The 72,089-nt window shown below is 47.9% G+C and overlaps 2 protein-coding genes and 2 pseudogenes across 2 annotated transcripts; all 4 read right to left on the bottom strand.

Annotated features, from left to right (window-relative positions):
* Positions 1 to 25,617: 25,617 nt before the first annotated feature.
* LOC123039001 (glutamate receptor 2.8-like) lies at positions 25,618 to 28,538 on the bottom strand (annotated as a pseudogene).
* Positions 28,539 to 49,532: 20,994 nt separating this feature from the next.
* On the bottom strand, positions 49,533 to 50,117 carry LOC123039000 (AP2-like ethylene-responsive transcription factor CRL5). Its single transcript, XM_044462342.1, has one exon. It carries the CDS (start codon positions 50,109 to 50,111, stop codon positions 49,533 to 49,535), a length of 579 nt encoding a protein of 192 aa, XP_044318277.1. The 5' UTR covers positions 50,112 to 50,117.
* A 10,633-nt stretch (positions 50,118 to 60,750) lies between these two features.
* Positions 60,751 to 61,763, bottom strand: LOC123040569 (uncharacterized). The gene is made up of 2 exons (XM_044463373.1): positions 61,543 to 61,763; positions 60,751 to 61,171 (listed from the first exon to the last, which is right to left on the bottom strand). Exons 1-2 carry the CDS (start codon positions 61,652 to 61,654, stop codon positions 60,774 to 60,776), a joined length of 510 nt encoding a protein of 169 aa, XP_044319308.1. The 5' UTR covers positions 61,655 to 61,763; the 3' UTR covers positions 60,751 to 60,773.
* Positions 61,764 to 67,133: 5,370 nt separating this feature from the next.
* LOC123038999 (glutamate receptor 2.8-like) lies at positions 67,134 to 70,047 on the bottom strand (annotated as a pseudogene).
* Between the last annotated feature and the right edge of the window lie 2,042 nt (positions 70,048 to 72,089).

Genomic DNA, 72,089 nt, shown 5'->3' with positions numbered 1-72,089 from the left:
TCAATTAGCATACTCATGTGAATGTACTTCCTCTTCATGCACAACCAGGGGGGAAGGTTGTACATCCACACAAACACAGGCCAGGTGCTATGTGTGCTTCTCTGGCTGCCAAACGGATTGACTCCATCGGTGCTCGCGCCCAGCACGATGTTCCTTGGATCGTTCCCAAATTCTGGGTATTCGAAGTTCAACGCTTGCCACTGGCTCGCATCCTTAGGGTGACTCAGCATCTTGTCTTTTTTATCTATCTCCGGATCATTTGCGTCATCTTCTCGCTTCTTCTCCTCCCTATCCGCGTGCCAACGCAGGAGCTTTGCTACCTTAGGGTCCGCGAAATACCGCTGCAGACGAGGAGTGATCGGAAAGTACCACACCACTTTTCAGGAGCTTTCTTCCTCTTCTTGTATCGAGTGACGCCGCACACCGGACATATGGTAGACTCCGCGTGCTCGTCCCGATAAATGATGCAATTGTTCATGCACACATGGTATTTCACGTGCGGTAAATCCAAAGGACACACAATTTTCTTCGCCTCCTCCAAATTGGTCGGGCACTTGTTCCCCTTGGGAAGACGTTCGTGCCAGAATGACATGTTCTCGTCGAAGCATGCGTCGGTCATTTTGTGTTTTACCTTCATCTCCAGAGCCATGAGTGTTACTTTCAGGCGGGTATCCTCGGGCCTGCATCCTTCATACAATGGAGTAACCGCGTCTAACTCAAGTTGATCCATCTTGGCTTTCTCTCGGGCGGCAGCTCTTGCGTTATTCGTCTGCTTGAGAAGCAGCTCTTGAATATGAGGGTCCTGCACCCAACCCATGGACGGTCCAGCGTCGTCTGCTCCGCCGGCATCATCATCATGTCCTGCATCTTCTACATGATGACTGTGTACAGCATCACCGTCGTGATCATCTCCTGGGGATTCTTCGTTTTCTCGCCCGCCCGAGCCGCGGTGGTTGTCTTGCTGCCCTTCCTCATTTCTTGCCCGGCCCCCATGGACGACTTCGTAGTCATCTTCATCACCTTGCCACCGATAGCCATCCATGAAACCACGCAAGAGCAGGTGGTCCCGCACCTGCCTGGAATCCGGGTCCGCAATAAGGCTCTTCAGCTTGCATCTTCGACACGGACATCTTATCTCCGTCTCGTTCTTTTGAAGCATCTCGGCCTTCGCGGACCTCAAAAACCTATTCACGATGCCTTCGGTCATCGTGCGGACCATGGTCGCCTGCGGGGTAGAGCAAAACGATATTTTAGAACCAAGAAAAAATTTGGCATGACGTTCCCTAAAAATAGGACCAAAAAGAATGCTTAATGCCAAAATTCTCGCCAAAACGGAAATGAATCAACATTCCGGCAAAATATTGGCAACTATCGCATTTCAAATACCGGTACACCTCCAAACACAAACACATATGCAACACCACAAACATATGCAACACCACGAACATACATAGATCTAGCTAGGCCATAAAAAGTGCATGTGCACATTGTTGTAGGGAGAACAACATAAATATAGCTTCCCCCCTTACTTACCTATCAAAACAAGATAATTTAATCACTTAATTTGAATGAATCTATGGTGGAAATGAGGTGAAAAAGAGGAGGCACCCGAGACAAGGAGGAGGCGGTGGAGAGAATGAAGTGGGGAGAAAGTGAGTGTGGGAGGAGAGGCTGTCCAAAATATCTTGTTGCTGCCCACTTACTAATGGCGCACCAACCATAAATGCGCCATTAGTAATCCAGGTTACTAATGGCGCACTCTCTGGTGGTGCGCCATTAGTAGTTTTGCAAAAAAAAAACATACTAATGGCGCACTGTCCCACGGTGCGCCATTACTAGTTTGGCGCACCGTGGGACAGTGCGCCATTGGTAGTTTTGCAAAAAAAGGAATAAAAAAATAATAAAAAAAACAACATTAGTGGCGCACTTTCTGACAGGTGCGCCATTACTAGTTACAACTAGTAATGGCGCACTTCCTCTGGATGCGCCATTAGTATGTTTGGACAGGCGCGCTAGTTCAAATTTTTTTTTGATACTAATGGCGCACCTTGGGTCAGGTGCGCCATTAGTAGTTTCAACACTAATGGTGTATCAGAAGGTGGTGCGCCATTAGTATATACTAATGGCGCACCACTTGTCTGGTGCGCCATTAGTGTCAATCCCATCTATAGCCCTTTTTCTAGTAGTGAGCAATCTAATGTACGAACACCTGCTCCGGTGCTACCTTGGCCAAAGCCCCCGCCAGGCCAAACAGCACCGTCGGTTGATGGTGCTTACGCTAAGGCGGATGGATCAGCAGCAGCGGGGATGGTGCTGCGACGTAGTGACAGGAGTGTCATCTTTGCGGCGTATCGGTGTATCTTCAACTGCAATGACGCCCTAGAAGCTGAACTACATGCTCTAATGCAAGGGATGGCACTTGCTATCGAGCACGAGGAGGGGCCTATTATTGTCCAAACCGATTCGTCAGAAGCTTTCTTGGCAATGAGAGGGGACAGTCTTCGGTACTCTGCTTATGGACATTTGGTTGCTGAGATTCAGCGACACATGGGTGTTAGAGAGTTTATTCCGTCGAAAATTAAGCGCGAACAAAACAGGGTAGCAGATCGATTGGCTTCGTATAGTCGTACGGAGAGTACTACTGCCGTATGGCTAGGTAGAGGTCCACCTTGCGTGGAGGAACTATTGCCTCTTGAGTGTAACCCTGTTATTCTGGAATAAAATCTCTTTACCCTCGCAAAAAAAAAGGATCGGTTATGCAGGCCAAAGGTATTCTCGTATCAGTTTAACCCTTTCAGGCCCTAAATCATCGGGTGTCAGATGGTTCTTGACAAAGGTAAATCTTTCCTATCTGAATCTGTTAATGGCAGAGTGAGCATTTGTTACAGCCGGGAGGAAATTGTAGTGTGAAGTTTCTCTCCAGTGTAATTTACACCAGGCTTGCACTTAAGTTGGGTGGAGATTGACACCCACGAATCAAGCTTATACCTTGATACATCAGCAATTAGTTGTTTGTTGCGAAAAATGAAAATGACGCTAAATTACCATACTGATGCTATTTTGCACTAAATGTGAAGCATTATTATTGCCAACAATATGTAACAACGTTCCGTTGCTCTCCAAGGGAACAAAGAGGGTCGTGACTGGTACTTACCAGAATCTCGTTACTGTTGCCGATTCTTTTGGGTCATCGGCAATAGCAAAAAGTCAAGTTTGCTGATAACATGTACTCCTACAACATTTCCATCCACAAGTGGAGTGACCTATATATAGTACATACATTTTTTGAAAACGTACATACAACGTGACATATGTGGTAAGCAATTCAAACTAACAAAAAAAGTACATACATACATGAAGCAAAATCATTTGAATATGCAAGAAAAAACAGGAAGATGCTTATTTAAAGACGAGCTATCTATATGGTTGCACAACCTCATTGTTGAAGGCTATGGAGGTTCACTTATCTTTGAAAGTTTTGCACACGAAATTTTAAGAATTTCACTATAACAATTTTTCCAAGGCTTTTTTTAACCTTGGCAAATAGACAGTATGCTCCTGCAACTTTGTTAAGTTTCTTAATAGAATGACCCAGTTTATAAGCAAAACTAGCCCAAAAACATTGTTCAAACCTCGTCAAAGAGGATAGTGTGCTCCTCCAAGTTCAATAAGAATAATAAAATATGACCCAGTTTATAAGCAAAACCAGGCCATAAACATCACAATTGAAGGATTGTTTACATGACAAATGTGCAAAAAAACAGACAAGAAGGGTGTGCAACCCCTAACCTCAAACTAGACTCCACCACCACACACATCCAACTGGCAAGGGCTGACGAGACCCAACGCAAATGTGAAACAAGATCTTCGACAACATCTCCTATGTCGTCATCAGCACCAACCGCCGCCAGGCAAAGGTTTCACCCAAAGAGCATCACATCACCCACACCAAACCGCAGTGGAGGTGGTCTGACCACACCAGTAGCCGTTGCAGACAAGATCCAACCTTCCATGTCCCATTGTAGAGCTGAACTATTCGACGATGCCTCCAAGGAGGAGACAGACTTGCACGGGCGCTATCATCGCTGGTATCGACTTCCGCGTTGGGCAAGGCTTTCGCCTAGAGTTTGAGATACCTCCACCTCGACAACTGGTGCGAAGTACCCTTGGGTCATCACCATGGCATTAGATACATCGCCAAGGGACACGACATCATATATGCTCCTTTATGTGTGTCTTCTTGGTTCTCTCAAGGATCGGCTACTTCTTGACACTCCTACCTTGTGTACCTTGAGGTTTGAGCCAAACATCACACATGGCACAGAGGGCAAGCACAAGAGAAAGAGCAAGCCCGGTCCACTTTGGTCAAGTGTGCTACAACGCCATTCAGTGCTCAGTGAATGTTGGATAGCCGGCTGAAAACCAGTTTTGGCCCAGTAAATTTCTGTTTTATTTCTTTGTTAGAAAATTCAAATGCATTTCAAATAAGTTTAAAACAATTTCATGCATAAATATCCATTTGCACCAGAAATAAAAATGCCTTAATTAAATTACATTAATTTACTTAAAACTTGCATAAATCATAACTAATTCATTTTAAATCTGAAAATGACAAACTTTATACCCCCCAAAAAATGCATAGAATCCATTCATTGCATTATCATGCATGTTTAACAAATTTTACTTTACTCATCACTGGTAAATCAATTTTTATTTCAATATGCATGTTGAGTTTTGTTGAAAAACTATTGCTTCATGTTTTCCAACTCCATTTAATTTGATTAGTGTAAATGTAACTTAATTCAAACACTTTAACTTGACATGCATCATAATTGCTTGAGCACCACATTGGAACTTATGGTTGTTTTTTCGTTTTTTCTTGTCGATATTTGCTTCTTCCTCCGATATATCTTGTTGCCAGTACAGATCCTGCTTTTGACACACTTTTGAGGATACTTCACGGTACCAGGCTGTTGTAACTCCAGGCAAGCAGACCCTGCACATGCCTTGCCTATGGTTCTCCCCCTTTCATGTGCCCATTTAGCCGTCTTTTTTCATATACTCCCTCCATCTCAAAATAAGTGTCTCAGCCTTAGTATAACTTTGTACTAAAGCTAGTTAGTACAAAGTTGAGACAATTATTTTGGGACGGAGAGAGTACATGGCAGTAAGGTAGCTGGCTAAGTGCAAAATTAGCCATATCATACATATTGAAATCCTTTAGGTGAGGGCACATCTAAGGATAGAGAGCGCCACCCAGTAGTAGAGCTGGTTAGATGATGCATCACATATATAGTAAGTGGTCCAAAGTAAGGCAGGAGAGTGAATTATCAAACTAACAGTTGTTAGCATCAACTTATTTCACTTATTTAACAAAAACAATGTTTACTGAGAAGTATAGCAAAATAAAATAAAATGGCCACATAAAATGAATCAACATTTTACATGCAATTTAGATCAAAAGGAAAAAATAAACAACCTTCAAACATTATAAACTATCTAGCTAAACCATTGTATATAGCATCACCTCCAGAATTTGCAGGAGCCCCCAATCAATTTGTCAATCACCTCTGCCGCCACCCACTTGGAATTTCGTCATTGCTGGACAGTTGACCTTTTCCACTGATCACATGCTCAATGTTTGGTAAAAAAAAAGGAAATCATGTTCAAGCTTGCTGCCTCCAATATCTCCAAAATGTTTTCTTAAGATTCATGTTCTACATTGGCAAAACTTGATCTTCCATATGGCCTTCCCCTTCGAAAATTCGTTTCTGAGCCCGGGCTCAGATGCTCCCGTTATCTCTAGCGTCCACACACCTCGGGATCAACGATATTCCTTGTATTATTCCCTGTATCCTCACCGTATTGAAGTTGGAAAAGAAATAGGTTCTGAGTCTTTATGACGAGTAGGTGCCGTCTATTGCATAGCGGCGCATGCCATTGTCTGACGGCCGGGCATGCAGATACCTTTCTGAGCTGTCTCGTCCCATCTGTCATCTGTCATGCAGTAACTGAAGCCCAAACGGCCACCTACCACCGAGTAGTGTTCTAGGGCAATCACCGATCCTTTCTTCCCCAGTTTCAGCCCCCACCTCATGACCTCCCTTGCCTGCAAGGGGCATGCACAATCCTTGTTTCGAGTAATACAAGTGCATCAATCCTGGTAGCTATACGTTTTATTCTGGTACTCACATTTCTGATTGTGTTAATCCGTGTCTCTTTACCATGTTTCCCAGTCGTGTGCCTTTCTTGAGTTCGAAGATGTTTATGCCGCAAGACTGAATCCTAACCAGATCGACCGGTCGCTCAATGCAACAGCTAGCCAAGCTCTTCAACCCGCCACCATCCGGTGCCCATCGTCAACCAGCCGCTGGTTCAGTCTGCCCCCAGTTGACCAGGTGACAAATCCCATCGTGGATGCACTAAGAGCGTATCAAATCTCACGCATAGCTCAACTAGTGCCGTTACCAGTCTCCTGGTGGCCGTGTTAGTTCTCTGTGGCCGCCGAACTGCCAGATCAGACCGGAGCGGCCCTGGATCGGAGCTGGCTCCTCTCTGGCGGCTGGTGGGCCGGGGATCGCCGGATCTGGCCGGCGCGGCCCTGCTTCGTCGCCCGGCTAGGGTGTTCGCGGCGTGGTCTCCCTGGTGGCGGCGATGTGGGTCGTTCTCCGTGTCTTGATGGGATGTGCGCGGTGGGTGGATGCCGGGGCGGCGGCCTCGGACGGCGTGGACGGCGTGGCCTCTTGACGGGCGACGGCCATGGGAGCTGGTGGTCCGCGACTTCGGCTGTGCGGGCGGCGAGGTCTCGGTGGACGTCTACTACGGTGGGTCGGGGTGCCCCGTCACCCGGCGTGCCTGCTACGATGAAGTCCGATGCCTTCTTCGGCTGCGGGCGCTCCCCTGGCCAGATCTTTGGCCGGGTGGTTGGGACGGGGGCGGGATCGGGGGAAACCCTTGGCCGTCGGCGGAGACCACGACAATGGCGGCGCCTTGTGGGCGTCGGTTCCCTTCTTGGAGGCCTTGTCGAGGTCCTATCCCGTCTCTCACTGTGCTCTTCATTTGGGCGAAAGCTCTAGTTCCCCTTGCGGGCGACGGCGTCGTCCCTTCGTCGCGCTCCTTCTTGAAGGCGTAGCCTGGGGTCCCTGGAAGCACGGTGGGCGCTTCGTGGTGCGTGTGAGGTGTTTGGCGGCGGCAATGTGTGCGGCGATTTATCTAGTCTACCGCTGATCTTCGTCCTGTGGTAGCGCTTCATCTGCTTGGTGATGCTCTTCTGTAGGTGGTGGTCGTCATTTGGCGTCATGGTGACGTTGATGGCGGAGGGCTGCCAAGGATGGCACCTCAATCTGCTTGGAGATGGACCTGTGGAAGATGGTGGAGACGACACCTGTGAGTGCGTCAGACCGGTTTATGCCCCAGACCCGGTATGTGGCTAGGCTAGGGATTTCGGCTTTCGATGTTAGGTTTAGGTGAGTGGTCTGGGTAGGGGCCCAGCTAGCACCCCTTCATCATATGGATAGGAGTAGCGGCATATGTTGCCTAGATGGTGGATTCAGGCTTATTGTTGTAACACTTTGTAAGGTCCTCGGGAATAATCAATAAAGTGGCCGTATGCATCTTCCAGATGCAGAGGCCGGGGGTCATCCTCCTTTTCTAAAAAAAAAGATTACACATTAGTGTAGTTGCTACACAGGCCCAAATATAATCTTTCACTACTTTCTTGCATTCAGGTGGTTCTCCATCCATGTCTACGAAATGGTGTTTTACATCACATCCCTTGAACAGAGCCCCAGAGGGGAGGGGAGCACCTTGAACCGAATGAGGAGAGATTTCCAGGGGACATTAAGCGTGAGATTAAGGGGCAATTAGCATTAGTCCAACGTTAATTGTTACAATCATGAAGCGGATGGCTGAGATTGTTTGGATTCCAGAGACAATGGTGCTTTCTATAGGGGTACTGGGGTAGTGATATTTGTTGTACTAAGATTTCCTCTTTCTAATATCCAAGATCAGATCAGATCAGCACCCACAAAAATAAAAATAAAATATCCAAGATCAGAAACATTCAATATATTCAATACTCATGTGCATCTTTTTCCGACTGAATATTGATAGCTGTTTTGACTGGATTGAGCACACATGGTTCGACAAAAGTCATGATTCATTTTGCTGATCACTACCTTATCATCATTCTAGGGATGATACTAAATTGGCTTGCACTGGCCATCTGCCGTTATCGTTTGTACAGCAAACAGCAAGCCTTTAAATTCAAAGCAGGTTGAAGCAACCAAACAATGCATGTATTGAAATGAATCAGAAATAACCATAATAGATTTAGACAGGCCTGCTTCATCCAAAAAAAATGACAAGCACTCAGCAGATTCGTTAAAGGAGCTGAAGTAGATGCTGATGGACAGGATTCGTTAAAAAAGCTAACTGTGAGATACTGATGGACATATGTAATAAGGCTAAACGTACCTAAGGTGGTACTACTAAACAACACATTAGTACTCCCTCCGTCCCAAAATTCTTGTCTTAAATTTGTCTAGATACGGATGTACCTAATACTAAAACGTGACTTGATACATCCGTATTTAGACAAATTTAAGACAAAAATTTTGGGACGGAGGGAGTACCTTATTAGTTAACCATAGAAGAAAAAAGACTACACTTGCATCACCCGCAACAAACTCACATATAACATATTCAATACTATTAAGGAGTGGCCAGTGTTGCTCACCTTCCAGATCACAAGAAGGTTCTCTTTCTCTTTACTGGATCATCATAGACATCATGTCGGCACCGGCGCTTGCCTTTTTCGCTTATAGATCATCTGCAGCACAGCATAATGAACCCACTTAATCAAATCCACGACAGAACACATCAAATACGAATAGACCAAAAACATGATAGAACTGATGAAGATAGGGGAAAATGACATTAACGCTTATAGACGCCGAGAGTTAGGAAGTGTTGTAAGTCTTAAGTTCAATTATTTATGTTTAAGCTTGAATGAAAATGTTCCTTCTTTCCATTAGACAAACACATGTACTGGCTTCAACGCCCTACCTAACAGTGAAATCTAAGATCAGACAAGAGGGCTTATTGGTCATGATTTCTGTTTTCTTAAATCATGTCAATAATCGTAGTGAGCTTCTAGGACACATGCATGGTCCAGGTGCAAATATATCTATGTACATGTAGCAAAGAAATCAAGTAATTCATGAGGTAGGATTCACAACTTAAAAAAATAAATACAAATGCATGTCCTTGTCCACCCACGGCTCATGATTACAACTACCAAATGTGAAACCACAGGCATGACCGATGAAAGACAGGTGTGGATAAGCAAACTGGAAAAATACTGCTTTTATATTCAGGACGAGACATACCTATATCGTTCCTGCTGTCGCACGCGTACCCTAATCCCTCTCGCAAATTCCACCAAATTTTCAAAAATTACACTTCCTTGCACATAAACATGCCTGCCATCGGAAAAAATAGCCATGCCAACAAAGTTCCCATCACCGTCAAAGAGTGGCTCGCCATCACCAGCCTAGCACATAAAAGAGCGAAAATCAACAAGGTTTGCATCAAACAAAGTAAAAGTGGCATCTAATGGGGCACAGATTAGGTCATTCTGATTCCTCGAAATAAATTATTCATTTATTTCCTCTACCATGTAAGGAAGATACAAACTGACAACATACCTTGCAAAGCACAGTCTCGGAAGGCGTTGAAACTTTACTCAGGATCTCTTTTACAGCCGTCGCTCCACCAGAGCCATTAAAGTGTATGGCTACCACGACAATGAGGGGCGGAATTTCCACCCCATGGCGGAGACGTACTTCACAAACATCAAGGAACCATGTCACTTTGACAACAGCAGCCCTAACAGTCCCGTGATCTAACTCACATTCCTCCAAGCACCCAGGGGCAACATTACTAAATGCATCGCGCACTTGAATCTGAAATGACAACAAAGCAAGAAGAGAATATAGAATTGCCACAATTATAATAACTTAAAATGAACAACAGAACAAGCAAATTAAATGGGGGAAATAGTTAATTACCAACCTTCATGGCAGAGCTGGATTTTGTTTTGTCCCTCATAGCTGCAGCCAAATTTGTTGAGGTCAACACTTTTGTGCAAGACGGATTGTGTTCTATAGGAATGCCGGAGCATAAAAACAGAATGGCGTCTCCTACAAAAGATCAAAAGTTAACTGCTAGTGCAGATGTGTATTAATTTAGGGAGTTCAGAAGCGTAAAAAAGCAAGATCACCATCAAACAAGTAAATCCAGACGACGCCACGGGCCGTTTTGGATGGAGCTTCACCGGAACAGTCGGAGACATCTCGAGCAGAACCACCACAGCTGCCAGGTCCGGCAGTATCAGTAGCACCCGAACCTACTTAAATAAAGATACCACACAAAACCACAATTGTAAGTGCTCCACCTGAGTTGTTAAAAATGTGTGCAAAAGCGTAAAAAAAATAGTGACCAGCTGACCTGGAGGCAATGACTCGATCAACTTTCCAACACCATTGCAAGTCGTTAGGTTCTCATTTGAGTTCGGCTTCGAGTCAGCCTTGCTGGCTATTAGCTCCTCATTTGTACTCCTAGTGAGATCATCACCGCATCTTATAGATGTCGGCGTCTTTCCAAATCCTAGAGCAGGACGAAATAAATGCAAAATACTAGGTGATTAGTAGCCAGCAAAAAGCAAGGATGTAAAGCCAATCAGCTCACACGCTTGAAAAGATTGCTACGTAAGAGCATCTCCAACAGGCGCCCAACGCGCCGCGTGGTAAAAACGGATTTGGCGCGCGCCCATCGCCTGGTTTGGCGCGGCGCGCAGCGTTTGCTCCAGCATCCGCGCTGAAAAGCCGCGCGCGTGCGCAGCTCCAGCAGGCGCGGTAAAATGCAGCGCCCGCGCTCATTCTACAATATTTTTTTAATTAAAATTGCATAGATAAAAAAAGCGATACATAGATATTTTACATCGGTGCAACTACTACGGCATAGATGATAGATAGTTCGACATACATAGATAGATAGATAAAAACTACTACGGCATACATGATAGAAAACTACTTTAAGTCGCTACCATCACCATCGTCATCCTCGTCGGTGTCGTCCGAGGTTGAGAGCCATACGTCGTCCCAACGTTCATCTCCGAGGTGAAGAACGACCTCCCACCTGCGGAGACGATGTCGCACTGCTCGTTCGCCACTGCCTTCCGCCGACGCCGGTCCGCCCGCTCCGAGCGGCGCCTTGCCGTCCTCTCCGCCCAGTAGGCACGCTCGGCGTCGACGTCCTCTGGGTGGCGACGGCGCCACTCCGCCATGGCTCGCTCATCCTCCTCGGCGACGAGGAGACGGCGCTGCCGCCGAGCGTGGTCGGCACGGTCCATGTCCGTGATGAGACGCGGTGGAGGGGCGAGGCGCTGCGCCTCCTCGCGCGTGAAGACGTCCCGGAAATTCATCTGGGACCGGGGCCTCTCCAAGCGCCACGCCGCCGCGTCGTACGCGCGGGCCGCCTCGCGCGCGCTCCGGAACATCCCGAGGCCGAGCCGGACGTCGCCGGCCCGTATCTCGGCAGAGTACCAGCCGTTGGGGCACTCGCGGACGCCGCGAAAGCCCGAAGCACCCCGGCGGCGCGGCGGCATGGTGGCGCGGTGGTGGCGTAGAAAGCGGCGACGCGGCGAAGCGGTGGGGTGCGGAGCGGCGAGATTGCGAGGAGAAGGGCGCGTGGCGAAGCGCGGGACTTTATAGGCGTGCGCAAAGCGGCGCGTCAAATCTAGCGCGCCGCGTGCCGCTTTCTACCGCGCGCGCGCAAACACTTCCCGCGCGCGGTAACTTCCCGCCACCGCTGGAGCGCGCTGAACCAACCGGCGCGCGCGAAAAACTGATTTTACCGCGCGGGCGCCCGTTTTGTCGCGCGCCTGTTGGAGATGCTCTAATATAGTTAGTTCAAAGCATATGACGATGGTTATTGAATTAGTACAAAGCTAGCCTTATATGTAGTAGGAGATGAGAGGCTAATTATAGTTTGTGCTGCATGGTGTTACATCCACAGGTTGGTTCCTGCCAAATTCGGGACAGGAACAAGGAAGCAAGAGATGTATCCCACAGAGAAACATCGAGGGAAAAAATCTGACTCGCCGAACGAGAAGGCACACAATCCAATCGCATAATACGAATCAGTCACCGATCAGAAGCTAAGCAACTTTTAAAAGTAAATCGGGAATACTACGCGCCGTGCATGCGACTGGAACTCATCATGAGATCGCCGACGCCTTCCTGTCCGCGCATCCGGCGAGCTAGCTAGGGTTCGGTTTCGGGGTTGGTGGCAGGGTTAGAGGGATGCCAGCCCGCGAAGCAGCAGCTTGTGGACTGAGGAGGAGGGTGGGTCGGGGTCGAGGGAGGAGTGGACAACTCACCGGAGAGGAGGGAGACGGAGAACGAACTCGCCGTCGTCGGAGACGAAGGACGAGTGGAGGCGACTGAATGTCGCGGCGGCTATAGGTTTTTCTTTTTGACGGGAACATGGAAATTCCATTAAACTTCAAGCACAGCAATGTCACTGGCTAACAATTTTACAATGCAATTGGGGGCAGAGGCCTCCCAGAAGGAGTCATCAGGCCCAGAATGAACGCCCAGCTTGGCAAGCTCATGGGCAACAGAGTTACAAGTGCGTCGGCTGAAAGAAAAAGCATAGGAATCAAAGTTTAGAATGTATAGGCTTCTAGCTTCCTTCACCAACACACCAATGGTTGCCTTGTCATAATCGTTGCTCTTCAAAGCCTGTATAAGGGTTGGGGAGTCAGACTCGAAGATGATTCGATTTGCCCCAATCCCGATCGCCCCATCAATGGCAGCAAGGCAGGCTACAGATTCAGATTGCAAAGCACATTTCAGGTTCACGGACTTGCCCGCACCAGCAGCGATAAATTCGCCAGCCTAATCACGGACCACATAGCCCCATCCCCCTGCACATGTATTTTCATCAAAGGCACCGTCGAAGTTAACCTTCACATGATGCACGGGGGGCTTGCTCCATTTGTGAATGTCTGGTGGCCTAGGAGGCTTGTTTGGTTTGCGCAAGCCCAGGGACTCAATCAGCATCTTCTCCACCCGGTGACAAACCGCTTGAGGCTTAGGAGCCGCCTCACCAGCATTGGCCTTGTTGCGAACATTCCACCATTCCCACATAAAGGTCACGGCCTTCAGCTGTGTGTCTTCATCACACCTCCACAGCTCCTGAAGCATGGAGTGGGCTGAATTACAGAGCATGAGCTTTTCCCGGGTCTCTCCCAAAGCCAAAATGTTCCATCATTCTTTAGCTTTCTTGCACTTCAGGAAGGTGTGCCCTCCATCTTCATTTAACCTATGGCAAACAGGGCATCTAGTGTCCAAGTCCACGCCTAGCTTTTTTATTTTCATGCGGTTAGCCAGACTATTGTGGGCAAGGCGCCACACAAACATCTTTATTTTGCTGGTGGCCTTCAGGGACCAGACATGCTTCCAATCAAATTTGACAGTGCTGTTAGCAGAATTTTCCTTAGAGCTTGCAGCATCTCTTCCCAGCCTTCTATCGCGCAGCATAACACCAATCTTATAAGCAGACTTGACGGAGAAGATGTCATGCCGATCAAAATGCCAAGCAAAATTATCCTCCATCCCTTCGCAGATGCTAATGGAGAGAATGGCCTTTGCGTCTTCCGCCTGAAAGAGATCACGGACCAACGCCTCGTCCCAGCCCTCGGTGTTTGGATTGAGCAAATCTGCTACAAGAGTGATTGGGGAGCGCCCAGGGAGAGATCTAGGCCTCTTTGTATCGCCCTCGGGGATCCAAGGATCTTCCCACACCTTGATGTTAGTCCCATCCCCCACTCTCCAGATAATCCCTTCCTTCAATAAGTCCACCCCTTTTAGGATGCTGCGCCAACTGTATGATATGCCAGGGGCGGGAACAGCGTCCAGAAGCTTCCCGTCAGGGAAATATTTAGCCCGCAGCACCCTCCCACAAAGAGACTCGGGGTCTTGAAGTAGTCGCCAACCTTGTCTAGCCAACATGGCCAGGTTAAAGATGTGGAGATCCCGAAGGCCAAGGCCACTCTTAGTTTTCGGCTTTGTAAGACACTGCCAGCTCAACCAGTGGTGCCGCTCCTCATCTTGATTATTCCACCAATAGCGACAGACCATTGAGCTAATTTCATCGCAGAAAGATTTCGTGATGTCAAAGCAGGACATGGCATAGATGGGGATCGCCTGGGCCACGGCTTTAACCAAGATCTCCTTCCCTGCTCTAGATAAGAATTTCTCCTTTCACCCTTGGATCAACTTCCAGATTCTCTCTTTAAGATACTCAAAGGCCTTGGCTTTTGATCTACCCAAGAAAATTGGCAGACCAAGGTTTCTTTCATTGAAAGCTTTGTCTCGAATTTGTAAAATCCTCTGAAAATTCCTTTTTGCTCGCTGAGAAGTTCCCTTGCTGAACATAACAGCAAACTTTTCCTTGTTTATCATTTGGCCAGACGCATCCTCGTAGAGAGCAAGGATTTCTTGGAGCCTACGAGCACTTGGCTCATTCGCCTTCATAAAGATCAAGGAGTCATCTACGAAGAAGAGGTGGTTTATCTTGGGAGCCGTAGGGGCAAACCTGAACTCCCTGCAGGGATCCATCCTCCTCAGCCCGGTGGAAGAGAGCCGAGAGCCCCTCAGCACACAAGATGAAAAGGTAAGGTGATAGAGGACACCCTTGCCTCAGGCCACATTGAGGCACCACCACCTCAGTCAGATTCTTGTTCACCTTAACCCTGTATGTGACCGTGGTCACACAACGCATCACCAGTTGCACCCAGCTATTAGAGAAGCCTAGTTTCAGCATTATCTTCTCCAAGAAAGGCCATTCACACGGTCAAAAGCCTTACTCATATCCAGCTTGACTGCTGCAAGCCCATCTCTACCTCCCTTTCTCTGGCGCATGAAATGGGTGGTCTCATAAGCGATCAGAATATTGTCGGTAATCAGCCGTCCAGAGACAAAGGCACTCTGGCTAGGAGAAATGACCACATCAAGCACCTCCTTCATCCGACAAGCAATCACCTTTGTGACAATCTTAAACACCACGTTGCAAAGGCTGATCGGCCGCAACTCCTTAAGGTGGGTTGGATTCTTGACTTTGGGGATCAAGACAATGACCATTTCGTTCCAGCCCGCTGGAATTTGGCCACCATTTAGAACCTCGAGAACTTCGCCCTGCACAACTTCCCCTACTAGATCCCAGAAGCGCTTATAAAAGACCGCTGGCATGCCATCTAGACCCGGGGCCTTCAAATCACTCATGGAATTAAGAGCCAATTTTATTTCTTCAATGGTGAAAGGTCTCTTAAGGAAGACATTCATCTCAGCAGTAACAATGGGGGAGACCTTGTCAAGGAGCTCATCCGCTCTAGTTCCTGCACGAGAAGAGAAAAGCTGCTTGTACTCCCTCCGTTCCAAAATAGATGACTCAACTTTGTACTAAAGTTAGTACAAAGTTGAGTCATCTATTTTGGAACGGAGGGAGTAGTAGTTAGTGATAAAGGTTCTCAGCTCCTCCTCCCCCTCCACCACACCGCCCTCGTCATTCTTGAGAGATTTGATCAAGTTCATCCTGCGCCTCTCCGAGGCGCAAGCGTGGAAGAAGCTAGTGTTTCGATCTCCATCATGCAGCCAATGAGCCTTCGCTCGCTGCTTCCAATAAGTATTTTTTTGGTCTTGCAGTCTCTCAAGCTTGTACCTTAGCATCTGCTCAAGAGAGACTTGCTCCTGGGAGATGGCTCTTTTCCTGCAGCGATTGAGCTCCTTCTTGACCTTCTTGATACGGTTCTTTAGATCGCCCAAGGCCTCTTTGCTCCATGTGTGCAGTTCCATCCCAACTCTTTTGATTGTGGCAGCTAACCCTCTATCGCCAGTCAGCATTGCCAAGTGCCAGGCATTGCGCACCACCTCATCGCATTGCTCCTCCTCAAGCCACTTTGCCTCGAATTTTTGTTGTTCAAACACGCACCCAGTGCTATTGCCCCGGTATTCCGGTTCCAAAACCACAATCACGGGTCTGTGATCGGAGTGCCTTGGATCCCCATTGATTGCCTTGTAGGCCGGGAAATGGGAGCGCCATCCCAAGTTTGCGATAGCCCGATCAAGCCTCTCCTTAATGTAAGAGTCCGCTCGGTGACTGTGATTGCGCCAAGTGTAAGGATCCCCCACGAAGCCCAAATCCTCAAGCTCACAGAACTCCAGAGCACTCCGAAATTTATCCATGCAGGCATGGGATCTATCCGGACCCCCCTGCTTCTCACTTGCGAAGAGGATCTCATTGAAGTCACCAAAACACATCCAAGGCAGAGAGGAACGTCCATGAAGGATGCGCAAGAGTTTCCAAGTCTTCTCTTTCTCCCCGTGCTTCGGTTCACCATAAATACTAGTAAGCCTCCAGATGAACCCATCCTCCCCAGTGACGTCGGCGTCGATGTGGTAGCGCGACATCCCAGGGTTCACTCTTACATTTACATCCTTCTTCCAGAGAAGGGCCAAGCCACCGCTTTGCCCCTCACAGTCCTTTACCTCCATGTTGGGCATTCCCGACAACACCTTAATTCGCTTCATCCTCTCCCTGTCCAGCTTTGTTTCTGAAAGAAAGAGGATGTCAGGGTCTTCAGCCTTCTGTAGCTCCAGAAGGCCCTCGACTGCCGGCTGGTTCCCAAACCCCCGGCAGTTGAAAGCGACGACCTTCATTGCTTACTGCAGGGCTGAATAGGCAGCCCCGCTTCTGTGCTTGTTGCAACTTGATCTCTACCCACCCCCTTTTGATTCCCCTGGCTTTGGAAACAGAACTGGTCATTCTTGTGTTTTTTGTCAGCTTTTCGTCCTTGTCCAAACCAGTGAGCGGGAGACTGGGCCCTCCCACTAAGCCCTTGCCCACGACGACCAGAGAGAGGTCTGAACCTTGCAGGGGGGCAGTAGAAAGCTTCCCCTTAGCAGCCCCATCTCCTTTACTCCCAGCCCTAGATTCTGGTTTTCTCTTGCGTACATATTTTTCCGGCATCTCCGGGTCCGTAGAGAATAATTTCTTTGCAATCTCGGAAACTTTGTTTCTTCCTGGGACAGGTTTGTTTTTTGCAAGTGGTGAAGTCGCCTCTTGCTCGCCAGGCTTCACAGTCTCATTCACCCCTGTTTCACGAGAAGTTCTGCTGGTGGCAGACTCAGGGACGGAGCCACGGCTTCCCCCTCCTCTGTCTTTGTTATCACTGCTCCAGGAAGCTGAAACAGCAGCCTGCCCAAAGGATTGCAGCCGCTTTCTTCTCTCCTCTGGGGCTCTCAAGCCTCTATCAAAGGGGAGCTTGCCAAACTGGTCTCGGTCTGCTGGGGACTGACATTCTAGATCACCATGCCCAATGAGGCCACAACTGAAGCAATAGAAGGGGTTTTTCATACTGTAGGTCATATTTCACATCCTCGCTGCCCTTCCTGATTGTCACCCACCGGCGCAAGGGCCCTTTAAGAGGGATGGACACCCTGGCTCGCAGAAAGGAGCCTGAGGCATTGCCACCCTCGTCCACATCCACCGTGCAGTTCTTGTCGATCAGTTTTGCAATCTTCAGGCCCTTGCGATTGTTCATCCATTCAAAGGGAAGGTTCAAGATTCTGACCCAGATAGACATTGAGTCGAACCTGATATCTGACGGGCGAAGCCAGGGATCGTAGTCTTGAAGGAGAACCGCATGTTTACCCACCATCCATGGCGTCCCCTCTTGAGCCCTATCTCTGTCAGACTTGTTCGCGAAATCAGCCACAAACACGTTGTCTCGAACGTTCCTGAGCTTGAGCCCCCTGGGATTTCCCCAGGCCGGGCGCATTGCCGACGTGGTGGTGCTGATATGAATCACAGAGGGCGAGAGAATCATCCCGAGCAGCGACCACTTCACCGGCACCGAGCAATCCCCTTCCTCATCATCACTCATCTCCACAAAATCAGTGTCGTCCGCAAGGAGGTTAAGGCACCCCATCATGGAGTCCACCCCTTCCGCCTTCTCAACAGGCTCCTTCCCCACTGCAGCATTCTGCTTCTCCCCTAACGGCATCTTGCTGGCACCATATGACATGCCAGATGCAGAGCCACGGGAATAGATCCTCTCGATACAGCCAGCCCGAGCACCTTCCAATGGTTCAGGCGGGGGGGGGGGGGGGGGGTAAGGAGCAGATAAAAGGGCCACCTCCGGTCAAACCAGAGGGGCAAATTGCTGCAACAACTCACCGGAGTGGGGAGGCAGAGGATAAGATCCAGCCGCTGCTCTTCGTAAGCGCGCCGCCTGGAGAGGGGATGCTTGCGCGAGCTGCTAGAGAGGGGTAGCCATGGGGAGCGATGCGACCCCCCACCCGAGCAGGAGCGGCCGGGAGCTGAGCCTCCGGAGGAGGCCGGCGGCAGCGGCGGCGGCGGTCAGAGCAGGTTCGCTCGAAGTCGCCAGTCGCGAGAGGTGGTCAACATTTTACCGGGATATGTCTAACACCGCGGCTATAGGTTTTTGGACAAGTTCGAAAGTCCTATACTGAGCACGAGCGCAGTTGCAGACGATACATCCAAAATTCGGGACATCCTATCTGGCGACATACGCGCCAAATAGGAAGGAAACGCGCACCCCCGCTCCAACAGCAAGCGTTTTTGGGCCCCCCCCCCATGTACAGGAAGAGACACCCCTGTTTTTCTCATTTCTTTTTTTCTTTTCTGTTTTTATTTTTTCTTCTTCTTTAGAATAATACGGTATTCCAAAAAATATCGAGTTTGAAAATATTTGAGAAATCATAAAATGCTCATGAATTCAAAAATGTTAATGATTTTGAAAAATGTCCAGGAAACTATAAAATGTTCGCGTATTCAAAAAATGTAGGAGAATTTGAAAGACATTCATTAATTTTTTTGAAATGTCTAAAAACATTTAGAAAGAGCAAACAAAAAAATGTCCCCAAAATCACGATTTTTTTCATTGATTTAAAAAATCTTCATGCATTTTGAAAAATAAATTTATTTTACAAATGATAGTAAATTTTAAAAATTATTCACAAAATTCAAAAATATTCCCTGATTCAAAACAATGTTCTCAAAATCGTAATAAATGATAATGTTTTCAAAAAATTGTTTGGGAAATTGTAAAAAGTGTTCACACATTGGGAAAAATTCAATTTCCTAATATGTTGACAAATTTAAAAAATGTTCATTATTTCCTTTTATGTTCATGAATTTGAAATATGTTCGCTAAACAAACAAATAAAAAATAGAAATGGGGGATAATAACGGAAAAGAACGAACTTGAAAAAAATAAAACGAAATAATGAAAATTAGAAAAAGAAAAGAAAAAAGAATTAGAAAATTAGAAAAGGAAAAAGACAAAAAAAGAGAAAAATCAAAATGAAAAAACAAAGAAAAGAAGAAATACCCGGTTCAGGAGGGTTCTAGAACGCATATCCTATATTCTTTATTATTCTTAGAAAGTTCATCCCCACTATAAGCAATTTCTCTCAACATGCAGCCTTTCACCTCACCAAGTGTGCCATGTCGGCATCCACTAACGTTATTTTTTCAACTATGCACCACAACCATTTACCTTTAATATTTGTCAATCATGCATCAAATCCATTACTTTTAATTCTTACAACACGCACTCTTCCACCCCCACTAAGTTATGCATGTCTGTCACATCATAATTGGCCACGTAAAATATCCACGTCATGCATTTTAGACATTCATATCATTGACATGGGATGGACCATTGACTATTACTGGCGGTAGACATTACTCCAATCTCCCGCCATTGCGGTTAAAATTTTGAAATGATGCAACTCCTCCTTACTAGTATACATAGCAGCATAACTATGGTGATACAAGGCCTCAACGCAGTCTTAAATGCATACATCACTACTCATTCGAACACCCACCCAGCACCAAGGCAGGTTCAGAACACGCGTGATTCTACGAATCATCCGAGAATCATCCGAAGAGAAAAATCTTTGCCTTACACCCACAACATTACTGCCATCTTATTCTTAACTACGTCAACAACAATACAGCGCTTACCTTTTTATTGGCTGCATCATGATTCAGGAATTTCATCTCCTCGTCCATGGCTGCTCCTTCCCACGGCGCAGGCGATGCAAGGCACGGCAACCTCGTTGGTGGGAAAACGGAGCGGACGCAGGAAGCCGAGCATCCCAACACCTTCGCCTTGCAGTACACGCAGGCATGCAAATCACAAAGCTCCCACCTTGTACACGCAGGCATGCAAATCACAAAGCTCCCATCACGATGCACCACAACTTTGACGGATGGCTAAGATAATAGGGTATACCCACACTCGAAAGTAGAAAGTCAACTCTCATCTCCAGATGGCACTATTCTACTATCCACGATCCAAATCGTGGGCAGTGAAAGTGACACGATCTTTCATTACTCATGATTTGGATGTGGATAGAAGTAATAGTGCCATTGTTAAAAAAAAGTAATGGTGCCAAGAGTTGACTTTCTACTCCCAAATGTGGGTACATCCTACTATCCCAGCCGTCCGTCGAAGCCTTGAAGTAAAAGTACGCTACTACCATGATTGCTTTCACTGCCCACTACTAATCAGAAGCTTAATTAGATCTAGCAAAGGGCAATCTCTCTTGCCCATTGGGGTGCCTTTTATAGTGACTCCTACGTACCTAGCCTCATTTCTCACTCTCCACCATGGCCACTCCAGAATCACATTTCTCATAACATTTTCATGTCCTCAGTCAAGCCATGGTGTTTCATACACCATGTCACGAGCATTTTGGCAGTGATTCACACAGTTTGCACTTTGCGCCTAATTTCCCCCTGACACAACTACATGCAAAATTGCTTCACCATTTTGCACATAAGAAAGGTGTGTTTCAACCGACTGGGTAAATTGTGCCAATCTCCATTTCTTGCCTCTTTATACATAACCTATATGGGGGACAGCTAAGGAGTGCTTTGCCGGCCTCGCTTTGCCACTGATGATATACCATTGGAAATCCATTCCCCTTTGTTTAGGCAACATGCTGAACATACAGACGACCAGACTCCAAAAACGATGCACATAGAATGTACAAACCCCAGTGTAATGGATTTCCTTTTAAGATCAAAATTACTAGTGTTATGGAGGAATAGTAACGGCTTATATGAGCTGTCCATCATTTTGACTGAGGCGTGTATCGGTTGTAGGAATTGTGAACATGTGCGTGACCAAATTTTGGAATATAAATCTTATAAACTTGTATGTAGTTCTGAGCTCATTTCCTCTCTTCAAATTGACAGTTGCAGTACATGTTTTTTTTTTGCGGGTGAATTACAGTACCTGTTTGCCTGAATACTTTACAGCTTCGCTTGACATGGCGGAACGTGGCGGCAGAAAGCGGTGTTGTCGGCGGCAGCGCCGGAGCATGGCATAGGCGATGGGGAAGAGGGAGGTGTGGGGCAGAGGCGTGAGTGAGAGAGAGTGACAGTGAGAGCGAGCGTCGGTCGCATAGTCGACACAAGTTTAGAAATGTGCGAACGTTTTTTAACTTCACGAATTATTGTTGTGTTATAGTGGGCCGGCCCAAATTATTTTCTGTGAGAGTAGTTGTTTATCCCGGCCATGATTGTAGTATTCCCGGTGTGCCAAACAGATCTAGGGTCCAAAATAGACCGGGATTAAAAGTTCAGAGTGCCAATTTTCGGGATTCGAAGTTCAGGGTTTGATTTAGCTTTCGTCTACAATTTAAAGGTTTATTTTGGACTTTTTCCACAGTACCAAGAGATGTAAATGGTAATCTGCTTACGGCTCAATGTGTCTATGTTCCCTGTGCTGCAAATGTGGTAACTATGAAGGCAATGGCGATGCGTGATGGATTAACCCTCGCAAATAGTTTGGAATTTCACCATGTAGAAGCGGAGTCGGATTCTCTTATCGTTATAGACTTCTGCACTGGTCAATCATGTTGGTGGGACGCTGCCTCAGCAATCTTCACAAAATGTGTGGATACTAGTGTTTCTATTGGGAAGGTTAACACTAGTAGAAAACGGTCATTAATCCCGGTTCCAGAGGGCTTTCAGTCCTGGTTCTGGAACCGGGACTAAAGAGGGTCGGGACTAAAGCCCAAAACCTTTAGCCCCGTTTCGTTTACGAACCGGGACAGAAGGGGCTCCACGTGGTCGCTGCAGGGCGTCCAGGCAGAAGGACCTTTAGTCCTGGTTAGTATTACCACCCGGGACCAAAAGGCATCCACACGTCAGCAGTTGGCAGGAGCTGGATTTTTTTTAGGGGGGGGCGGGGTCAGGGGGTTTTCTAGGGTTAATTTTGGGGTTTCATATTGTGTTAGCTAGCTAATAGAGAGAAATGTCCTCTCTTTCTCCGTGCTTGGTCGATCTAGCTACTATACATATAGAGAGAACTCGACACGCTAGCTAGTAAGAAAATGAAGGAACCATTAATTACAAAAGATCGTCGTGAATATATATATACAGAGATAAGTGAAGCCTCTCTTTCTCTGAGAGATTGGTCGAACAACAAGTTTTCGTATATCTATCCGACGCTACTACATATGTACAATATAACATGTCTTACACTCCTTAACATCTAAAATCGGTTTCAACTTTCACATGGTATTCTCCGATTTTACGTATGACGTGGTCAAGAAAAAATCCCGTCAATTCCTCTTGAATTGCTCGTATACAATATAAGTTTAAACATTGTTATCGGTCCACTAATCAAGCGGCTCATGTGCTAGCTCAATATTGTTTTTTAGTAAGACTTCGAGTAGGTGGTCGGAGGAACCCCTAGGTTGCCTCACCACTAGGGCTGCAAAAGAGTCGAGTTCGAGTGAGTTGGCCTAGGCTCAGCTCAACTCATATTAAAATTCGAGCGAGCTCAAAATGTGCGAAGCTCAAGGCCGAGCTGCAGAAAGTGGCTTGTGCTCAGCTTGTAATGATCTCGAGTCGATCTCGAGCTAGTTTCGAGCTAAATAAGATGATTTTTAAAATCATTTTAAGGCAAATTTTAAAGCAAGATATGCCACAACAGAACCGAAAAATCACTATAAATTCGACTTATTCTTTCTCAAGTGAAAACTAGTATCTAGAAACAAGAGATCATAGATAGAAGGCGATGAAGGTGCGCCAGCTCACTTTGACGAAAATAAAAAGATATTGAACACATGGTTGGCCACGTGATGAGAATAAATTTTCTCCATACTTAATTTCCATGTTTGCTAGTAGGTAAAGTAAAGAAAAAACATTGTACATAACATATATGAAAATGAATGATCCTAATTCTTGGCAATATATATGAAGGTTATTTATTATACTTAGATGATATCGAGCTATCGAGCTAAAATCGAGTGAGCCAATGCTGGCTCAAGATCGGCTCGCTTCTCGATCGAGCTACATAAGAGCAACTCCAATGGGGCGACTCATTATATCCGTTTGGGTCATCCGGACAAAAAAGTTGGCTCAACGGGACGATCCGATGCAAACTGAGTCCAAATTTAAGCCATAAATGGATCCGCGACGGACAAAGCGGACGCTCCCGTCGCGGACTCTCGTTCGCTCGTGTCCGCCCTGGACCTACACATCAGTGACCGCACACGCTTGGTGACGAGGCCACTGCACAGGCCGCCGCCACGCTCGCCGGTGAGGCCACCTGCGCAGGCCACCGCCGCCGCTCGCCGACGAGGCCACCTACGCAGGCCGCCGCCGCCCGTTCTAAGCAGAGCGGCGCAGCAGGGCGGCACGGGGCCGGGGCATTGGAGCACGGTGGGTCCGAGTAACAGCAGGCGGGCGGCGCGGGGCCGAGGAGACCTGTGGGGAACTGCAGACTGGTGGAAGGACGCGCCCTCGAGGACGACGCGATGTCGGCCATGGCCGCTCCCGATGCGGCGGGCAGACATCGCTGGCACGGCGGCTGCGGACACGGCCGCTATAAAAGGAGGCCCCGAGCACCACCACCCACCCAAGCCTCCACTCGTGCTCACATCTCACGCACTCCTAATCTTCACTTCCTCTGCTCCTGCAACCCCTTCCCGAGCTCAGTAGCTAGCCATAGCGTGCTCCTCCTTTGCGTGTTGGCGCTGGTCTTCCTCTGCGTGCTCCTCCACGGCGACTTCGGGGAGACCCAGTGAACTGCAGATCAGGTGGAAGGACGGCGCGATGTCGGCCATGTCCTCCGCGACGGACGACGCCATGAAGCAGCAAGCCGTGGCGGCGGCCACGACGACTGGCCCGGCGGCGTCGACGTCTCCACCGTGGTCGCGTTGTCCGCTTTATGCGCTTGCGCTGGGTGCATCCACAGTCCGCGCATGTCCGGCTCATCCGCTAGGCGGACAGAACAGATGACCCAAACGGACAAAATACGTGTCCATCTGAGTCTTTGCATTGGAGTTGCTTTAAAGTATTCATACTCATCTCATTTCTTTTCGAGTTGAGCTAAAATACGAGTCAATCTCGAGCGGCTCACGAGCCTCAAGCTTTTCTTGCGGCCCTATTCACCACTAAACTAGTTGATGATGTACTGATTATTTGATCTTAATAAAATTAGTCATGATGGCCTTCCCGCATTAAAAAGACGTCGCTCTGTCGTGGTTCGAGTAACAGCCTGGCCGTCTGCAGCAGCTCGAGTCCTCGTTCGTCATGGCCCGTCGGTCGGTCTACATCCACGGTCACCTTCGCAGCTTGGCGTCGTAGCACCCGGCAATCGTCTTCCCAACATCGGTGAGTCATGGCCGCATCATCCGGCTACCGCCGTCGTAAGGCCTTGTACAATGGGAGATGCTTAGAGGGGTGCTTAGAAAAATAACCGAAATTTTCTGAAGCACCGGTGCCTATTTCTACAGGAGAGACGCTTAGTTAAGCGTCTACCCTGTACAAATAAGCATCGGTGTTTAAAAAAAATCTGGTTTATTTATCTAAGCATCTCCCATTTTACAAGGCCTAACAGTGGCCAGAGGTTCTCCTCATAGCATCCAGCGGTTGTCCTACCGATGTTTGCGATGGATCGGCCGCCCGATATTGATCCTTTTCCTAAACTTTAGATTTCTTTCATAACACAACCACTCATTCCGGTTGAGGGTGTTCCAACAAAAATCGACGCTACCATCCGTCATATTTGGTAACATCAAGAATGAGGCTAGGCTTTGGATCGCCGCAGGCTCGAAACACTTGGGAAACATCATGCCGCGAGAGTAGAATCTATGTATCTTATCTTGCTTTTTTGTTGTGAAAGCAACTCTAAACTTCTTCTTAATTAATGAAAGAGGCAAATCTTTTACCTCCGTTTTGAAAAAATTCCGGTTGAGGGCATGTAGTTAGTACAGCCACTCATTCTTGCATAACAGTAACTTGTAGCAGTTCTGACAGCATAGATGCACGAGTGTCACGACTTGTTATTAATTATTCCAACGCATTTCCGAAATTACTATTCATTGCCTGCATGCGATATGATACAATTATACCCCCACGAGAAATGTCTGAAAAGTGCGAAAGTAGGCCGCCCGTACATTTCCGAAATTGCCACGATTTGCTCGACCTGTCACGGTTTGCCTAGGCTGCATTTGTATGGAGTATGGACTGGGTCGGCGAGGCTGAATGTTCCTGCAGAACCCGCTCGATCGAACGGCCTGGAGGAAGCGCTACGATTTCTTCTGGAACGGGCGAAGAGGCTGCTGAGGTTCTGGAGGATTCCGAGGAACTAGTAGTCACAGCTGCTTCTTGCACTGTCTGTCCGGCGGCCGGCTCCGGAGGATTTCGCTCAGGTGCGCCACCGCCGTTCCCCACGAACTCATCTCGGCGCCGCTGGAGGCTCTCAAATCTCAAAAGCCAAGAACACAGCCACGGCGGAACTCTGTGGGGACTACTGGCCACACATGCGGTCAGGTTTATCAGCAGCATGAGGCACGAGACCAAGACGCTGATGAGGAACAGCCCACCGAAGTTCCTGAGGTCGAGCCTGAACGACGAGTCGGTGCTGTTGTTCTTGTTCACGCAGACCCCAGGGTGCGCAAACCACTTGTTCTCGATGCGTGCAAGCTTCTCTCCCTCTGCCAGCTCCAAGATGGCGCGCGACACGTCAAGAGCTAGATGAGATCCCATGGGGAATACCTGAAATAGAGCCACAATCATTCTTGTTGCACTCCGTCGTACGTACACACCTGAATATCTGATCGACCTGGATTGCTACAATTTAATTAGGGGGTGGGGAAAGAGACACATACAAATCCGAACCCGGCGCTCTTGTAGGTTGGACCGACCATGGAGTAGCCTTGGCAGTAGCGCGACAGGAAGAGCCTCAGATAGGGCATTTCGTCGAAAATCGCCGAGACCCCTCCGTTCTCTGACCCTCTCCTCAGAGCATCGGCGTACTCATCGATTGTGGTATATCCCCTTAACTTGGCCTCGTGAAAGCCCATGTCTATTAGGAAGTCGGCGATGAATGATCCCTCTTGATAGCCCACGTAGTCCCTTTCTCCCAGGACGCTTATCGTCGGTTGGAGCGGTCGAGCCGTCAACATAGACGTCAGGCTGGCCGTGTAGCATGTTGTGACAATGAATGCCACAAACATCGATATGACCACCACGAGCTTCGACAGGTTGCTCTTCAGCTTCTCCTCTAAAGGTAGGTGACAATGAGTATATTAGTTTTAGTATATGTATCGGTTCAGCTATATATATATACATGTTGCATGTTTTGGTTTATACTTTGGGAGAAGACTAGAGTTGAGAATGCACTGAAGAACCGGAACGCGACTTGCTTCCAAGTCATGTATGGGAAATCAGGGCTGGATTCGCGCTCGATCGCCCACACAATGAAGCTGGAGAAGAAGAAGAGCGCAATGCAGGTGAGCCAGAGTAATGGCGTTAATGGCTTCACGAAAATCCACATGCTGTTGCTTCTGTCCTCCTCTGCCACGATCATCGATCACCCAGATTCAGCGAATGGCACCGTGAAAGAAACAAGCTTCATCCGGCTCGCTGTTATCGTCATGTCTGCAACCACCGCGTCGACTTTCTGCAACAATGAATCGCAGTTCAATTGATTGCACTACACAAGTAGCTTATGTCCCTCGCAAAAAAGAAAACACTCCTCTGTTTCAAAATACTTGAAGTTTTAGGTTTGTTCCAAGTTAAATACATTTAACATTAATCAAGTTCGTATTAAATATACCTATGAATTTAAGAATTTCGGAACAAAGGGAATACGTAGCTTATATCATGGGATTTGCACTCACATTTTCATGCACCAGGTTGACAAGCATGTCGTAAGACTCGGAGTTATCGTTGACTGGCACGTACTGATACGCGACTGGATGGGCCAATTTCGCCGTGGCTGCATGGAATACGTCGATGCAGTAGCCGGTGATAATTTCTCTTCCCGTCCTTGGATCGCCGGAAATGTTCACAAATTGGCTGAATCCACGCTTCACCGGGACAGCCACGCGAAGCGGACGCCCATTTGGGGACTCGCTCCACCCTACCGGAACAACCGCCGTTTCACCTGGCCAAAGGATTTGCTTCAGCTCCTTGCCACTCCTGGGGTACAAACTTGTTGAGATCCCAAACTCCGGCGTCCAAAACCCGACCGTCCTCGCTCCGGCGCCTATGATATTCACGATCTCGTATGTTGCTGGGATCTGCCGCTGCCCATCGACCAGCCTGAAACTTCCAGCCAGGCCATGGAACCTGGTGCTGAGCACGGCATCGGCAAGTCCCGTTCCAGCTGCGTGCGTCGTCGTTCGGAAGGACCTGTCGGCCGCCGTGGTGGTTGCCCATGCCGTGTCATACAGCCAGAGTAGCCACACCGGCACGCTCACGGTGTCATGGGTAGCCGGGTTCTCCTGCCGAAACCTCTGCTTGAACCGTCTTGAGAAGTTTCTAACTTGCTCCGTTGCCTGCACGTGGACCCGCAGGCTGACGACCCCCTGCAGGCAGTCGAGGTCGCCGGGGCTGAGACTGTCCACCGCATCGCCCACGGCGGACGTGGCGATCCAGACGTACCCCTCCGACATCATGCCGGCGGCCATGGCCCGGCGGAAGAGGCGCACAGCCAGAGCGGAAGTCACATGCACGACGACCACCCGCGCCGGCATGTTCTTCACTGCAAGAAACACTACGTCGAGGCGGCTGTCTGTCGCGTCGGCTGGCACAGCCACGCTGTCCATTATGCCGCGTACGCGGTGCCCGTGCCCGTGCCCCTGGAACTCGTGGACCAATGCCGAGACAATGCTGATGCCGTAGGTGGACTCCTCGAGTAGCAGGACGGCCGCGCGCCATTGGAATGCCTCAAGGATGGATGCAACGGGCGCGGCCTGGGAGTTGGTGTTGGCTGCACTGTGCACAAAGAAACGTGCCTGCGACGGAATTGATGCCAGCGAGGTGGCCGAGAAGGAAAGGATCGGGATGCTGCTGCGCTTCGCGAGGTTGGCGAATAGCTCGGCTTCAGGTGATGTCTCTGGCGAGATGACCATGGCTTGAACCTTTCCGTTCATGAGCTCATCAGCTGCAGAAACATGCATATGACCAAAAATAAGAATGGCTGGATAAAGAAAAATCTAAGTCAGCTATTTACCTAAAAAATATAATCCATGTCAGCTAGGAAAAATCGATTAAAACCCAAACTGCATTGGATACCTACAAAGAGCGAGACAACAAAATACAAGTGCTAAGAAGGCTCTCCTCCTTTTCCCAACTAAATGAATCATGCACCACTGAGCGGTGTGCAAGTGACGGAATATGGCCCCTACATCCAAAAACTATCCAAGCATAGAAAAACCAAGTTCGGTCACAAGCCCTTCACGTTGCATCATTGCTACAAAGAGCTATGCAAGAACCAGAAGTGGATCCAAAGAATCGCGGAGACCACTTCAAAGAGATCAAGGTTGAGCATATTCATTGAGGAGGACAACGAGGTTGATGAAGATGCCAATAATAGACGGGAAGGAAACCAGATTGCAAAAGAAAGAAATAAGATAAATGCATTCGGTGGCACTTACAAAGAAGAACTTGTGGCAAAGTTCTCATCCTCCACCACCTTGAGCTCACTCCACCTTGCCATCTTCTCTTTTTGCGTTCGGCCCCCAACACCTTCTTCGTCTCGATCAGAAATTCCCTTAGCGGCCACCCAAGGTTTTCTCTGTAGCGCCATCTCGGTCGTCTGAAAGATCGTGGATGTCGCCTAGAGGGGGGTGAATAGGCGTTTTAAAATAATTATGGTTTAGGCTTGAACAAATGCGGAATAAACCTAGCGGTTAATTTGTCAAGCACAAAACCTAAAACAACTAGGCTCACCTATGTGCACCAACAACTTATGCTAAGCAGTATAAGCAACTATGTGATAGCAAGATATATGACAAAGAACAATTTGGCTATCACAAAGTAAAGTGCATAAGTAAAGGGCTCGGTTAAGAGATAACCGAGGCACGCGGAGACGACGATGTATCCCGAAGTTCACACCCTTGCGGATGCTAATCTCCGTTTGGAGCGGTGTGGAGGCACAATGCTCCCCAAGAAGCCACTAGGGCCACCGTAATCTCCTCACGCCCTAGCACAATGCAAGATGCCGTGATTCCACTAAGGGACCCTTGAGGGCGGTCACCGAACCCGTACAAATGGCGACCCTTGGGGGCGGTCACCGAACCCGTACACTTTGGCAACCCTTGGGGGCGGTCACCGGTACCCGTCAAAATGCTCGGGGCGATCTCCACAACCTAATTGGAGACCCCGACGCGTGCCCGAAGCTTTACACCACAATGATTGAGCTCCGAACACCACCAACTAACTAGGGGCGCCCAAGCACCCAAGATGAACAAGCTCAAGGGCACCAAGCACCCAAGAGTAATAAGCTTCTCAACTTGTAACTTCCACGTATCACGTGGAGAACTCAAACCGATGCACCAAATGCAATGGCAAAGGCACACAGAGTGCCCAAGTCCTTCTCTCCCAAATCCCACCGAAGCAACTAATGCTAGGGAAGAAAATGAGAGGAAGAACGAAAGAAGAACACGAAGAACTCCAAGATCTAGATCCAAGGGGTTCCCCTCACTTAGAGGAGAAAGTGATTGGTGGAAATGTGGATCTAGATCTCCTCTCTCTTTCCCCCCAAAAACTAGCAAGAATCCATGGAGGGATTGAGAGATAGCAAGCTCGGAGAAGGTCAACAATAGGGGAAGAACACGAGCTCGAAGGGATAAAGTTCAATGGGGAAGAAGACCCCCTTTTATAGGAGGGGGGAAATCCAACCGTTACCCCACTGTACATCCCCGCACAGAGCGGTACTACCGCTAGGGCAGGGCGGTACTACCGCTGAGAGCGGTACTACCGCTCCCACCCAGCGGTACTACCGCGCTAGCGAGGAAGACAGGGCCCTGGGCCCAGAGCGGTACTACCGCGGGAGTAAGAGCGGTACTACCGCTTGGAGCGGTACTACCGCCACTACTACCGCTCCTAGTACCGCAAAACCCGACACGAAAAACATCGAACTCGAATCGAGGCGGCAGTAGCCCGGAAGCACTGCGGTACTACGGCCGAAGGTCCCAAGCGGTACTACCGTTCGGAGAGCGGTACTACCACTTGGAGCGGTACTACCGCTCTGAGAGCGGTACTACCGCTGGGGAGCTTCGGCGGTACTACCGCTGTGGGTCGCGGTGCTACCGCTGGGGCAGAGCCAAGCAAACTAAGGGGAAAACGGCAGCTCCAAGGAAAACCAGAACTGCCAGTACTTCTTCATATGAGCTCCGAATTGAGAAAACTCAAGCTTGTTGGATAGAGCAAGACGAGTAGCATCAAAACAGCGACATAGTAAGAAGAGGTAGGGGAGGTATGCTTAGCAAACAAAGGAGTGAAACCTCCAACATAGAAGAACCGGCATACCCTCCAACATCGAAAACATCATAGAAGATGCAAGTGAACTCCGTTTTCGATGAACTCGAGCTTGTCATAAAACGACTGGCGGTGTTGTCTTTGGGGTGGTGTCCCCCGCCCCCAAACGAATCTGGCTCTTCGGCCAAAGCAGGGGCCAGCTCAGGCAGGCGCGGAGGTAACAACTCGTCGCAGCCTGGCAGCACCCGAACCGGTTGAACCCTAAACAAGTTGGGTGGCATCTGGGTACCGTGGAACAAGGGGTTGCCCGGTTGAACGATTTTGCCCTTGGCGACATCGACCAACTCGTTGTTCATGAAGTGGAGGAGAGTGCACGGAACGTCGGCGGCGCCCTGCGAAAACATGTAGGGCGTCAGGGATGCCCAGTCAAAGGCAAGGAGATGAAGTCCTCGGCCGAGAGAGGCTTAATTAGTTACCGTAATGATGGCGTCGAGCTCGGCTAATGTCGAGGCACCGCCAACGGCGGGCGTGCAATTGACGGAGGGGCCGCTTGCTGTAGAGGTGCCGGCCGGCGTACACCCGGGTGCATTAAGCTCCCGTGCCGGCGTCGGAGACACCAATGCCGCCTCCGCCGGAGGCACCAATGGCCCCGCCATCGCATTATGCGAGTTGCTGGCCGTGAAGCTAGGAATCGGGGGCGGCCCCTGTTGGCCGCCCGCAATCCACGCACTCAACCCCGAGATCAAGGTAGGCACAATGGCGGTGATCGTCGCTCCGAGTCGTTGTTCCACTTGCTCTTGGACAATCTCCGGAATCCGCGCCACCTGTGCCTTGAGTTCTTAAACCTCTCGCGCCTGGCTTTCCGAGCTGGTCTTTTTCTCCTTTTGCACACCAGCGGTATAGTATGACCCCCATTTTGTCGACAAGCCTTTGTCGGCCACACGACCAGCTGACGTCGGCTTACTGAGCTTATCCTTGTTCTTCATTACATTCAACGCCCTATTTAGAGTGGTGTCCCAAGGGTTGCTCTTAGTCGACCCCGCGCTACTGCTTTCAGTCGCCTGCGGAAGGAATGTGAACCATTTAGAAATTTGGCTTCATTAATTAGAATGCAACCATATGGAGCTAATTACGTGGGGGTGTATTCCTTACCAGAACAAGCTCAAGCTTCCTGGTCTTCGGATCTGTGGTAAGCTCCTTTGTTTTCGGGTCCTTCTTGTACCGGGCCCTGACAAAGTTCCTGGTCTGCTTGTCACCGTATTTATCGAAGAGGGGCGGTAGGCCTTGCTCGGCACGGTCCGCCTCCTCCTTGTCCCATATAGGCTCCGCCACTCTGTAACCGCCGGGACCGAGTGTGTGTTCCCCTATGTTCAGCTCCCGCATTTGTTTCCCCCACTCACTTGATTGGGAGTTTGCGGTGCTCGAGCAATTGATCTTGAAGTCGTTGTAGTCATCTTCGGTGATCGAAGGATTTTTCTCCTTGATCTTCTAATAACTCTCACCTTTCTCGATCATTCTCTTCACATTGCTTTTCCAAGTAGACAGGGCCTTGCTCATCTTCGTGAGGGCAGCATTGTTCACTTTATTCCCTTTGAGGCTTGTGTTTGCAAATTCAGCGGGGAACTTGTATCGTTCGTGCAGCTTCGTGAAGAGGAGGTTGCGCAAATTCCCTTGGTCAGGATGCCTCAGATTCTCGGTGTTGATCGAGACGGTGCTCTAGAGAATGCACCCGAGCTGAAGCGAGTACCCCTTGACTATTCGTTCGGGCGCCGTTGGATTCCCGTTGGAGTCCACTTCAGTAACTTCCTCCTTGAGGGTGAGGAGCACGATCGGGCGCCGGTCCTTCCGTTGCCTCTTCGATTGGCTGCCATCTGTACGTGCGCCGCCATCATCAGTGGTGGCATCCTCGGCGGCACCATCAATGGTGGCATCAGTGGGGTCATCCTCGGCGGTACCATCAGTGGTCTCAGGATCGATGGGGAAGGCGGCGTCCTCATACAACTGAGGTTGGTCCTCCATCTCCTGGGACAGCTCCCAGAATGCCTTGCCGCCCGAACCCCCGGCCTCATCGTTGTTGGCCATGTTTCTCTCTAAATAGGAACAAAGTTTGGTTAAAAAGTTGGTTATTGTTTAGGGTTTGTCGACACCGAGGCATCCTAAAAGCTAAGCTTTTATCATTGAGGGTTTTTCGACGCCGAGGCACCCTAAAAGCCTAAGCTTTCATCATTAGTCACAAGTACCCTGGTCCATGCATTAGTCACAAGTACCCCATATGTCCTATTTTTAGCGAAGTCATGCTAAAATTCACGGAAAATTTCAGCATGACCTTTGCTGAAAATAGGACATATGGAGTACCCGAATTTGCTGGAACGGAAGTTAATCGACATTCCAGCTAACTCAAGGGCCTCTCGGGTGGACAAGGCAAAAAAGGCCTCCATCACAGCATGGAAAATACATTGGCATGTTTTTGCTTATAAAAAAGCTAACAAGTGTAAGTCAAAACAATATACCACCAAGTGAACCACCACAACATCTAAAAGCTAACAATTGTTTTTGCTTATAAAAAAGACCAATGGCACATAATACATCCAGAAGCACAATTCCTAGTGATTTCCTGCTTGAGGCAATCTGCTTTCAACCGGGGTGCACAATCTTCAACATGAGTCGGACCATGATAACCGTTATTTTGCTTATCAGTACATGTTTTCTCAAGCCGAAGTTGAGATCGAACATCACATGAAGTGCAGATTCCTTGAAATGGTAATGATAAATATAGTTCCAAAAGATGCAACACATAAGCAGAATTGTATTATGTTTCAATACTTAGCCAGAGTTATAATGCAATATTTCTTTCAGTTTATCAGTGCAAGTATATCATTTCACAAGCTTCAGAGAAGAGCAAGCAGGAGTACACTACTGCACAATTTAACTGAATTTTTTTACTCCAATAATACTGGTACACTTGCTACTGTAATGGAATACCTGATCTTTGATTCAAGTAATAGTGTATGATGAATTTGATTATTCAGACTTAAGTTGCTTCAAGTGATGTCACTAGTTTCAGTTAACTTAACTGGAGTACTACAGCAAATGGAGTACCTAATCTGATCCAGTTAAAGTCTCCAAATGGAGTACTACAGCTCCTGCACCTGCTTCTGTTATGTTTGGCTTGATAAGGAAGATATGTAGGCTTGACATAATTTTTACTAAGTTGCAGCAGCAGCTCATGATGAACTTGGTTTGTAGTGTGCTATATATATGGACTGCCCAATCCAATCCTAGTACTTACTGAAATATACTACTAGCTGCTTATTTGTTAGTCTGTGCTTTGCATTTTGGATTTGCAGTGGCAAATTTAGGCGAATCCCAAATGTTTTGAAAACTGATCACACTCATCACTGACTGACTAACTGTTTGAATAGCAAAATTACAAGTCCGGGTAATACTAGTATCTTCTGGGGTGTCTCTGCTAGCTTAACAATTCAATTGGTACAGACAGTTTGCTGATAAAGGACCAGAGAGGAGGAAGAATAGAAGGGGGTGGGGGACTCACCTATGTTTGCTGTAGCCGAGGCTGAAGCACCACCAGTCAGAGCCGAGGCGACGTGGCCCTCCTCTCCCAGCGTCGTCCTCGTCCTGGTCGCTCGCCGGCGCGCTCTACCTGCAGAGCAGAGACACGACACGAGGGTCAGCTAGATTCGCCGGTGCCGCGCTCCTTGGATGAAAGGGCCGGAACTCACCAGGGTGAGGCGTCGAGGCGTCGGGGCGGGTCGGGGCGTCGAGGCGGCGTCGGGCGTCGAGGCGGCGTCGGGGCGGCGTCGAGGCGGCGGGGCAGCGGCGTCGGGGCGGCGAGGCGGTGGGGCAGCCTCGAGGCGGCGGGGCAGCGACGTCGGGGCGGCGTCGAGGCGGTGGGGCAGCGGCGTCGGGGCGGCGTCGAGGCGGTGGGGCAGCGGCGTCGGGGAAGGGGATCGAGGGCGAGGGCGAGGGAGAGAGAGGGGATCGAGGGCGAGGGAGAGAGGTGGGCCGCCGGGGAGGACTATGGATGGGGGCGGCACAATACTAATGGCGCACCACCCCTCGGTGCGCCATAAGTACATCCACACTAATGGCGCACCTCACCCTGGTGCGCCATTAGTAATTTTTTTTTCTGCTCGAGCCAACAGGTTATATTCCACCTGACCTGATCCACATCAAGCGCCCTCTACTAGCTCGACTGGTCAGCAACCAGTTCTCACACCAGGAGGTCTTGGGTTCGATTCCCAGGCTCCACAATTTTTTTTTCATTTAAAATACTTATTTATGGACAGAAAATAAAAGTTATACAAATGGTTAAAAAATTGCCATGGTACGGTACAAATAAGAATTAATAAAATTGCCATGGACGAATTGAAAACAAGAAAAAAGCGGCCATGTATCTAAAACTATTTTTTTACATAGTCTGCCGTCTGTGAAAAAAGAAAAAAAAGGTTTTTATTGCAAACTTGCCATGTATCTAAAACTAATACTCGTATTTGCATAATCCCTCACCCCCCTGTTGACTCCCGGGTGGCAGCTAGATGCACTAGCTAATGTGATGGGTGTGTGTGGGTTCCCTGAGGAGAGCGTCCACGCCCATTATAAAACAATCGCGTGACTTCCCCCTCTGCCTTGAGATTCGTGTAGGGGAACGGACGATGCAGAGGAAGTTCACGTCAACGTGCAAAAAATTTGACGTCTGTTTTTCATAAATTGGGAAAAAAGGTTCTGTGGGTGTTCTACTCGAACTCCAGCCAGACCGGAGCCATGCTCGCCGGCAGGCGGGGACACCTTTTATGAGTATTTGAGTAGGGGAGGGGTGCGGGGGGTCGGCGGCGGCGGTTGAGTAGGGGAGGGGTGCGGGGGGTCGGTGGCGGCGGTTGAGTAGGGGAGGGGTGCGGGGGGTCGGCGGCGGCGGTTGAGTAGGGGAGGGGTGCGGGGGGTCGGCGGCGGCGGCCGGTGCACCGGGGGGTGCTCGGCGGCGAGGGGGACCGGATCTGGCGAGGTGGGATAGCGATCGAGATGGAGGGGGATCGAGATCGAGTGTCCATGAAATTTGAAAATATTCATGATAGTTCAAAAAGTGTCCATGAAATACAATCGAGAAATGATGGCTACGATTTAAATACAATCGATCTTAGCTAGCTATCTGTTCACAATCTTCTTGCCCTTCTTTTTCGCAAATGGAGTTCTTCTGTGGAACGGACGTCCTTTAGGTAGGGTGGTCCTGCTTCTTCTTGTGGTGTATGCTGCTACTTCATCATCGTCGTCATGTTCGATCCTCGGGTCGCCGTACTTGTCGAAGTCTTGCTCATTGGCTACTCCATCCATTCCGATGATCTTCCTTTTGCCTCTCCTCATGACAACACGACTGGGCTTTGATGGGTCGGTAATGAAGAAGCATTGGTCAACTTGGGAAGCCAGTACCCATGGCTCATTTTTCGCGGTGACGTTTGCGCCCGCGGTCTTGGATTTGGCTTCGGGTATAACCATGGTGGTGAAATACCGGTCTTCTTTTAGGACGCTCTTCGCCCATCTGACATGGAACATCGGGACCTTCTCTCCAGCGTAGCTCAGCTCCCAGATCTCCTCGATCCTTCCGTAGTATCTGTCCTTGTCATTACCGGTGTAGGATTCCATCGTTACCCCGGAGTTCTGATAACCATCGCTCTTCATGTCCTTGGCCTCGGTGTAGAATGTGTAGCCGTTGATATCGTACGCCTCATAGGTCATCAGGTTGTGCTTGGCGCCCTGTGACAAGGCGAATATGAGTTGTTCTTCCGCGGAAGAATCCTCATGTAAAGGGTACGACAGAAGCTTCTGCTTGAACCAACGCGTGAAACATGAGTTGTGCTCTTTGATTACATGTTCGTCCGTCCTCTGTTGGCCTCGGTCATTGTACGTCTTCTTAATAAAGGTTTTGTGCTCTACCACCCAAGGATCGACCACGTCTATGTGTTGTAGCGCGACTAGGTTTGCTCTTTCAAAGTCGGCGACTCGACCCTCTAAGTCGACATGCATTTCGCGGCGACCCTCACGATGACCCCATCCAGCGAGCCTGCCGAGGTGCCTGTTGACGGGCAGACCAACGGGGTTCTCGATGCCTAGATAATTCGTGCAGTAGGAGATGCACTCTTCGGTTAGAAAGCCCCTGGCTATACTTTCCTCTGGACGTGACATGTTGCGAACGTATCCTTTGATGACACCATTCATCCTTTCGAACGGCATCATGCTGTGCAGGAACGTCGGCCCGAGTTGGATGATATCCTCCACTATATGGACCAGCAGATGCACCATAACGTCGAAGAATGCGGGCGGGAAGTACATCTCAAGCTCGCATAGTATCACCACGATCTCTTCCTGTAGCCTTCTGAGTTGCCTCACGCCAATCGACTTCTGAGAGATGACGTCGAAAAAGTTGCATAGGCCAAATAGCGTTCCACGGACGTGCGCGTCCATGATCCCATGGATTGCAACTGGAAGTATCTGCGTCATCAGCACGTGACAGTCGTGAGACTTCATCCCACTGAACTTCTGCTTCGCTGGGTCTAGGTATCTGCTTATCTTCCCTGCGTAACTGTAAGGAAGTTTTACTCCTAGGAGGCAGGTGAAAAACTGCTCGATCTCCTCCTGACTTAGAGTGAAGCACGCGGGAGGGTAGTCATTTCCGGTCTTCTTGGCCTTTTTGCCTTTGCGACGACTTTCTGTGTCCTTCTTCGCCTCATCATCATCATCATCATCATTAGCGTGAAGCTCCTGCCTGATGCCCATTGATTTCAAGTCTGCCCTTGCTTTCGGCCCATCTTTGGTCCTCTCTGGCATGTTGAGCAGGGTACCAAGCAGACTCTCGCACACGTTCTTCGTGATATGCATGACATCAAGGCTGTGAGGCACACGGTGGATCTTCCAGTACGACAAGTCCCAGAAAACAGACCTCGTTTTCCATACCTTGAGCAGCGGCTCTGGTGCCTTTCGCTTCTTTCCCGGCTCTGGCGCCTTTTGCTTCTTTCCCGGCAGTGGGCAGTCTTTCCAATTTTTCAACAGCTTGTCTATTTCCTCGCCGCTCCTCGTACACGGGCGTTTTCGGGGTTCGGTTTCACCATCGAACAGATCCTTGCGTTTCCTCCACGGGTCATCGTCGCGAAGCCACCTTTGATGTCCCATGAACACGGTTTTCGAAGACCCGGGATCTCTATCTAGCTGGCGATACGTTGTGTCATCCATGCACCTTACGCATCCAGAAAATCCGTGGACTACCTGCCCCGCGAGATATCCGTAACCGAGATAGTCGTGCACCGTCGTGAGCAGTGCGGCTCTCATAGGGAAATATTCTTTCTCTACGGCGTCCCACGTATTGGCTGGCGTTTTCCACAGCGTGTCAAGCTCCTCTTTCAGCAGCCCCAGATACAGATTGATGTCGTTCCCTGGTTGTTTCGGCCCTTCAATTAGCATACTCATGTGAATGTACTTCCTCTTCATGCACAACCAGGGGGAAGGTTGTACATCCACACAAACACAGGCCAGGTGCTATGTGTGCTTCTCTGGCTGCCAAACGGATTGACTCCATCGGTGCTCGCGCCCAGCACGATGTTCCTTGGATCGTTCCCAAATTCTGGGTATTCGAAGTTCAACGCTTGCCACTGGCTCGCATCCTTAGGGTGACTCAGCATCTTGTCTTTTTTATCTATCTCCGGATCATTTGCGTCATCTTCTCGCTTCTTCTCCTCCCTATCCGCGTGCCAACGCAGGAGCTTTGCTACCTTAGGGTCCGCGAAATACCGCTGCAGACGAGGAGTGATCGGAAAGTACCACACCACTTTTCGAGGAGCTTTCTTCCTCTTCTTGTATCGAGTGACGCCGCACACCGGACATATGGTAGACTCCGCGTGCTCGTCCCGATAAATGATGCAATTGTTCATGCACACATGGTATTTCACGTGCGGTAAATCCAAAGGACACATGATTTTCTTCGCCTCCTCCAAATTGGTCGGGCACTTGTTCCCCTTGGGAAGACATTCGTGCCAGAATGACATGTTCTCGTCGAAGCATGCGTCGGTCATTTTGTGTTTTACCTTCATCTCCAGAGCCATGAGCGTTACTTTCAGGAGGGTATCCTCGGGCCTGCATCCTTCATACAATGGAGTAACCGCGTCTAACTCAAGTTGATCCATCTTGGCTTTCTCTCGGGCGGCAGCTCTTGCGTTATCCGTCTGCTTGAGAAGCAGCTCTTGAATATGAGGGTCCTGCACCCAACCCATGGATGGTCCAGCGTCGTCTGCTCCGCCGGCATGATCATCATGTCCTGCATCTTCTACATGATGACTGTGTACAGCATCACCGTCATGATCATCTCCTGGGGATTCTTCGTCTTCTCGCCCTCCCGAGCCGCGGTGGTTGTCTTGCTGCCCTTCCTCATTTCTTGCCCGGCCCCCATGGACGACTTCGTAGTCATCTTCATCACCTTGCCATCGATAGCCATCCATGAAACCACGCAAGAGCAGGTGGTCCCGCACCTGCCCGGAATCCGGGTCCGCAATAAGGCTCTTCAGCTTGCATCTTCGACACGGACATCTTATCTCCATCTCGTTCTTTTGAAGCATCTCGGCCTTCGCGGACCTCAAAAACCTATTCACGATGCCTTCGATCATCGTGCGGACCATGGTCGCCTGCGGGGTAGAGCAAAACAATATTTTAGAACCAAGAAAAAATTTGGCATGACCTTCCCTAAAAATAGGACCAAAAAGAATGCTTAATGCCAAAATTCTCGCCAAAACGGAAATGAATCAACATTCCGGCAAAATATTGGCAACTATCGCATTTCAAATACCGGTACACCTCCAAACACAAACACATATGCAACACCACAAACATATGCAACACCACGAACATACATAGATCTAGCTAGGCCATAAAAAGTGCATGTGCACATTGTTGTAGGGAGAACAACATAAATATAGCTTCCCCCCTTACTTACCTATCAAAACAAGGTAATTTAACCACTTAATTTGAATGAATCTATGGTGGAAATGAGGTGAAAAAGAGGAGGCACCCGAGACAAGGAGGAGGCGGTGGAGAGAATGAAGTGGGGAGAAAGTGAGTGTGGGAGGAGAGGCTGTCCAAAATATCTTGTTGCTGCCCACTTACTAATGGCGCACCAACCATAAATGCGCCATTAGTAATCCAGGTTACTAATGGCGCACTCTCTGGTGGTGCGCCATTAGTAGTTTTGCAAAAAAAAACATACTAATGGCGCACTGTCCCATGGCGCACCGTGGGACAGTGCGCCATTAGTAGTTTTGCAAAAAAAGGAATAAAAAATAATAAAAAAACAACATTAGTGGCGCACTTTCTGACAGGTGCGCCATTACTAGTTACAACTAGTAATGGCGCACTTCTTCTGGATGCGCCATTAGTATGTTTGGACAGGCGCGCTAGTTCAAATTTTTTTTTGATACTAATGGCGCACCTTGGGCCAGGTGCGCCATTAGTAGTTTCAACACTAATGGCGTATCAGAAGGTGGTGCGCCATAAGTATATACTAATGGCGCACCACTTGTCTGGTGCGCCATTAGTGTCAATTCCATCTATAGCCCTTTTTCTAGTAGTGAGCAATCTAATGTACGAACACCTGCTCCGGTGCTACCTTGGCCAAAGCCCCCGCCAGGCCAAACAGCACTGTCGGTTGATGGTGCTTACGCTAAGGCGGATGGATTAGCAGCAGCGGGGATGGTGCTGCGACGTAGTGACGGGAGTGTCATCTTTGCGGCGTATCGGTGTATCTTCAACTGCAATGACGCCCTAGAAGCTGAACTACATGCTCTAATGCAAGGGATGGCACTTGCTATCGAGCACGAGGAGGGGCCTATTATTGTCCAAACCGATTCGTCAGAAGCTTTCTTGGCAATGAGAGGGGACAGTCTTCGGTACTCTGCTTATGGACATTTGGTTGTTGAGATTCAGCGACACATGGGTGTTAGAGAGTTTATTCCGTCGAAAATTAAGCGCGAACAAAACAGGGTAGCAGATCGATTGGCTTCATATAGTCGTACGGAGAGTACTACTGCCGTATGGCTAGGTAGAGGTCCACCTTGCGTGGAGGAACTATTGCCTCTTGAGTGTAACCCTGTTATTCTGGAATAAAATCTCTTTACCCTCGCAAAAAAAAAGGATCGGTTATGCAGGCCAAAGGTATTCTCGTATCAGTTTAACCCTTTCAGGCCCTAAATCATCGGGTGTCATATGGTTCTTGACAAAGGTAAATCTTTCCTATTTGAATCTGTTAATGGCAGAGTGAGCATTTGTTACAGCCGGGAGGAAATTGTAGTGTGAAGTTTCTCTCCAGTGTAATTTACACCAGGCTTGCACTTAAGTTGGGTGGAGATTGACACCCACGAATCAAGCTTATAACTTGATACATCAGCAATTAGTTGTTTGTTGCGAAAAATGAAAATGACGCTAAATTACCATACTGATGCTATTTTGCACTAAATGTGAAGCATTATTATTGCCAACAATATGTAACAACGTTCCGTTGCTCTCCAAGGGATCAAAGAGGGTCGTGACTGGTACTTACCAGAATCTCATTACTGTTGCCGATTCTTTTGGGTCATCGGCAATAGCAAAAAGTCAAGTTTGCTGATAACATGTACTCCTACAACATTTCCATCCACAAGTGGAGTGACCTATATATAGTACATACATTTTTTGAAAACGTACATACAACGTGACATATGTGGTAAGCAATTCAAACTAATAAAAAAAGTACATACATACATGAAGCAAAATCATTTGAATATGCAAGAAAAAACAGGAAGATGCTTATTTAAAGACGAGCTATCTATATGGTTGCACAACCTCATTGTTGAAGGCTATGGAGGTTCACTTATCTTTGAAAGTTTTGCACACGAAATTTTAAGAATTTCACTATAACAATTTTTCCAAGGCTTTTTTTAACCTTGGCAAATAGACAGTATGCTCCTGCAACTTTGTTAAGTTTCTTAATAGAATGACCCAGTTTATAAGCGAAACTAGCCCAAAAACATTGTTCAAACCTCGTCAAAGAGGATAGTGTGCTCCTCCAAGTTCAATAAGAATAATAAAATATGACCCAGTTTATAAGCAAAACCAGGCCATAAACATCACAATTGAAGGATTGTTTACATGACAAATGTGCAAAAAAACAGACAAGAAGGGTGTGCAACCCCTAACCTCAAACTAGACTCCACCACCACACACATCCAACTGGCAAGGGCTGACGAGACCCAACGCAAATGTGAAACAAGATCTTCGACAACATCTCCTATGTCGTCATCAGCACCAACCGCCGCCAGGCAAAGGTTTCACCCAAAGAGCATCACATCACCCACACCAAACCGCAGTGGAGGTGGTTTGACCACACCAGTAGCCGTTGCAGACAAGATCCAACCTTCCATGTCCCATTGTAGAGATGAACTATTCGACGATGCCTCCAAGGAGGAGACAGACTTGCACGGGCGCTATCATCGCTGGTATCGACTTCCGCGTTGGGCAAGGCTTTCGCCTAGAGTTTGAGATACCTCCACCTCGACAACTGGTGCGAAGTACCCTTGGGTCATCACCATGGCATTAGATACATCGCCAAGGGACATGACATCATATATGCTCCTTTATGTGTGTCTTCTTGGTTCTCTCAAGGATCGGCTACTTCTTGACACTCCTACCTTGTGTACCTTGAGGTTTGAGCCAAACATCACACATGGCACAGAGGGCAAGCACAAGAGAAAGAGCAAGCCCGGTCCACTTTGGTCAAGTGTGCTACAACGCCATTCAGTGCTCAGTGAATGTTGGATAGCCGGCTGAAAACCAGTTTTGGCCCAGTAAATTTCTGTTTTATTTCTCTGTTAGAAAATTCAAATGCATTTCAAATAAGTTTAAAACAATTTCATGCATAAATATCCATTTGCACCAGAAATAAAAATGCCTTAATTAAATTACATTAATTTACTTAAAACTTGCATAAATCATAACTAATTCATTTTAAATCTGAAAATGACAAACTTTATACCCCCAAAAAAATGCATAGAATCCATTCATTGCATTATCATGCATGTTTAACAAATTTTACTTTACTCATCACTGGTAAATCAATTTTTATTTCAATATGCATGTTGAGTTTTGTTGAAAAACTATTGCTTCATGTTTTCCAACTCCATTTAATTTGATTAGTGTAAATGTAACTTAATTCAAACACTTTAACTTGACATGCATCATAATTGCTTGAGCACCACATTGGAACTTATGGTTGTTTTTTCGTTTTTTCTTGTCGATATTTGCTTCTTCCTCCGATATATCTTGTTGCCAGTACAGATCCTGCTTTTGACACACTTTTGAGGATACTTCACGGTACCAGGCTGTTGTAACTCCAGGCAAGCAGACCCTGCACATGCCTTGCCTATGGTTCTCCCCCTTTCATGTGCCCATTTAGCCGTCTTTTTTCATATACTCCCTCCATCTCAAAATAAGTGTCTCAACCTTAGTATAACTTTGTACTAAAGCTAGTTAGTACAAAGTTGAGACAATTATTTTGGGACGGAGAGAGTACATGGCAGTAAGGTAGCTGGCTAAGTGCAAAATTAGCCATATCATACATATTGAAATCCTTTAGGTGAGGGCACATCTAGTAGAGCTGGTTAGATGATGCATCACATATATAGTAAGTGGTCCAAAGTAAGGCAGGAGAGTGAATTATCAAACTAACAGTTGTTAGCATCAACTTATTTCACTTATTTAACAAAAACAATGTTTACTGAGAAGTATAGCAAAATAAAATAAAATGGCCACATAAAATGAATCAACATTTTACATGCAATTTAGATCAAAAGGAAAAAATAAACAACCTTCAAACATTATAAACTATCTAGCTAAACCATTGTATATAGCATCACCTCCAGAATTTGCAGGAGCCCCCAATCAATTTGTCAATCACCTCTGCCACCACCCACTTGGAATTTCGTCATTGCTGGACAGTTGACCTTTTCCACTGATCACATGCTCAATGTTTGGTAAAAAAAAAGGAAATCATGTTCAAGCTTGCTGCCTCCAATATCTCCAAAATGTTTTCTTAAGATTCATGTTCTACATTGGCAAACTTGATCTTCCATATGGCCTTCCCCTTCGAAAATTCGTTTCTGAGCCCGGGCTCAGATGCTCCCGTTATCTCTAGCGTCCACACACCTCGGGATCAACGATATTCCTTGTATTATTCCCTGTATCCTCACCGTATTGAAGTTGGAAAAGAAATAGGTTCTGAGTCTTTATGACGAGTAGGTGCCGTCTATTGCATAGCGGCGCATGCCATTGTCTGACGGTCGGGCATGCAGATACCTTTGTGAGCTGTCTCGTCCCATCTGTCATCTGTCATGCAGTAACTGAAGCCCAAACGGCCACCTACCACCGAGTAGTGTTCTAGGGCAATCACCGATCCTTTCTTCCCCAGTTTCAGCCCCCACCTCATGACCTCCCTTGCCCGCAAGGGGCATGCACAATCCTTGTTTCGAGTAATACAAGTGCATCAATCCTGGTAGCTATACGTTTTATTCTGGTACTCACATTTCTGATTGTGTTAATCCGTGTCTCTTTACCATGTTTCCCAGTCGTGTGCCTTTCTTGAGTTCGAAGATGTTTATGCCGCAAGACTGAATCCTAACCAGATCGACCGGTCGCTCAATGCAACAGCTAGCCAAGCTCTTCAACCCGCCACCATCCGGTGCCCATCGTCAACCAGCCGCTGGTTCAGTCTGCCCCCAGTTGACCAGGTGACAAATCCCATCGTGGATGCACTAAGAGCGTATCAAATCTCACGCATAGCTCAACTAGTGCCGTTACCAGTCTCCTGGTGGCCGTGTTAGTTCTCTGTGTTGTCATCATGACTTACTTTAGGTCAAGTAACTAGGATTACTTTGCTTAGTCCTTCCATGTGGCACTAGGGGTCCAGGATTTAGCCACTCCGACAGTTTTGGTGTTGTAAACTGACTGGCCAAGTTTGATGTATTGCGAGTCTGCGACTAGCGTTGTAATACGCACCTATCCATCTATGAAAGCCTTGTTTGCTTAATTCAGGTCACCAAGTCTGAACATCCCCTCCCTGATAAATTATTAACTCTCATGATACATTGTCTTGCTCACACGTCTATCTACTCAGCTGAGTGCTTCTTCTGCGCATTCAATATACCCATACGGGCTGACAGACTAGACCTAGGCTCATATGACAACAAACATCCCGGGCCACGGATCAGAATCAAGCACGAACGGAGCTGTCTCCCACGCTGCGCAAAAGGCCGATAGTACGGCACTGTGCTCTACGATATACCCCTGTATAGTGTTTTTTCCATCAACCATCCTTGTGTCTTAACTGCCCTATTTTCGGATCCCCATGCAACATTCAACGTCCATGATATCAGGTGCAGCTGAGCCTGGGCACCAAAATGCCTCACTCCTTCTCCTTGCACTACCCTGAGAAGTAGCCATCCAAGTGAAGGTGGTAAACTTGATCTTCCATATGGCCTTCCCTAAACCCTAAACCCTAAACCAACAACAATTATAGCTGCCAGGAGCACTAAACCGAGCACGTACAACAATCCTAAAAAATAACAACCTCCAGAAGGAAGGCTAACCCCGTTTTCTGTAATTGCTGGCGCACCTACACATAAACACTGGGTTTAACTTGTATTGAGACTGGCTAGTGATTTCGTTAGGTTTTGTTGGAGCTGCTTGGATAAACTATTAATCAAGACAAGCGAGAACTGATTTGGCCTAGAATTATGTGGAATATTCACTTAGAGAGAAAAGTCTATTTTAGCTAAGAAAGGGAGAAAGATAAAATAGGAACTTCCAGCTGATTGTTTCTTTTCCATTAAGGAATCCAGTTTAGCTCCCTCAGAGAACTATTAGCTAGGAGCTCATATATTCCACTCAATAGTCAATACTATATAAATCAGTGATAGAAACTCCTCTACATATCTTGTGCATACTTGTATGCAATTAGAATCTGTAAGCATTCATGGAGATAAGATTTTCATAGAAAAATTTGAACTGAATATGAAATGATTAGGATGAATGCCAACAAACTGAGCTAACATAGCTCAGTTTTCTACCACTTCATGGAGCTTGGTATCGCAGAGCTCACATGTTCCTGCTACAAGTGAAGGGAAACTAAAAGCTACAGATTACACATTAGTGTAGTTGCTACACAGGCCCAAATATAATCTTTCACTACTTTCTTGCATTCAGGTGGTTCTCCATCCATGTCTACGAAATGGTGTTTTACATCACATCCCTTGAACAGAGCCCCAGAGGGGAGGGGAGCACCTTGAACCGAATGAGGAGAGATTTCCAGGGGACATTAAGCATGAGATTAAGGGGCAATTAGCATTAGTCCAACGTTAATTGTTACAATCATGAAGCGGATGGCTGAGATTGTTTGGATTCCAGAGACAATGGTGCTTTCTATAGGGGTACTGGGGTAGTGATATTTGTTGTACTAAGATTTCCTCTTTCTAATATCCAAGATCAGATCAGATCAGCACCCACAAAAATAAAAATAAAATATCCAAGATCAGAAACATTCAATATATTCAATACTCATGTGCATCTTTTTCCGACTGAATATTGATAGCTGTTTTGACTGGATTGAGCACACATGGTTCGACAAAAGTCATGATTCATTTTGCTGATCACTACCTTATCATCATTCTAGGGATGATACTAAATTGGCTTGCACTGGCCATCTGTCGTTATCGTTTGTACAGCAAACAGCAAGCCTTTAAATTCAAAGCAGGTTGAAGCAACCAAACAATGCATGTATTGAAATGAATCAGAAATAACCATAATAGATTTAGACAGGCCTGCTTCATCCAAAAAAAATGACAAGCACTCAGCAGATTCGTTAAAGGAGCTGAAGTAGATGCTGATGGACAGGACTCGTTAAAAAAGCTAACTGTGAGATACTGATGGACATATGTAATAAGGCTAAACGTACCTAAGGTGGTACTACTAAACAACACATTAGTACTCCCTTCGTCCCAAAATTCTTGTCTTAAATTTGTCTAGATACGGATGTACCTAATACTAAAACGTGACTTGATACATCCGTATTTAGACAAATTTAAGACAAGAATTTTGGGACGGAGGGAGTACCTTATTAGTTAACCATAGAAGAAAAAAGACTACACTTGCATCACCCGCAACAAACTCACATATAACATATTCAATACTATTAAGGAGTGGCCAGTGTTGCTCACCTTCCAGATCACAAGAAGGTTCTCTTTCTCTTTACTGGATCATCATAGACATCATGTCGGCACCGGCGCTTGCCTTTTTCGCTTATAGATCATCTGCAGCACAGCATAATGAACCCACTTAATCAAATCCGCGACAGAACACATCAAATACGAATAGACCAAAAACATGATAGAACTGATGAAGATAGGGGAAAATGACATTAACGCTTATAGACGCCGAGAGTTAGGAAGTGTTGTAAGTCTTAAGTTCAACTATTTATGTTTAAGCTTGAATGAAAATGTTCCTTCTTTCCATTAGACAAACACATGTACTGGCTTCAACGCCCTACCTAACAGTGAAATCTAAGATCAGACAAGAGGGCTTATTGGTCATGATTTCTGTTTTCTTGAATCATGTCAATAATCGTAGTGAGCTTCTAGGACACATGCATGGTCCAGGTGCAAATATATCTATGTACATGTAGCAAAGAAATCAAGTAATTCATGAGGTAGGATTCACAACTTAAAAAAATAAATACAAATGCATGTCCTTGTCCACCCACGGCTCATGATTACAACCACCAAATGTGAAACCACAGGCATGACCGATGAAAGACAGGTGTGGATAAGCAAACTGGAAAAATACTGCTTTTATATTCAGGACGAGACATACCTATATCGTTCCTGCTGTCGCACGCGTACCCTAATCCTTCTCGCAAATTCCACCAAATTTTCAAAAATTACACTTCCTTGCACATAAACATGCCTGCCATCGGAAAAAATAGCCATGCCAACAAAGTTCCCATCACCGTCAAAGAGTGGCTCGCCATCACCAGCCTAGCACATAAAAGAGCGAAAATCAACAAGGTTTGCATCAAACAAAGTAAAAGTGGCATCTAATGGGGCACAGATTAGGTCATTCTTATTCCTCGAAATAAATTATTCATTTATTTCCTCTACCATGTAAGGAAGATACAAACTGACAACATACCTTGCAAAGCACAGTCTCGGAAGGCGTTGAAACTTTACTCAGGATCTCTTTTACAGCCGTCGCTCCACCAGAGCCATTAAAGTGTATGGCTACCACGACAATGAGGGGCGGAATTTCCACCCCATGGCGGAGATGTACTTCACAAACATCAAGGAACCCTGTCACTTTGACAACAGCAGCCCTAACAGTCCCGTGATCTAACTCACATTCCTCCAAGCACCCAGGGGCAACATTACTAAATGCATCGCGCACTTGAATCTGAAATGACAACAAAGCAAGAAGAGAATATAGAATTGCCACAATTATAATAACTTAAAATGAACAACAGAACAAGCAAATTAAATGGGGGAAATAGTTAATTACCAACCTTCATGGCAGAGCTGGATTTTGTTTTGTCCCTCATAGCTGCAGCCAAATTTGTTGAGGTCAACACTTTTGTGCAAGACGGATTGTGTTCTATAGGAATGCCGGAGCATAAAAACAGAATGGCGTCTCCTACAAAAGATCAAAAGTTAACTGCTAGTGCAGATGTGTATTAATTTAGGGAGTTCAGAAGCGTAAAAAAGCAAGATCACCATCAAACAAGTAAATCCAGACGACGCCACAGGCCGTTTTGGATGGAGCTTCACCGGAACAGTCGGAGACATCTCGAGCAGAACCACCACAGCTGCCAGGTCCGGCAGTATCAGTAGCACCTGAACCTACTTAAATAAAGATACCACACAAAACCACAATTGTAAGTGCTCCACCTGAGTTGTTAAAAATGTGTGCAAAAGCGTAAAAAAAATAGTGACCAGCTGACCTGGAGGCAATGACTCGATCAACTTTCCAACACCATTGCAAGTCGTTAGGTTCTCATTTGAGTTCGGCTTCGAGTCAGCCTTGCTGGCTATTAGCTCCTCATTTGTACTCCTAGTGAGATCATCACCGCATCTTATAGATGTCGGCGTCTTTCCAAATCCTAGAGCAGGACGAAATAAATGCAAAATACTAGGTGATTAGTAGCCAGCAAAAAGCAAGGCTGTAAAGCCAATCAGCTCACACGCTTGAAAAGATTGCTACGTAAGAGCATCTCCAACAGACGCCCAACGCGCCGCGCGGTAAAAACGGATTTGGCGCGCGCCCATCGCCTGGTTTGGCGCGGCGCGCAGCGTTTGCTCCAGCATCCGCGCTGAAAAGCCGCGCGCGCGCAGCTCCAGCAGGCGCGGTAAAATGCAGCGCCCGCGCTCATTCTACAATATTTTTTTAATTAAAATTGCATAGATAAAAAAAGCGATACATAGATATTTTACATCGGTGCAACTACTACGGCATAGATGATAGATAGTTCGACATACATAGATAGATAGATAAAAACTACTACGGCATACATAGATAGAAAACTACTCTAAGTCGCTACCATCACCATCGTCATCCTCGTCGGTGTCGTCCGAGGTTGAGAGCCATACGTCGTCCCAACGTTCATCGTCCGAGGTGAAGAACGACCTCCCACCTGCGGAGACGATGTCGCACTGCTCGTTCGCCACTGCCTTCCGCCGACGCCGGTCCGCCCGCTCCGAGCGGCGCCTTGCTGTCCTCTCCGCCCAGTAGGCACGCTCGGCGTCGACGTCCTTTGGGTGGCGACGGCGCCACTCCGCCATGGCTCGCTCGTCCTCCTCGGCGACGAGGAGACGGCGCTGCCGCCGAGCGTGGTCGGCACGGTCCATGTCCGTGATGAGACGCGGCGGAGGGGCGAGGCGCTGCGCCTCCTCGCGCGTGAAGACGTCCCGGAAATTCATCTGGGACCGGGGCCTCTCCAAGCGCCACGCCGCCGCGTCGTACGCGCGGGCCGCCTCGCGCGCGCTCCGGAACGTCCCGAGGCCGAGCCGGACGTCGCCGGCCCGTATCTCGGCGGAGTACCAGCCGTTGGGGCGCTCGCGGACGCCGCGAAAGCCCGAAGCACCCCGGCGGCGCGGCGGCATGGTGGCGCGGTGGTGGCGTAGAAAGCGGCGACGCGGCGAAGCGGTGGGGTGCGGAGCGGCGAGATTGCGAGGAGAAGGGCGCGTGGCGAAGCGCGGGACTTTATAGGCGTGCGCGAAGCGGCGCGTCAAATCTAGCGCGCCGCGTGCCGCTTTCTACCGCGCGCGCGCAAACGCTTCCCGCGCGCGGTAACTTCCCGCCACCGCTGGAGCGCGCGGAACCAACCGGCGCGCGCGAAAAACTGATTTTACCACGCGGGCGCCCGTTTTGCCGCGCCTGTTGGAGATGCTCTAATATAGTTAGTTCAAAGCATATGACGATGGTTATTGAATTAGTACAAAGCTAGCCTTATATGTAGTAGGAGATGAGAGACTAATTATAGTTTGTGATGCATGGTGTTACATCCACAGGTTGGTTCCTGCCAAATTCGGGACAGGAACAAGGAAGCAAGAGATGTATCCCACAGAGAAACATCGAGGGAAAAAATCTGACTCGCCGAACGAGAAGGCACACAATCCAATCGCATAATACGAATCAGTCACCGATCAGAAGCTAAGCAACATTTAAAAGTAAATCGGGAATACTACGCGCCGTGCATGCGACTGGAACTCATCATGAGATCGCCGATGCCTTCCTGTCCGCGCATCCGGCGAGCTAGCTAGGGTTCGGTTTCGGGGTTGGTGGCAGGGTTAGAGGGATGCCAGCCCGCGAAGCAGCAGCTTGTGGACTGAGGAGGAGGGTGGGTCGGGGTCGAGGGAGGAGTGGACAACTCACCGGAGAGGAGGGAGACGGAGAACGAACTCGCCGTCGTCGGAGACGAAGGACGAGTGGAGGCGACTGAATGTCGCGGCGGCTATAGGTTTTTTTTTACGGGAACATGGAAATTCCATTAAACTTCAAGCACAGCAATGTCACTGGCTAACAGTTTTACAATGCAATTGGGGGCAGAGGCCTCCCAGAAGGAGTCATCAGGCCCAGAATGAACGCCCAGCTTGGCAAGCTCATGGGCAACAGAGTTACAAGTGCGTCGGCTGAAAGAAAAAACATAGGAATCAAAGTTTAGGATGCATAGGCTTCTAGCTTCCTTCACCAACACACCAATGGTTGCCTTGTCATAATCGTTGCTCTTCAAAGCCTGTATAAGGGTTGGGGAGTCAGACTCGAAGATGATTCGATTTGCCCCAATCCCGATCGCCCCATCAATGGCAGCAAGGCAGGCTACAGATTCAGATTGCAAAGCACATTTCAGGTTCACGGACTTGCCCGCACCAGCAGCGATAAATTCGCCAGCCTAATCACGGACCACATAGCCCCAGCCCCCTGCACATGTATTTTCATCAAAGGCACCGTCGAAGTTAACCTTCACATGATGCACGGGGGGCTTGCTCCATTTGTGAATGTCTGGTGGCCTAGGAGGCTTGTTTGGTTTGCGCAAGCCCAGGGACTCAATCAGCATCTTCTCCACCCGGTGACAAACCGCTTGAGGCTTAGGAGCCGCCTCACCAGCATTGGCCTTGTTGCGAACATTCCACCATTCCCACATAAAGGTCACGGCCTTCAGCTGTGTGTCTTCATCACACCTCCACAGCTCCTGAAGCATGGAGTGGGCTGAATTACAGAGCATGAGCTTTTCCCGGGTCTCTCCCAAAGCCAAAATGTTCCATCATTCTTTAGCTTTCTTGCACTTCAGGAAGGTGTGCCCTCCATCTTCATTTAACCTATGGCAAACAGGGCATCTAGTGTCCAAGTCCACGCCTAGCTTTTTTATTTTCATGCGGTTAGCCAGACTATTGTGGGCAAGGCGCCACACAAACATCTTTATTTTGTTGGTGGCCTTCAGGGACCAGACATGCTTCCAATCAAATTTGACAGTGCTGTTAGCAGAATTTTCCTTAGAGCTTGCAGCATCTCTTCCCAGCCTTCTATCGCGCAGCATAACACCAATCTTATAAGCAGACTTGACGGAGAAGATGCCATGCCGATCAAAATGCCAAGCAAAATTATCCTCCATCCCTTCGCAGATGCTAATGGAGAGAATGGCCTTTGCGTCTTCCTCCTGAAAGAGATCACGGACCAACGCCTCGTCCCAGCCCTCGGTGTTTGGATTGAGCAAATCTGCTACAAGAGTGATTGGGGAGCGCCCAGGGAGAGATCTAGGCCTCCTTGTATCGCCCTCGGGGATCCAAGGATCTTCCCACACCTTGATGTTAGTCCCATCCCCCACTCTCCAGATAATCCCTTCCTTCAATAAGTCCACCCCTTTTAGGATGCTGCGCCAACTGTATGATATGCCAGGGGCGGGAACAGCGTCCAGAAGCTTCCCGTCAGGGAAATATTTAGCCCGCAGCACCCTCCCACAAAGAGACTCGGGGTCTTGAAGTAGTCGCCAACCTTGTCTAGCCAACATGGCCAGGTTAAAGATGTGGAGATCCCGAAGGCCAAGGCCACCCTCAGTTTTCGGCTTTGTAAGACACTGCCAGCTCAACCAGTGGTGCCGCTCCTCATCTTGATTATTCCACCAATAGCGACAGACCATTGAGCTAATTTCATCGCAGAAAGATTTCGTGATGTCAAAGCAGGACATGGCATAGATGGGGATCGCCTGGGCCACGGCTTTAACCAAGATCTCCTTCCCTGCTCTAGATAAGAATTTCTCCTTCCACCCTTGGATCAACTTCCAGATTCTCTCTTTAAGATACTCAAAGGCCTTGGCTTTTGATCTACCCAAGAAAATTGGCAGACCAAGGTTTCTTTCATTGAAAGCTTTGTCTCGAATTTGTAAAATCCTCTGAAAATTCCTTTTTGCTCGCTGAGAAGTTCCCTTGCTGAACATAACAGCAAACTTTTCCTTGTTTATCATTTGGCCAGACGCATCCTCGTAGAGAGCAAGGATTTCTTGGAGCCTACGAGCACTTGGCTCATTCGCCTTCATAAAGATCAAGGAGTCATCTGCGAAGAAGAGGTGGTTTATCTTGGGAGCCGTAGGGCAAACCTGAACTCCCTGCAGGGATCCATCCTCCTCAGCCCGGTGGAAGAGAGCCGAGAGCCCCTCAGCACACAAGATGAAAAGGTAAGGTGATAGAGGACACCCTTGCCTCAGGCCACATTGAGGCACCACCACCTCAGTCAGATTCTTGTTCACCTTAACCCTGTATGTGACCGTGGTCACACAACGCATCACCAGTTGCACCCAGCTATTAGAGAAGCCTAGTTTCAGCATTATCTTCTCCAAGAAAGGCCATTCAACACGGTCAAAAGCCTTACTCATATCCAGCTTGACTGCTGCAAGCCCATCTCTACCTCCCTTTCTCTGGCGCATGAAATGGGTGGTCTCATAAGCGATCAGAATATTGTCGGTAATCAGCCGTCCAGAGACAAAGGCACTCTGGCTAGGAGAAATGACCACATCAAGCACCTCCTTCATCCGACAAGCAATCACCTTTGTGACAATCTTAAACACCACGTTGCAAAGGCTGATCGGCCGCAACTCCTTAAGGTGGGTTGGATTCTTGACTTTGGGGATCAAGACAATGACCGTTTCATTCCAGCCCGCTGGAATTTGGCCACCGTTCAGAACCTCAAGAACTTCGCCCTGCACAACGTCCCCTACTAGATCCCAGAAGCGCTTATAAAAGACCGCTGGCTTGCCATCTAGACCCGGGGCCTTCAAATCACCCATGGAATTAAGAGCCAATTTTATTTCTTCAATGGTGAAAGGTCTCTTAAGGAAGACATTCATCTCAGCAGTAACAATGGGGGAGACCTTGTCAAGGAGCTCATCCGCTCTAGTTCCTGCACGAGAAGAGAAAAGCTGCTTGTAGTAGTTAGTGATAAAGGTTCTCAGCTCCTCCTCCCCCTCCACCACACCGCCCTCGTCATTCTTGAGAGATTTGATCAAGTTCACCCTGCGCCTCTCCGAGGCGCAAGCGTGGAAGAAGCTAGTGTTTCGATCTCCATCATGCAGCCAATGAGCCTTCGCTCGCTGCTTCCAATAAGTATTTTTTTGGTCTTGCAGTCTCTCAAGCTTGTACCTTAGCATCTGCTCAAGAGAGACTTGCTCCTGGGAGATGGCTCTTTTCCTGCAGCGATTGAGCTCCTTCTTGACCTTCTTGATACGGTTCTTTAGATCGCCCAAGGCCTCTTTGCTCCATGTGTGCAGTTCCATCCCCACTCTTTTGATTGTGGCAGCTAACCCTCTATCGCCAGTCAGCATTGCCAAGTGCCAGGCATTGCGCACCACCTCATCGCATTGCTCCTCCTCAAGCCACCTTGCCTCGAATTTTGGTTGTTCAAACACGCACCCAGTGCTATTGCCCCGGTATTCCGGTTCCAAAACCACAATCACGGGTCTGTGATCGGAGTGCCTTGGATCCCCATTGATTTCCTTGTAGGCCGGGAAATGGGAGCGCCATCCCAAGTTTGCGATAGCCCGATCAAGCCTCTCCTTAATGTAAGAGTCCGCTCGGTGACTGTGATTGCGCCAAGTGTAAGGATCCCCCACGAAGCCCAAATCCTCGAGCTCACAGAACTCCAGAGCACTCTGAAATTTATCCATGCAGGCATGGGATCTATCCGGACCCCCCTGCTTCTCACTTGTGAAGAGGATCTCATTGAAGTCACCAAAACACATCCAAGGCAGAGAGGAACGTCCATGAAGGATGCGCAAGAGTTTCCAAGTCTTCTCTTTCTCCCTGTGCTTCGGTTCACCATAAATACTAGTAAGCCTCCAGACGAACCCATCCTCCCCAGTGACGTCGGCATCGATGTGGTAGCGCGACATCCCATGGTTCACTCTTACATTTACATCCTTCTTCCAGAGAAGGGCCAAGCCACCGCTTTGCCCCTCACAGTCCTTTACCTCCATGTTGGGCATTCCCAACAACACCTTAATTCGCTTCATCCTCTCCCTGTCCAGCTTTGTTTCTGAAAGAAAGAGGATGTCAGGGTCTTCAGCCTTCTGTAGCTCCAGAAGGCCCTCGACTGCCGGCTGGTTCCCAAACCCCCGGCAGTTGAAAGCGACGACCTTCATTGCTTACTGCAGGGCTGAATAGGCAGCCCCGCGTCTGTGCTTGTTGCAACTTGATCTCTACCCACCCCCTTTTGATTCCCCTGGCTTTGGAAACAGAACTGGTCATTCTTGTGTTTTTTTGTCAGCTCTTCGTCCTTGTCCAAACCAGTGAGCGGGAGACTGGGCCCTCCCTCTAAGCCCTTGCCCACGACGACCAGAGAGAGGTCTGAACCTTGCAGGGGGGCAGCAGAAAGCTTCCCCTTAGCAGCCCCATCTCCTTTACTCCCAGCCCTAGATTCTAGTTTTCTCTTGCGTACATATTTTTCCGGCATCTCCGGGTCCGTAGAGAATAATTTCTTTGCAATCTCGGAAACTTTGTTTCTTCCTGGGACAGGTTTGTTTTTTGCAAGTGGTGAAGTCGCCTCTTGCTCGCCAGGCTTCACAGTCTCATTCACCCCTGTTTCACGAGAAGTTCTGCTCGTGGCAGACTCAGGGACGGAGCCACGGCTTCCCCCTCCTCTGTCTTTGTTATCACTGCTACAGGAAGCCGAAACAGCAGCCTGCCCAAAGGATTGCAGCCGCTTTCTTCTCTCCTCTAGGGCTCTCAAGCCTCTATCAAAGGGGAGCTTGCCAAACTGGTCTCGGTCTGCTGGGGACTGACATTCTAGATCACCATGCCCAATGAGGCCACAACTGAAGCAATAGAAGGGGGTTTTTCATACTGTAGGTCATATTTCACATCCTCGCTGCCCTTCCTGATTGTCACCCACCGGCGCAAGGGCCCTTTAAGAGGGATGGACACCCTGGCTCGCAGAAAGGAGCCTGAGGCATCGCCACCCTCGTCCACATCCACCGTGTAGTTCTTGTCGATCAGTTTTGCAATCTTCAGGCCCTTGCGATTGTTCATCCATTCAAAGGGAAGGTTCAAGATTCTGACCCAGATAGACATTGAGTCGAACCTGATATCTGACGGGCGAAGCCAGGGATCGTAGTCTTGAAGGAGAACCGCATGTTTACCCATCATCCATGGTGTCCCCTCTTGAGCCCTATCTCTGTCAAACTTGTTCGCGAAATCAGCCACAAACACATTGTCTCGAACGTTCCTGAGCTTGAGCCCCCTGGGATTTCCCCAGGCCGGGCGCATTGCCGACGTGGTGGTGCTGATATGAATCACAGAGGGCGAGAGAATCATCCCGAGCAGCGACCACTTCACCGGCACCGAGCAATCCCCTTCCTCATCATCACTCATCTCCACAAAATCAGTGTCGTCCGCAAGGAGGTTAAGGCGCCCCATCATGGAGTCCACCCCTTCCGCCTTCTCAACAGGCTCCTTCCCCACTGCAGCATTCTGCTTCTCCCCTAACGGCATCTTGCTGGCACCAGATGACATGCCAGATGCAGAGCCACGGGAATAGATCCTCTCGATACAGCCAGCCCGAGCACCTTCCAATGGTTCAGGCGGGGGGGGGGGTAAGGAGCAGATAAAAGGGCCACCTCCGGTCAAACCAGAGGGGCAAATTGCTGCAACAACTCACCGGAGTGGGGAGGCAGAGGATAAGATCCAGCCGCTGCTCTTCGTAAGCGCGCCGCCTGGAGAGGGGATGCTTGCGCGAGCTGCTAGAGAGGGGTAGCCATGGGGAGCGATGCGACCCCCCACCCGAGCAGGAGCGGCCGGGAGCTGAGCCTCCGGAGGAGGCCGGCGGCAGCGGCGGTGGCGGTCAGAGCAGGTTCGCTCGAAGTCGCCAGTCGCGAGAGGTGGTCAACATTTTACCGGGATATGTCTAACACCGCGGCTATAGGTTTTTGGACAAGTTCGAAAGTCCTATACTGAGCACGAGCGCAGTTGCAGACGATACATCCAAAATTCGGGACATCCTATCTGGCGACCTACGCGCCAAATAGGAAGGAAACGCGCACCCCCGCTCCAACAGCAAGCGTTTTTGGGCCCCCCCCCCCATGTACAGGAAGAGACACCCCTGTTTTTCTCATTTCTTTTTTTCTTTTCTGTTTTTATTTTTTCTTCTTCTTTAGAATAATACGGTATTCCAAAAAATATCGAGTTTGAAAATATTTGAGAAATCATAAAATGCTCACGAATTCAAAAATGTTAATGATTTTGAAAAATGTCCAGGAAACTATAAAATGTTCGCGTATTCAAAAAATGTAGGAGAATTTGAAAGACATTCATGAATTTTTTTGAAATGTCTAAAAACATTTAGAAAGAGCAAACAAAAAAATGTCCCCAAAGTCACGATTTTTTTCATTGATTTAAAAAATCTTCATGCATTTTGAAAAATAAATTTATTTTAGAAATGATAGTAAATTTTAAAAATTATTCACAAAATTTAAAAATATTCCCTGATTCAAAACAATGTTCTCAAAATCGTAATAAATGAGAATGTTTTCAAAAAATTGTTTGGGAAATTGTAAAAAGTGTTCACAAATTGGGAAAAATTCAATTTCCTAAAATGTTGACAAATTTGAAAAATGTTCATTATTTCCTTTTATGTTCATGAATTTGAAATATGTTCGCTAAACAAACAAATAAAAAATAGAAATGGGGGATAATAACGGAAAAGAACGAACTTGAAAAAAATAAAACGAAATAATGAAAATTAGAAAAAGAAAAGAAAAAAGAATTAAAAAATTAGAAAAGGAAAAAGACAAAAAGAGAGAAAAATCAAAATGAAAAAACAAAGAAAAGAAGAAATACCCGGTTCAGGAGGGTTCTAGAACGCATATCCTATATTCTTTATTATTCTTAGAAAGTTCATCCCCACTATAAGCAATTTCTCTCAACATGCAGCCTTTCACCTCACCAAGTGTGCCATGTCGGCATCCACTAACGTTATTTTTTCAACTATGCACCACAACCATTTACCTTTAATATTTGTCAATCATGCATCAAATCCATTACTTTTAATTCTTACAACACGCACTCTTCCACCCCCACTAAGTTATGCATGTCTGTCACATCATAATTGGCCACGTAAAATATCCACGTCATGCATTTTAGACATTCATATCATTGACATGGGATGGACCATTGACTATTACTGGCGGTAGACATTACTCCAATCTCCCGCCATTGCGGTTAAATTTTTGAAATGATGCAACTCCTCCTTACTAGTATACATATCAGCATAACTATGGTGATACAAGGCCTCAACGCAGTCTTAAATGCATACATCACTACTCATTCGAACACCCACCCAGCACCAAGGCAGGTTCAGAACACGCGTGATTCTACGAATCATCCGAGAATCATCCGAAGAGAAAAATCTTTGCCTTACACCCACAAAATTACTGCCATCTTATTCTTAACTACGTCAACAACAATACAGCGCTTACCTTTTTATTGGCTGCATCATGATTCAGGAATTTCATCTCCTCGTCCATGGCTGCTCCTTCCCACGGCGCAGGCGATGCAAGGCACGACAACCTCGTTGGTGGGAAAACGGAGCGGACGCAGGAAGCCGAGCATCCCAACACCTTCGCCTTGCAGTACACGCAGGCATGCAAATCACAAAGCTCCCACCTTGTACACGCAGGCATGCAAATCACAAAGCTCCCATCACGATGCACCACAACTTTGACGGATGGCTAAGATAATAGGGTATACCCACACTCGAAAGTAGAAAGTCAACTCTCATCTCCAGATGGCACTATTCTACTATCCACGATCCAAATCGTGGGCAGTGAAAGTGACACGATCTTTCATTACTCATGATTTGGATGTGGATAGAAGTAATAGTGCCATTGTTAAAAAAAAGTAATGGTGCCAAGAGTTGACTTTCTACTCCCAAATGTGGGTACATCCTACTATCCCAGCCATCCGTCGAAGCCTTGAAGTAAAAGTACGCTACTACCATGATTGCTTTCACTGCCCACTACTAATCAGAAGCTTAATTAGATCTAGCAAAGGGCAATCTCTCTTGCCCATTGGGGTGCCTTTTATAGTGACTCCTACGTACCTAGCCTCATTTCTCACTCTCCACCATGGCCACTCCAGAATCACATTTCTCATAACATTTTCATGTCCTCAGTCAAGCCATGGTGTTTCATACACCATGTCACGAGCATTTTGGCAGTGATTCACACAGTTTGCACTTTGCGCCTAATTTCCCCCTGACACAACTACATGCAAAATTGCTTCACCATTTTGCACATAAGAAAGGTGTGTTTCAACCGACTGGGTAAATTGTGCCAATCTCCATTTCTTGCCTCTTTATACATAACCTATATGGGGGACAGCTAAGGAGTGCTTTGCCAGCCTCGCTTTGCCACTGATGATATACCATTGGAAATCCATTCCCCTTTGTTTAGGCAACATGCTGAACATACAGACGACCAGACTCCAAAAATGATGCACATAGAATGTACAAACCCCAGTGTAATGGATTTCCTTTTAAGATCAAAATTACTAGTGTTATGGAGGAATAGTAACGGCTTATATGAGCTGTCCATCATTTTGACTGAGGCGTGTATCGGTTGTAGGAATTGTGAACATGTGCGTGACCAAATTTTGGAATATAAATCTTATAAACTTGTATGTAGTTCTGAGCTCATTTCCTCTCTTCAAATTGACAGTTGCAGTACATGTTTTTTTTTGCGGGTGAATTACAGTACCTGTTTGCCTGAATACTTTACAGCTTCGCTTGACATGGCGGAACGTGGCGGCAGAAAGCGGTGTTGTCGGCGGCAGCGCCGGAGCATGGCATAGGCGATGGGGAAGAGGGAGGTGTGGGGCAGAGGCGTGAGTGAGAGAGAGTGACAGTGAGAGCGAGCGTCGGTCGCATAGTCGACGCGTCGTTAACGGCCGCCACTTGGTCATTGTCGCCTCTTTTGCCACGTCACCGTCTGGAAGCGGGCACGACCTGTCAGATCTGTGTTAACAGAGTGAAACGGCTGATCAGTGTGATTTGCAAAAAAGAAAAAAGACTTTGTGTGTGATGCTTTCTGTAAAAAAAACCACCTTTTCCACGATGCCACAAATGTGATGGTTCTTTGCAATTCACTCCGTTTAGGAGGTGGAATCAAGTAAGCTCTTTACAGCCTTGTTTGGGATGTTGAACCAATAAGTATCCAAATCTCATGTGACATAGGCGATTGCATAGATTGGTGGTACAACGAAGCTGTGCCATCTCAGGGTGGACGGCAATAAATGGAGAAATAAACTCAGTTTAGTGATCCGAAAATTGGTCCGGCAAGCTTGTGAGTCTTCTTGGCGGTTAGAGCATGTTTAAAATTTTGAGTCTATATACGCAGGCTTCTCAGGAAGTATGTTGGCTGATAGTTGAAGCAAAGGATAAAGATTGGTGTCTTTTCGCAATGCCTCTCATTATTTGAGCAGACGTACTGATCATAGTCTGTTGGCCATGCTCAATCAAGTAGTATTGTGGAATGACTTTCATGCCCCTAAACTTTTCATGGCGGAATCCTAGTTGTGCGCAGAATGGCTGTTAAGAAGGCTCCCATTTTCAAAATTGTTGCTACATGATCTACATAACGGTTAATGGTGCCGAAAGAACCCTAAAAAACCAAAACTGAATATAAAGTTGACTACACGTAAAAGCATGCACGATTTGCACAAAACGGAAGACATACATTGCAGACACATAAAATATATCCTTTATTAAAACTAGATGATTTGATTTCATCTAGTAGCACGGTATTGCGAGAACTTTGGCTTACGGCATCGTAACCTGCTATACTCGTAGTCAGCCTCCGCCTTGGTCAGATCTGCAAACGCGGACAGCTGAGACACCTGCGAAGAACCAGAATTGTTCATTTTGTACACCCGCATCGCGCTGGCCTTAAATGACCTGAACCGGCGGACCATCTCTTCACGGTCACGGGACACTTCATAATACTTGCACCAGCTCTCATACAAGGCCCACAGGGACTCCTTGGACTTGGTGGAATTCTCGTCGACGAGGGGAAAGTTTGGATCATTTCCTGACTCGTAGCGGCATGATTCCATCCACTCGATGAAATTGAAATTCGTATCAACAGGGGGAAAGTTTTTGTGATCTTCTTCTGACTCGCAACCGCCTGCAGGCGGTTCAGTAGCAGGGAGTTACAATTTGATTTCAAAAAATACCATCATGTCCTCCCCCGGTGATTCTCAAAGAAAAAAAGGAGACATCATTTGTAATATTTGTTCTCAGCGGAATTAATTTGATTGAAGCTAGAGCTATTACTACGTCATGAACCATCTTAACCCGGTTTTGTGTTACTACTACGAAAACCGTATGCTTGTTAGATGTCCGGATGAATAATCAAACAGATCTGATAATTGGGAAGAAATAGTGTTCGGATTTCGGGGTATTAAATTCCGATCCAAGCAAAGATAATTTCTTTGGGTATTCAAGGTTCAGATCCAAACTCCGGAAGAGCTAGCGAAACAGGGATGGATGGAATACCTGCAGCTGCGGACATGCGACGGATGGCGCCGGCAGTCTGGGGGAGACGCGCTCCTCTGACTGAGCGGGATGCGAAGGCTGCCCGCGCGAGCTTGGACACGATGAAAGCCATGGCCTAGGGTACGCGAGGACTGAGGAGGCGGCAGAGGAGAGAACCTCCTCGATCATCACGGTTTAGTCCCAGGTTGGTTGTTTTACGGAGTCGCGGAAGAGAGGTACGCATGCATGGCCAGGGTACAATGATTTTTTTTTTTGACTTGATTGGTTTGCACGGCTGATTTAATGATACGTGCCTGCACCCCTTTGGATGGATTTGACCGATACTCAACAACAACAACAAAAAAACTTGGCGACCGCTCTGGGTCGGTTGACTAATCTGAGCGAGCGTCCGGTCACAGCGCGAGCCGTCCCATTCGTGCGTGCTTAACCGTCGGATCTGCTATCCCGCTCGTCCTCCCCCGCACGCCCAATTCAACAACCAGTCAACCACGGCTCACGTGAAAACTCGCCATCAACCAGTACTGGAAAAAGTCCAAAATAAACCTTAAAGTTATAGACGAAAGCTAAACCAAACCCCGAACTCTCAATCCCGAAAATTGGCACTCTCTAATCCCGGTCCATTTTAAACCTTGACAGGACTTTGCCGGTATTTCTTAAATTGGACCGGCCCAGTGGCACAGCCACTCACGCGCGCGCACTAATTTGTTTTTTCATAATTTTTTCTTTTATGTTTTCCTTTTTTTTTCATTTTTACACATGTCTAATTTTTCTCAATACACAATGTACATTTTAACACACACATTAAATATTTGATAATCTTTGATATTTTCATATACATATGAACATTTTTTAATTAAATATTTAAAAACTTTTTTGAATACATGGTAATATTTTTTCAAATACCTGTTTTACATTTTCTTAATGACAATAATTTTTTTATAAAACTACACGAACATTCTTTCATATGGTTCAACACTTTTAAATTTGCATACACTTTTTTCAAACACATGTCACATATATTCTGTTAAGGTTATAACACATTTTTTTACAACACGCAAACATAGTCTTACATTGTACAAAAAGTATTCGTACTTTAAAATTTTGGTCAGGTTTCAGAAAAAAATTATGTTTCAGAAAGTGTTTGCACTTTAACATTTTGTTCAGGTTTTAAAAAATTGTTTATGTTTCAAAACGTGTTCTCTTTTTGAAAGTTGTTGGTTTTTTAAAAGTATTAGAATTTTTATGGCGAGTGATAAAAAAACTCGCTTTATGTTTGGTGGGCCGTCCCAGTCGAGTCCACAGCCAACAATCCGAAACATTTTTTAAAAACGTCATTTACGAAATAATTATGAAATTCCAAAAATATTATTCAAAAAATGTGACACAATTCTGAAAATCCGAAACATTTTTCATAGCATGCGAAAAACTGTTGGAATTCTGAACATTTTTTGACAAATGTGATTTTTTTAACTTACGAACAATTTTTTTAAATGCGAATATAATTTCAGAATTCGAAATATTTTTTAAAAAACACAAATTTATTTGAATTATTGCCAAAAATATAAAACTGGAACATTTTTTAACTTCAGAACAAGTTTAGAAATGTGCGAACGTTTTTTAACTTCACGAATTATTGTTGTGTTATAGTGGGCCGGCCCAAATTATTTTCTGTGAGAGTAGTTGTTTATCCCGGCCAGGATTGTAGTATTCCCGGTGTGCCAAACAGATCTAGGGTCCAAAATAGACCGGGATTAAAAGTTCAGAGTGCCAATTTCCGTGATTCGAAGTTCAGGGTTTGATTTAGCTTTCGTCTACAACTTGAAGGTTTATTTTGGACTTTTTCCACCTGTTCCCTGTGCTGCAAATGTGGTAACTATGAAGGCAATGGCGATGCGTGATGGATTAACCCTCGCAAATAGTTTGGAATTTCACCATGTAGAAGCGGAGTCGGATTCTCTTATCGTTATAGACTTCTGCACTGGTCAATCATGTTGGTGGGACGCTGCCTCAGCAATCTTCACAAAATGTGTGGATACTAGTGTTTCTATTGGGAAGGTTCACACTAGTAGAAAACGGTCATTAATCCCGGTTCCAGAGGGCTTTCAGTCCTGGTTCTGGAACCGGGACTAAAGAGGGTCGGGACTAAAGCCCAAAAACTTTAGCCCCGTTTCGTTTACGAACCGGGACAGAAGGGGCTCCACGTGGCCGCTGCAGGGCGTCCAGGCAGGAGGACCTTTAGTCCTGATTAGTATTACCACCCGGGACCAAAAGGCATCCACACGTCAGCAGTTGGCAGGAGCTGGATTTTTTTTGAGGGGGGGCGGGGTCAGTGGGTTTTCTAGGGTTAATTTTGGGGTTTCATATTGTGTTAGCTAGCTAATAGAGAGAAATGTCCTCTCTTTCTTCGTGCTTGGTCGATCTAGCTACTATACATATAGAGAGAACTCGACACGCTAGCTAGTAAGAAAATGAAGGAACCATTAATTACAAAAGATCGTCGTGAATATATATATATATACAGAGATAAGTGAAGCCTCTCTTTCTCTGAGAGATTGGTAGAACAACAAGTTTTCGTATATCTATCCGACGCTACTACATATGTACAATATAACATGTCTTACACTCCTTAACATCTAAAATCGGTTTCAACTTTCACATGGTATTCTCCGATTTTACGTATGACGTGGTCAAGAAAAAATCCCGTCAATTCCTCTTGAATTGCTCGTATACAATATAAGTTTAAACATTGTTATCGGTCCACTAATCAAGCGGCTCATGTGCTAGCTCAATATTGTTTTTTAGTAAGACTTCGAGTAGGTGGTCGGAGGAACCCCTAGGTTGCCTCACCACTAGGGCTACAAAAGAGTCGAGTTCGAGTGAGTTGGCCTAGGCTCAGCTCAACTCATATTAAAATTCGAGCGAGCTCAAAATGTGCGAAGCTCAAAGCCGAGCTGCAGAAAGTGGCTTGTGCTCAGCTTGTAATGATCTCGAGTCGATCTCGAGCTAGTTTCAAGCTAAATAAAATGATTTTTAAAATCATTTTAAGGCAAATTTTAAAGCAAGATATGCCACAACAGAACCGAAAAATCACTATAAATTCGACTTATTCTTTCTCAAGTGAAAACTAGTATCTAAAAACAAGAGATCATAGATAGAAGGCGATGAAGGTGTGCCAGCTCACTTTGACGAAAATAAAAAGATATTGAACACATGGTTGGCCACGTGATGAGAATAAATTTTCTCCATACTTAATTTCCATGTTTGCTAGTAGGTAAAGTGAAGAAAAAACATCATACATAACATATATGAAAATGAATGATCCTAATTCTTGGCAATATATATAAAGGTTATTTATTATACTTATATGATATCGAGCTATCGAGTTAAAATCGAGTGAGCCAATGCTGGCTCAAGATCGGCTCGCTTCTCGATCGAGCTACATAAGAGCAACTCCAATGGGGCGACTCATTTTATTCGTTTGGGTTATCCGGACAAAAAAGTTGGCCCAACGGGACGATTCGATCCAAACTGAGTTCAAATTTGAGTCATAAATAGATCCGCGACGGACAAAGCGGACGCTCCCGTCGCGGACTCTCGTTCGCTCGTGTGCGCCCTGGACCTACACATCAGTGACCGCACACGCTTGGTGACGAGGCCACTGCACAGGCCGCCGCCACGCTCGCCGGTGAGGCCACCTGCGCAGGCCACCGCCGCCGCTCGCCGACGAGGCCACCTACGCAGGCCGCCGCCGCCCGTTCTAAGCAGAGCGGAGCAGCAGGGCGGCACGGGGCCGGGGCATTGGAGCACGGTGGGTCCGAGTAACAGCAGGCGGGCGGCGCGGGGCCGAGGAGACCTGTGGGGAACTGCAGACTGGTGGAAGGACGCGCCCTCGAGGACGACGCGATGTCGGCCATGGCCGCTCCCGATGCGGCGGGCAGACATCGCTGGCACGGCGGCTGCGGACACGGCCGGCTATAAAAGGAGGCCCCGAGCACCACCACCCACCCAAGCCTCCACTCGTGCTCACATCTCACGCACTCCTAATCTTCACTTCCTCTGCTCCTGCAACCCCTTCCCGAGCTCAGTAGCTAGCCATAGCGTGCTCCTCCTTTGCGTGTTGGCGCTGGTCTTCCTCTGCGTGCTCCTCCACGGCGACTTCGGGGAGACCCAGTGAACTGCAGATCAGGTGGAAGGACGGCGCGATGTCGGCCATGTCCTCCGCGGCGGACGACGCCATGAAGCAGCAAGCCGTGGCGGCGGCCACGACGACTGGCCCGGCGGCGTCGACGTCTCCACCGTGGTCGCGTTGTCCGCTTTATGCGCTTGCGCTGGGTGCATCCACAGTCCGCGCATGTCCGGCTCATCCGCTAGGCGGACAGAACAGATGACCCAAACGGACAAAATACGTGTCCATCTGAGTCTTTGCATTGGAGTTGCTTTAAAGTATTCATACTCATCTCATTTCTTTTCGAGTTGAGCTAAAATACGAGTCAATCTCGAGCGGCTCACGAGCCTCAAGCTTTTCTTGCGGCCCTATTCACCACTAAACTAGTTGATGATGTACTGATTATTTGATCTTAATAAAATTAGTCATGATGGCCTTCCCGCATTAAAAAGACGCCGCTCTGTCGTGGTTCGAGTAACAGCCTGGCCGTCTGCAGCAGCTCGAGTCCTCGTTCGGCATGGCCCGTCGGTCGGTCTACATCCACGGTCGCCTTCGCAGCTTGGCGTCGTAGCACCCGGCAATCGTCTTCCCAACATCGGTGAGTCATGGCCGCATCATCCGGCTACCGCCGTCGTAAGGCCTTGTACAATGGGAGATGCTTAGAGGGGTGCTTAGAAAAATAACCGAAATTTTCTGAAGCACCGGTGCCTATTTCTACAGGAGAGACGCTTAGTTAAGCGTCTACCCTGTACAAATAAGCATCGGTGTTTAAAAAAAATCTGGTTTGTTTATCTAAGCATCTCCCATTTTACAAGGCCTAACAGTGGCCAGAGGTTCTCCTCATAGCATCCAGCGGTTGTCCTACCGATGTTTGCGATGGATCGGCCGCCCGATATTGATCCTTTTCCTAAACTTTAGATTTCTTTCATAACACAACCACTCATTCCGGTTGAGGGTGTTCGAACAAAAATCGACGCTACCATCCATCATATTTGGTAACATCAAGAATGAGGCTAGGCTTTGGATCGCCGCAGGCTCGAAACACTTGGGAAACATCATGCCGCGGGAATAGAATCTATGTATCTTATCTTGCTTTTCTGTTGTGAAAGCAACTCTAAACTTCTTCTTAATTAATGGAAGAGGCAAATCTTTTACCTCCGCTTCGAAAAAATTCCGGTTGAGGGCATGTAGTTAGTACAGCCACTCATTCTTGCATAACAGTAACTTGTAGCAGTTCTGACAGCATAGATGCACGAGTGTCACGACTTGTTATTAATTATTCCAACACATTTCCGAAATTACTATTCATTGCCTGCATGCGATATGATACAATTATACCCCCACGAGAAATGACTGAAAAGTGCGAAAGTAGGCCGCCCGTACATTTCCGAAATTGCCACGATTTGCTCGACCTGTCACGGTTTGCCTAGGCTGCATTTGTATGGAGTATGGACTGGGTCGGCGAGGCTGAATGTTCCTGCAGAACCCGCTCGATCGAACGGCCTGGAGGAAGCGCTACGATTTCTTCTGGAACGGGCGAAGAGGCTGCTGAGGTTCTGGAGGATTCCGAGGAACTAGTAGTCACAGCTGCTTCTTGCACTGTCTGTCCGGCGGCCGGCTCCGGAGGATTTCGCTCAGGTGCGCCACCGCCGTTCCCCACGAACTCATCTCGGCGCCGCTGGAGGCTCTCAAATCTCAAAAGCCAAGAACACAGCCACGGCGGAACTCTGTGGGGACTACTGGCCACACATGCGGTCAGGTTTATCAGCAGCATGAGGCACGAGACCAAGACGCTGATGAGGAACAGCCCACCGAAGTTCCTGAGGTCGAGCCTGAACGACGAGTCGGTGCTGTTGTTCTTGTTCACGCAGACCCCAGGGTGCGCAAACCACTTGTTCTCGATGCGTGCAAGCTTCTCTCCCTCTGCCAGCTCCAAGATGGCGCGCGACACGTCAAGAGCTAGATGAGATCCCATGGGGAATACCTGAAATAGAGCCACAATCATTCTTGTTGCACTCCGTCGTACGTACACACCTGAATATCTGATCGACCTGGATTGCTACAATTTAATTAGGGGGTGGGGAAAGAGACACATACAAATCCGAACCCGGCGCTCTTGTAGGTTGGACCGACCATGGAGTAGCCTTGGCAGTAGCGCGACAGGAAGAGCCTCAGATAGGGCATTTCGTCGAAAATCGCCGAGACCCCTCCGTTCTCTGACCCTCTCCTCAGAGCATCGGCGTACTCATCGATTGTGGTATATCCCCTTAACTTGGCCTCGTGAAAGCCCATGTCTATTAGGAAGTCGGCGATGAATGATCCCTCTTGATAGCCCACGTAGTCCCTTTCTCCCAGGACGCTTATCGTCGGTTGGAGCGGTCGAGCCGTCAACATAGACGTCAGGCTGGCCGTGTAGCATGTTGTGACAATGAATGCCACAAACATCGATATGACCACCACGAGCTTCGACAGGTTGCTCTTCAGCTTCTCCTCTAAAGGTAGGTGACAATGAGTATATTAGTTTTAGTATATGTATCGGTTCAGCTATATATATATACATGTTGCATGTTTTGGTTTATACTTTGGGAGAAGACTAGAGTTGAGAATGCACTGAAGAACCGGAACGCGACTTGCTTCCAAGTCATGTATGGGAAATCAGGGCTGGATTCGCGCTCGATCGCCCACACAATGAAGCTGGAGAAGAAGAAGAGCGCAATGCAGGTGAGCCAGAGTAATGGCGTTAATGGCTTCACGAAAATCCACATGCTGTTGCTTCTGTCCTCCTCTGCCACGATCATCGATCACCCAGATTCAGCGAATGGCACCGTGAAAGAAACAAGCTTCATCCGGCTCGCTGTTATCGTCATGTCTGCAACCACCGCGTCGACTTTCTGCAACAATGAATCGCAGTTCAATTGATTGCACTACACAAGTAGCTTATGTCCCTCCCAAAAAAGAAAACACTCCTCTGTTTCAAAATACTTGAAGTTTTAGGTTTGTTCCAAGTTAAATACATTTAACATTAATCAAGTTCGTATTAAATATACCTATGAATTTAAGAATTTCGGAACAAAGGGAATACGTAGCTTATATCATGGGATTTGCACTCACATTTTCATGCACCAGGTTGACAAGCATGTCGTAAGACTCGGAGTTATCGTTGACTGGCACGTACTGATACGCGACTGGATGGGCCAATTTCGCCGTGGCTGCATGGAATACGTCGATGCAGTAGCCGGTGATAATTTCTCTTCCCGTCCTTGGATCGCCGGAAATGTTCACAAATTGGCTGAATCCACGCTTCACCGGGACAGCCACGCGAAGCGGACGCCCATTTGGGGACTCGCTCCACCCTACCGGAACAACCGCCGTTTCACCTGGCCAAAGGATTTGCTTCAGCTCCTTGCCACTCCTGGGGTACAAACTTGTTGAGATCCCAAACTCCGGCGTCCAAAACCCGACCGTCCTCGCTCCGGCGCCTATGATATTCACGATCTCGTATGTTGCTGGGATTTGCCGCTGCCCATCGACCAGCCTGAAACTTCCAGCCAGGCCATGGAACCTGGTGCTGAGCACGGCATCGGCAAGTCCCGTTCCAGCTGCGTGCGTCGTCGTTCGGAAGGACCTGTCGGCCGCCGTGGTGGTTGCCCATGCCGTGTCATACAACCAGAGTAGCCACACCGGCACGCTCACGGTGTCATGGGTAGCCGGGTTCTCCTGCCGAAACCTCTGCTTGAACCGTCTTGAGAAGTTTCTAACTTGCTCCGTTGCCTGCACGTGGACCCGCAGGCTGACGACAGGCAGTCGAGGTCGCCGGGGCTGAGACTGTCCGCCGCATCGCCCACGGCGGACGTGGCGATCCAGACGTACCCCTCCGACATCATGCCGGCGGCCATGGCCCGGCGGAAGAGGCGCACAGCCAGAGCGGAAGTCACATGCACGACGACCACCCGCGCCGGCATGTTCTTCACTGCAAGAAACACTACGTCGAGGCGGCTGTCTGTCGCGTCGGCTGGCACAGCCACGCTGTCCATTATGCCGCGTACGCGGTGCCCGTGCTCGTGCCCCTGGAACTCGTGGACCAATGCCGAGACAATGCTGATGCCGTAGGTGGACTCCTCGAGTAGCAGGACGGCCGCGCGCCATTGGAATGCCTCAAGGATGGATGCAACGGGCGCGGCCTGGGAGTTGGTGTTGGCTGCACTGTGCACAAAGAAACGTGCCTGCGACGGAATTGATGCCAGCGAGGTGGCCGAGAAGGAAAGGATCGGGATGCTGCTGCGCTTCGCGAGGTTGGCGAATAGCTCGGCTTCAGGTGATGTCTCTGGCGAGATGACCATGGCTTGAACCTTTCCGTTCATGAGCTCATCAGCTGCAGAAACATGCATATGACCAAAAATAAGAATGGCTGGATAAAGAAAAATCTAAGTCAGCTATTTACCTAAAAAATATAATCCATGTCAGCTAGGAAAAATCGATTAAAACCCAAACTGCATTGGATACCTACAAAGAGCGAGACAACAAAATACAAGTGCTAAGAAGGCTCTCCTCCTTTTCCCAACTAAATGAATCATGCACCACTGAGCGGTGTGCAAGTGACGGAATATGGCCCCTACATCCAAAAACTATCCAAGCATAGAAAAACCAAGTTCGGTCACAAGCCCTTCACGTTGCATCATTGCTACAAAGAGCTATGCAAGAACCAGAAGTGGATCCAAAGAATCGCGGAGACCACTTCAAAGAGATCAAGGTTGAGCATATCCATTAAGGAGGACAACGAGGTTGATGAAGATGCCAATAATAGACGGGAAGAAAACCAGATTGCAAAAGAAAGAAATAAGATAAATGCATTCGGTGGCACTTACAAAGAAGAACTTGTGGCAAAGTTCTCATCCTCCACCACCTTGAGCTCACTCCACCTTGCCATCTTCTCTTTTTGCGTTCGGCCCCCAACACCTTCTTCGTCTCAATCAGAAATTCCCTTAGCGGCCACCCAAGGTTTTCTCTGTAGCGCCATCTCGGTCGTCTGAAAGATCGTGGATGTCGCCTAGAGGGGGGGTGAATAGGCGTTTTAAAATAATTATGGTTTAGGCTTGAACAAATGCGGAATAAACCTAGCGGTTAATTTGTCAAGCACAAAACCTAAAACAACTAGGCTCACCTATGTGCACCAACAACTTATGCTAAGCAGTTTAAGCAACTATGTGATAGCAAGATATATGACAAAAAACAATTTGGCTATCACAAAGTAAAGTGCATAAGTAAAGGGCTCGGGTAAGAGATAACCGAGGCACGCGGAGACGACGATGTATCCCGAAGTTCACACCCTTGCGGATGCTAATCTCCGTTTGGAGCGGTGTGGAGGCACAATGCTCCCCAAGAAGCCACTAGGGCCACCGTAATCTCCTCACGCCCTAGCACAATGCAAGATGCCGTGATTCCACTAAGGGACCCTTGAGGGCGGTCACCGAACCCGTACAAATGGCGACCCTTGGGGGCGGTCACCGAACCCGTACACTTTGGCAACCCTTGGGGGCGGTCACCGGTACCCGTCAAAATGCTCGGGGCGATCTCCACAACCTAATTGGAGACCCCGACGCGTGCCCGAAGCTTTACACCACAATGATTGAGCTCCGAACACCACCAACTAACTAGGGGCGCCCAAGCACCCAAGATGAACAAGCTCAAGGGCACCAAGCACCCAAGAGTAATAAGCTTCTCAACTTGTAACTTCCACGTATCACGTGGAGAACTCAAACCGATGCACCAAATGCAATGGCAAAGGCACACGGAGTGCCCAAGTCCTTCTCTCCCAAATCCCACCGAAGCAACTAATGCTAGGGAAGAAAATGAGAGGAAGAACGAAAGAAGAACACGAAGAACTCCAAGATCTAGATCCAAGGGGTTCCCCTCACTTAGAGGAGAAACTGATTGGTGGAAATGTGGATCTAGATCTCCTCTCTCTTTTCCCCCCAAAACTAGCAAGAATCCATGGAGGGATTGAGAGATAGCAAGCTCGGAGAAGGTCAACAATGGGGGAAGAACACGAGCTTGAAGGGATAAAGTTCAATGGGGAAGAAGACCCCCTTTTATAGGAGGGGGGAAATCCAACCGTTACCCCACTGTACATCCCCGCACAGAGCGGTACTACCGCTAGGGCAGGGCGGTACTACCGCTGAGAGCGGTACTACCGCTCCCACCCAGCGGTACTACCACGCTGGCGAGGAAGACAGGGCCCTGGGCCCAGAGCGGTACTACCGCGGGAGTAAGAGCGGTACTACCGCCACTACTACCGCTCCTAGTACCGCAAAACCCGACACGAAAAACATCGAACTCGAATCGAGGCGGCAGTAGCCCGGAAGCACTGCGGTACTACGTCCGA

The sequence above is a fragment of the Triticum aestivum genome, chromosome 2B, assembly GCF_018294505.1.
Source record: "Triticum aestivum cultivar Chinese Spring chromosome 2B, IWGSC CS RefSeq v2.1, whole genome shotgun sequence".
Lineage (NCBI taxonomy): Eukaryota > Viridiplantae > Streptophyta > Magnoliopsida > Poales > Poaceae > Triticum > Triticum aestivum.
The sequence above is the reverse complement of the archived record's forward strand: the minus strand, read 5'-3'. Positions and strand labels throughout refer to the sequence as shown.

What these genes read in the sequence shown, in the direction of transcription:
- LOC123039000 (XM_044462342.1), bottom strand. Translation starts at nt 50,111, where the DNA reads ATGCCGCCGCGCCGCCGGGGTGCTTCGGGCTTTCGCGGCGTCCGCGAG.
- LOC123040569 (XM_044463373.1), bottom strand. Translation starts at nt 61,654, where the DNA reads ATGGCTTTCATCGTGTCCAAGCTCGCGCGGGCAGCCTTCGCATCCCGC. An exon ending in TCGCATGTCCGCAGCTGCAG is followed by an intron (nt 61,172 to 61,542) that starts GTATTCCATCCA and finishes AACCGCCTGCAG; the next exon opens with GCGGTTGCGAGTCAGAAGAA.